We start from the raw sequence: 72,089 nt of genomic DNA on the forward strand, positions 1-72,089 counted from the left end.
ATCTTTACATGCAGCGCTGCCAAACAAATTCCTATTATCCTATTTTCTGGGAATATTTCTGGTTTACTGCCAGCAATAAACAGACAATACCATGTGTGGGTCCAATTCCTTGGTTTATCCCGTAAAACTTTACCCATATCCTGTGGTGGCTGTTGACTTTTTTGACAGGTGAGGCACAAATTACAAAATAATTATTTCCACCACTGCCCAATGTGAAATGTAATAGTTATTGAAAGCATACGTTATTTTTAGTGAAGCAGCAGCAGGCAGACCTGGGAGCTGGGGCTACCAGCGTGGGCTCCTCCTGTGGGGGAGGGCACTGGGAAGGCACAGGGAGTAGGCCTATCCCTGCCCCCTGCAAACCCCTTGCAGCTCAGGCTTAACTGCAGTGGCTTTACCAATCCATAGTTACCACTGCAACAGCCTTATAATTTAACTCCATGATGTGGTAAATTGCCAGAGTAACAAGACAGCTTCATGGGGCACTATTAGCGACATCAAGAATTGAGTCTTGCGCAGCACATTTTTCAAACTTTTTGGTGTTGCATTTCCCCTACTGGAGAGAATGAACTGTGATATTTAAATCAAATCACAATTTGTACCTTAATTAGTACATATTTATCAGTTAAATAAATGAACATGAAAAATTTATTTTGTAGCTTTTGAGAATTCTTGGTTATTCTGTGCCTGACTTGTCTGGGCTGATGAGCTGCCACTTCCAATTTCTATGTTAAAGCCAACCATGCTATTTTTCCTCAGAAAAACCTGAACCTACTTTTCATTATAGTTTTCATTTCTTTTCTTTCATTAGATAAAATCTCCACTTTATTAGTACTACTGTACTAATAGCAATGTAATTTTCCATGATTGGATTGTATTAATTATGCTACCATAATTAAAGAACATTTACATTTTCAATGGAGCTGGTCAAATTTTTTTTGATGGAACAGCTTTCTGTCCGAAAATACAATTTCATTGAAATGGAAACATATTGTTACAGTACATTGAATTTGACTAAATTTTTGACAGGAAAAAAGTGAAAATGAATGGTTTTGACTTTCTTGTTTCATTTTGATAATGCTGTTGAAACATTTCACTTTGATAATGTTGAAACATTTTGAATTATATTTGTTCTCTTACGCTACTGATCTCCTTTGGAAAGTGCTTTGAGATCTAATGATGGGAAATGCTCCATAAGAGCTAGGTATTATTACCATTATTATCTCCGCCTCACAAATATAGGACAAAATATTTAATATTATATTATATCATATTATATTATATTATATTAATGTTTCAATATTAGTAAAACATTTTAACCTTATTGAAATGAAACATTTTGACATCATTGAAATGACATGGTTCGACATTGTAAAAACAAAATATTTAAATGGTTTTGAATAAAAAAAATTGGGAATTTTCATTCTGCAGGAAATTTCAAAATGTTGGCTTTTTATCCTGATTTGGAATGAAAACAAATTTTGAAATGTTTGCATTTCCCATGGAATGTAAATTCTGTTTTCCAACCAGCTGTAGTTTTCAATTAGATTAATCTTTTGAGAATCATTTTTGATCTATGTTTATCCCAAAATGAACATAGAAAAGAGGCAGCAAGCTGTAATGAAATACATATATGTCTGGAAGCCTGGCATTCCTGAATTCTAAGCCTGAGCTTTTATTGGCTTAGGGCTTGTTGACCTTAGGGGTGTAAGTTCTAGTGTGCGCTAGTGTGTCTTGCACAAACTGACCTGTGTGGAGCCAGCTGGCACACACTAAAAGTTCCCAGTTAACACTGGAATGGGAGTACGTTAATGAGCACTGCGGAAATATTAGTGCATGCCAGTAGGGTCCACACAGGCCAGTAGGTGCATGACATGCTAGTATGCACTAGAATTTACACTTCTCTTGTGTGGATTAATGCACTGCACTGACAAACTCTCACTGTGTGCCCTTGCATAACTCACTTAAGTGTTTTATCTAATTTCCCCCAACTATAAAATGGGCATAGTAATACTTACCTATGCCCCAGGACCATTGTGAAGATTAAACAGTTAATGTTTTGCAAAACTCTGAAGAGTGATGTATTCCAAGATCAGAAGGGACCACTTTGATCATCTAATCTGAATTCTTGCATAACACAGGCTATAGACTTCTCTGAATTAATTTCTGTTTGAGCTAGAATATATAATTTAGAAAAACATTCAAGCTTGATTAAAATTTTTCCTGTATTGGAGAATCCACCACAGCCCAGGGCAAGTTGTTCCAATGGGTAATTAACCTCTCTGTGAAAAATTTGCACCTTACTTCTAGGTTAAATTTGTCTAGTTTCAGCTTCCTGCCAGTGGATTTTGTTATACCTCTGCTAGACTGAATGGCCCTCAATTATCAAATCTGTATTCCCCAGGTAGGTACCCAAGTTGTTGAGCACTTATAAGAGTGCTAAGTATTAGGAAATCAGACCAGTAAAAATCCAGTAGTCCATTTAGCTGAATAGCCTTTCTCCAACATTGGCTAGTACCAGAAGTTTCAGATGAATGGGCAATGATCTCAAAGTGGGCCATTTTGGAATAACCTGCCTATAAGAAATTTCTTCCTAACCCCATTCAGTTAGAGGCTGGTTTATGTCAGGAGGCACTTAGGTTTATATCCCTTCCAAATGTATTAATATAATCCTGTCCAATGTCACTGTGGATGGTTTCCTTATCTATGTAAATGGGCAATAATTTCTTAAATCCTTTTGTCCTCAATGATATTTTATGGCCACAAGTTATGTGAGCTAATTTTGTGTTAAAAAGAATGTTTTCTTTTAATTTGTTTTAATTTTGCTGTCTTTCAGTTTCATTGAATGTCTCCTAGATGGTGTATTATAGGAAAGGCTATCTAGGATCACCCAATTTATCTCCTTTTTACCACTATTTTACAGTTGTCTGTCTTGTTCTGTCTTATTAGATGTACAGATTTGGAAAATATAAGGTCCCCTGAACCCTAAATTGTTAACCTTTTCTAGAATTGATCTCAAGGTGGAGAGTTCTAAAGTTCTGAACCGTCTAAGGTGTTTTATCCCCACTTCTGTTTTCCATTTAAAACAAGAATTGTTGATATACCATGCAGAAGGCGGTTTTGATTGCCATGACAGGAAGCTGGAGGGCTGGAAATGTCACGAGACATTCTGTTCTCACATCATTTCCAGTCCAATTGAGCACACTCAAGAGGTTACTTTGGATACTTCAGATGTGGTTCAGATAAACACCCAAACTTTTGGATACTTACTAAACTGAGTATGAAGGCTGAAACTTTTGAGGTTTGCCTGGCACCGATACTGAAGTGCTGTGAAATCTAAACAAAACGAACTAATACACCAGCTTCCATGGAAGAATGCATCTTGGATTGAATCTCACTTTAATCACTGTAAATCAAGAGTAATGCCAAGGAGATCACTGGGATTACACTGGTATGAAACCGGTGTGCAAACAAAATAAGGTCCTCTGTGCCAGAGTGACAAGGTGTATTGGAATGACGACATGTGGGACAATGCCCTTTCATGTAGATTGTCACAGCCTCTACTTGGCCACATGAGGTTAAAGGTTTCCTTTCCGTCAACTTCTCCTGCTTGATTCTGCTCAGATTGTTACTCTGGCCAGGGGAAGAGAGCAGAGGGGTTACTTGAGTAAGACTTCTCACTCCAAGTAAGTGCAGACATGGAGGGTGGGGAAAGAGGTGAGGAGTGGGAGGGTTCTTGTCAACCAGAATGTCTGGCTGGGTGCACAAGAAGGAGGAAACTGCTCTGTGACCAGGTCTGAAGTAACTTCATCCTTCCCCACATTCAGAAAGGAGAAGGGGAGGAACAATGACTGAGCCACGATTTATTTTCTGATCTGCTCTTACAGTGGAGCAGCGCCACATGACTCCCTTACTCAAGGTATACTGTAAGTTGATGATATAGCCCTAAATAAACATTTCTGTTCTATCAATACTGAATTGACATTTTCTCCTTGTGGTGATAGCTCAACTCTGAGAATGCGGCATCCGCACATGGAGCAATGGCAAAAGTGTGTAAAGGTTCTGGAAATGATGGAGAAATATCAAGTAAAGAGCTAAAGTATAAGAATCTTTTCAGCTGGGGATACATTTCCAAGACAAAATGGAGCATTAAAGCTCCAGAACACCTGCTTGTACAGGCAAAGAAAGTGTTCTGTTTCTGTGAAAGAGATTATTCTCTTCCCCTGCCTCCCACTCTCAATACTGCTTCATTTCCCAGCAAAGGACAGTAGGCTAACTCCTCATCGGAAGCCTGATCCTGAACCCACTGAAGTCCATTGAAGACCATGGGAGTCTTCCCATTGGCTTCAGCAGGGTTTCGTTCAGGTCCCTAGTATAAAATGTCATAGCTTCATAGAAGTACTTATGTTGGAGTGGCTGTAGTTTTTTTCCAGACGTGCCTTGATACTTGCATTTCCCATAGACCTAAGGCTAGATCACTGATTTTATTCATGCATCTCCTTAGCTTTGTGTCTGTAACAGGGATAGCCAAACAGATTTGTATAAGACAAGAACCAGCACCCACTCTTGCCTAAAACTTGAACTGAACTAAACCTCGTTCTTATTTGGAGTTTAAAAAAATTCTCGACTTAAAACTAAAATTGTTTATGCTTGTATATTCTCTGCAGTTCTTCATTCTAACATAGACAAAATATGGAAGTGCTGCCTTATCATGAGAATGACTATTCTTGTGGCATTTTTTGGCACCTCTGGAATTAGGAAGTACTCATGAAAAAGGTTGTTTACAGGAGATTTCTAGACCACTTATGATTTGGTTAAGTGTTTAGGTCTAACTTCTCCTACAAAGTCAGTGGAATTACACCAATATGCATCTTATAAAAATGAGATCAGAATCAGGCCGCTAAGGTTTTTAGGTGTTTATGTCAACCAAGCCTTTGAATCTTTGTTATTCACCCATTCACTCCTTTGAATATATTTATGACCTCAAAGAACTCATACTCACTTTGATCAGTCTGGAGATTATGAGCCAGGTAAAGCTAACCACACATGGCTTAAGTCAGAAGTGTATGCAACAATGGCTCACAACTCAGCATGGCATTCCACTGATCCTGCTGCAGCCTTTGCACAGGGCTATTCCCACCTTGCCACCATGGAGAATCTTCTAGGCTACTCTAACGGTTTGTCTACACTATAATCTGAAGCGTGATTGCAGCATGGGTAAACATACCTCCACTAGCTTTCCCCACACCAGCACAGCTAAAAATAGCAGTGTAGCTGTGACGGCACTGACTGAAGTGTGGGCTAGCAATGTATATAGCCAGGGTTCTCGCTGGGCTTGTACTGCCCACAGGGCTGCCAATACACTGCTATTTTTAGCAGTGTTAGTGCTACCCAGGCTGCACTCACACATCAGATTGCACTGTAGACATATCCTGATGCTGAGCTACAAATGGCCACAGAGAACTGAAAATGTTGCCAAGGATAGGCATATGCCCCCTTTTCCCTGCTATACCCTTCCCCCCGTAGAATGCCAGTGGTAGGGAGGGGAAGTGGCATATGACCCCTCCCCAACCAGGGCCAAATAACACTGCTGAAGTGAAACGAAGTGGCCACACTGCTTTACAGAACCTGGCCCTGAATATTTTAATTCCTGCAAAGAAGCTGTAATTAAAAATGTTTTGTTTCATGTGAGTTTAAAATAGTCTAAACTGAAATAACTCATCCTATTAAACTATTAAGATGGATTTTTTTTGTTTCAATAGAAGAATTGAGATGATGCAGTCCACATGGAATGCAAACCATGCCACTAAATAGCAAATTATAAGGAAATATGCCTTTCATCTTAATTATAGGCTGGACAGGGGAATGCACTATATTCTCTCATACATATGAGCAAACTTTCCCAGGGTATTTTTCTTTTACATTTCTGACTCTTATTTGGTTGAAAACTCACTCATGTGCTCAAGCACTGTCTGCCTTTCCATAATAAGGCTGAAAATATGTAGGAAACATTTTCTTCAGCATTGCCAGAAAAGGTCTAACATGGACTGGGATATTAAAAGTCACAGCTTTCTATTTCTTCATAACTCTTCTTCACCTTTGCCCATGGTTCCATTATTTTATTGGCCACTTGATTTTGAGTAAATTATGGCAAAATTCTCCCATGTAAGGAAATGCAGAAATTCTACTTGTAATTCAAATGCTTATCACAGCTGCTTTAGAAGCTTTAGTTGTCTTTTGTCTTTTGGTTTTGAGGCAAAACCAACATCTTGAGCTTGGGTCGAACCTTGCTCACCTTAAGTTCTAAGGGGACTGGGAGTCTTAATTCTTGGGTCCCAGACTAATTCCATTTAAGAAACATTTTGACCTCCTAAAATTCTCCTTACAGCTTCAGTCGGCTAGGATACCATTTTATTGTAAAATATTGTGGACAGGCTAGGTGCAGTGTTAAATAGTTGCAGACTCCCAGGTAACTATATTATAGTGATGGATGAAAATATTTGTCCAGCTATATAGTCCTTCATGAGGATAGGTGCTATATTACTATTACATTGTTATTCTAAAATACACTTTGTACATGATAGCCAACACACAAACAACAATTCTCTTCATGGACTGTAGGTACAGAGTGTTAGGAACATTGGGCCAGGTTTTCAAAAGAGTTCAGTGCCCCAAGCACCCTATCAGGCACCTCAATAAGCCAGCAACTCTCATTGTTCTTAATTGTCCTCCTTTCATTTAAATGTCTGCATGAAAGCCGAGAGCACTTGAAAATCCAGCCCTAATTGCAGGTGCTAAGCACTTTTGAAAATCTGTCCCCTTCTGTTTTAATTTTTCAGAGGGGGAGGAGGCTGTGTGTGACTGGCTCCTCATTTTTAAATTTGTCTTGTGATGGTAGAGTTCATGGAAGCCCCCAGGTTTGTCCAGAGGGGAAAGGCTATTGGGAAAGAGCTGATTTTTAAGGTGACTAATGTATAAATAATTTGGCAGGTGGGTCTTTAGAGCTGAATATAATGGTAACAGTAGAAGCAAATCAAAACATGAGGAACAATGCAACTGAACTCAAAGAGGATTTGGATCATTTCAGATGATCTGAGCCAGCAGGTGGTAAATACAGTTCATATGAGCACATAAAAAATAATTTGTCTGCAAGCAAGAAACTGATGCAGTGAATATTGTACATGCTAAATTAAATAGTCATCCAGCACAATGCTCTGGAAAAGACCTGGGAGTTATTGTGGGGAAATAATTGAATCCAGCAGCACAGCTGTAGTAAAATAAAACAAAAAAGGGCAAACAAAATGCCAGAGTGTATTAGTTAGGGGAAAGAAGGCAAAGGCAATACTGTTTCTGTATTAGCCATTTGTTGCACTCTATCTCGCACACTGGTCATTGTGCTAAGGGCAGGATATTATTGCCTTGGAAAGGGGAGGAAAGATGAGATCAGGTCTATAGAATGTAAGGAACGGTTAAGGATGTCGGATGCATTCTCAATGAAAAGGAAGCTTTGAGAAGACTCACTGAAAGTGATCCATATTAAGAAAGGGAGTGACAGAAAGAATAGAAATACACAGTCCTATCTGGTGAAGTATTCCAGAACTATGGGTACCATCTTAAAATTAGAAAACAAGGAGTTAAATAGTGAATTCAGGCAGAACTATAACAGGCAAACAGTAACAGGCATACAGAGCTAGATCTTGAGATGGATTTAATGGGTTATTGAAGTCAATGGAACGACACAGATTTACACCAGATGACGATCTATCCAACAGAATAAACCGTGAAGAAAAAAGCATTAACCGGCTACAATGAAGTGCTGTAATACCAGGTGGTTTTGTAGCAGGGAGCTGACAGTGGCTACTACTAGTAATCCATCCTGCTATCTCTGCACTCTGGGGACAAAGAACCCCCGAGGAAGGCAATGATTGATCAATCCCCATGATAGTAGTAGAGATCTCAGGAAGGAGGCTGCTGGTGGCCCACTACATTCCTAACTACAGTAATCCTCCAGCTGTAAATGTTAATGGTATATGCCCCACTACCTGGAAGCAGGCGCTCTCCTCCTAAGATTCCCCAGTCTGCTCCTGAACCATCATTATTCCCATGAAAGAGCTTTTCCCCTGAGAAATTCCTACTTTACCACATTTTGCTATCACCCCATTAAATCTGACATGCAAAACAGCCCAATACTTGTACATAGGGGACAGAAGAGCCAGTGCTTGTCTAGGAAACCTATGTGGAACTCCTGGGAGCTGCAGGAAGTAGTCTGATGAGTCAGTATTTGGCCCTGATTCTTCTGAGGCACTCATTCACACATTTTTAGAATGGCATTTCTCTGGAAACTGATTATCTGTATGGCAGAATCATTCACTTTCTATGTGGAAATGTGGCATCATTAAAGAAGAACAGGGGACGTTTTAAAGGTTTGTTTGCCTGTATCATTTCTGTCCATATCATCACAAGTCAACAACTGACTCATAACATGCAAGTCACCCATAATTGCAGTTCAAGAAAATAGAGCAGACCTATTACCAAAAATAAATGAGTCTGAAACCAAGTAACAATAATAAAAATCCATGTTATTAAGAGTAAAGCCATAGGAAATGGGAAAGAAATAATTAGAAAGTCTTTTAATAGTTTACCTTAACTGTTGTGATTATATTAACAGGATTTTTTTTTCTTAAAAGCAAGCTCTATTAGAAAAGTAAAAAACTCCCAGCTATGTGACTGCAAGTCAACTGAGAAGTTATTCTGAGACTCAGCAGTCAATAGCAGTTAGTGATGCAATCAGGGAACACCGCTGCAATTTCTAGGTGTAATAATGCAAATCTACAGGGTCAACCCATCTGTGGAAAGGAAGGAAAATATAGTGTTGATTCAGGGATGTGGTTAGCACTTTAGGTAAAGACTGACCGACAGTGACTTATAACTTCAAATTCCTTTTCACACTTGTGTGAGAAACTGAACCAAACAAAATACAGACGTTTAATATTGTACAGGATATACAGTTTTCAAGGAACTCTTGCATATTGGGTATCAGAATTCCATTTTAACGACACAGTGCTATGAAATAAGTATTTAACATAAAGCAACGACCTCTAAAGGAGAGAGAGGATGATCTTGTAGAAACAGCACAAGACTGGGCGTCAAAAGATCTTTTCCCAGATCTACCATAAGCTTTCTGTCTGATCTTGGGAAGTTACTTAGGTCTAGATTCAGCAAGATACTTGAGCATATGCCTAGCTTTAATTACACGAGTAGTCCCATGAACTACACTGGGATTACTCACCAGCTTAGAGTTACACGTTTCCCCTTGCTGCTTTAGGGCCTTAACTTCTAAATTCTTCATTTTTACTATCTGTAAAATTGAGATGATAATAATTACTTACTGTTGTGAGGTTTAATTAATCAATGTATATACAGCACATTGGGCTCCTCAGATGAAGACCAAAAAAAAGAATTAATAAGAATAAACATGCCAAATGTTATATATGAAATATAAAGCAGGTGAAATAAAGTAAAAAAAAACCAACATAATTTTATAGCCATCACCCTAAATTTTGATAAACTGAGTTCAGATGTGAAATGTGGCTTACTCAATTGTGCTATTTTGCTTAGTACTAAAGTAACAGTTACATCCTAGATAGATATTGAATTTAGAATTGACCATTCATATAGGCTTATTTCAGCTATCGTCTTACATTGTAAGCATAGTAATCCAAGACTCAGTCTGGGACTTTCAGTGCATTGTAGCAGTGCCCTCATGGGATGTTTCTGCACAGCAAGCTGAGGTACAGTAGATTCACACTCCGGTTTGCCACACAGCAACTTGCCACATAGGCAAGCACTAAGAGGTAGATTCACAAGTCACTAGCTAGGAAAGTACAAATATTCATCTACAGATTAGAAGTGTGATAGTACTGTCACAATGAGACATGGGATAATCTACAAATAATCACAAGTTGCAGGCCAAAAAATTGTGAAGAAGGATGGCATCAGTGCATGGCATCTGTTGTTCTGGGATTTGCACCACTGAGGAGAAACTTGATTTTCCCTCTTTAATCGGAATCAGTTCTATTATATTTTTTAAAAATATTTGCCTGTGCTCAGTTTAAACATTAAGGGGGGAATAGCCCTTATATTGTAAGGGAATAAAAAAGGGAACATAAGCTTATATATTCTTGGATCATTGTGCTGTTGATAAGAACAATCCCATGGCACAAATGTACTTCATGTTGCATGCCATATGCTACAGCAGGTGAAAACCATAAATCTAGCACTAAAACAATGTATTTCATCACTCAACAAATAATAATTCTAATATCTTCCAAAATGTTTACAAGGATTTTCCATTTTTTTCAACCTCACATTCCCCAGTCTGTTCCTAAGTCTGCAATGCTCCTGAGCGCTCCTAACCAGCTGTTCAGTAAAGCTTATGGAGTCTGGTTGTTTTAGTATTGTGTCTCCTGCCCTCCTCCTTACCCCTACATCAGTTCCATAAAGGAGCCATTTAATCTGTTCCTTTAAGAATCTTGGTCATTTTCACAATGTTTAATTTGCAGATACACACATTTAATCTCTGCTTATTTTTCAGCAAAGGTTTGTCAGTGGATGCTTCAGGGAAGTCTTTTGTCACTGAGCTGTAATTGTTCTTAGAATACAGGCCATACCATGGTAATTTATGAGTACACTCTGAGTTGTCATGAATAATTAAAACTAATCTAGAATTGTTAAATATGTTAGCAGACTATATTGCTCAGATACAATATCTTTGCTTTTTTGTTGTTTGTTCATTTGCTGGTTCATAGATTATGGTTATTTAGTATTATTTATTATACTAGTGATAAATCACCCCAACCAAGATTAGGGCTCTACTGTTCTAGGTACTATATACAACCACATAATAAGAAACAGTATCTGCCCCCAGATGATTTACCTTCTAAACAGACATGAGAGACAGAGTGTGGGAGAACAGAAGTATTTTACCTATGGGGAACTGAGGCACAGAGAGAGACTAAGAGGCTTGCCCAAGGTCACAGAGGCAAGAATTGAATGCAGATCACCAGAGTTTCCAGTCCAGCATCTTAACCACAAGACATTTCAGTAATTCACCACAGATCTCCCAGGCATTAGTATGAAGTAGCGAGATTGTTATCATATAGCAAAACTGTTTATGTGTCAAACTGCATTCTAAATGGTAACCCTATTGGGTTAACAATAATGGAAGGAGAAAAGAAAATCAGAGGAGATAGAAGAGGATATGGAACATTAACAGTGGATATCAAAAACTAGTTTGCCTGGGCTTTAAAATGGCTGGCACAGGAGTGACAATGAATGCACTGCAGAGTCTGGAGAGTGACTCAGTTCAATACTCTGCTGATGGAGGCCTGCTATGCTGAGACTGAAGTGGATGAGTTTTGTCTCTGGGGAAGGCTGACTTCACTTCCATCAGAGGTAAGTGAATAGGATGGAGATGGCCAGTACCTGGCATTGTTGGGCTGGAGTGTCTGGAAAATATTTTGGGGCAAAATGAGTGGCTTCCAGTGTGTTTGGGTGGAAAGTCCAATACCAGGAAAAACACCAACAGCCACATGTCATCACAGTTCAATCGAACCTTTCCAAAGCCACATCATTATATTATCCAGCAAATCCAAAAATGCCCCTTTCATAGGCATCTAATTCAAGGTCTAACTGTAATGTCAGACATTCTCTTTTGAAATAGCATAGGAGAAATTGACTTTACCCAGAAAATCTTTTAATTTCACCAAAGGCATCTAACGAATTTCATAAGCCACTTCTTTCATTTAGTGGCACCCTGGGAACATACATCTCGTCTCCATAGTTTTGGTGATGCTAGAGATAACAGAGGAATTGTGTATGCTGCTTCCTTGTACGTCTAATGTGCTTTTTTTAGCCTGATTGCTAGAATCTCCTTAAATGCAGTTGAGCTCATTCAGGGGAGGCCTGGAGTTCCTAGGCCTTGATGTCAGTGTGCAAGCACTGAGGACGCTATGCTGGCCTATGACTCACATTTAAGCTGCATGCTCTCACAACATACTCCGGCCAGCCATCGAGCCATAGGAAGGCTCTCTGCTCTTATCAGACAGTTCCGAGAATGTGGATGCAGCAATTACTCCACTCTGTAAGCCTCTTGTGGTTTCCGAGCATGGCATTCCTTCAAACTGCAGCCTGGATGAAGTAAACCAGAGACAGGACACTTGCAATTTATAATTTCTTACGTGAGCGGAAGATACTAAAAACCTTGTGGTGTTTCTGGGTGGTTGTATTTCTTTAGTCAATAAACACCTCCTTGCTAGTGCTGTAGGCTGGGGAGATGATTTAAATGACTGAGGAACAAAACAAACCTGCTGTTACAGGCATGGTTGCCAGGCAGAGTGTATTAAGGGAGGCCAGGTGTAACAGGCTGAGCTGCCCCTTTGAGGGCCAGAGGGACTGTCGCCACACAGTGCTGTTCTAAGGTGGAGCCCTGTTACAAACAGATTGGGGCCCAATAGTTTGCAGGGGTACAGGTGATTGCCTGATGAGCTCTTGATTCCTATAAGGGCTGGAAGAGCTCAGCTGGGGAGAGGAGCTGTAGGAAGCATGTTGGCAGCTGTGGTAGGGCCTGGAGCAGTGTGGCTCTGGTGGGAAGCTCCCTGGATCAGAGGAAAGGATGTGGTTTAGCTCTTGGATTCATGTTGAACTGCTTGTCTGGGGGCTTTGCTGAAACTTGGAGGTACCACTAATAAAGCTGAAGCATTAAGAAAAGGAGCTGAAACAGAGGTGGGCCTGGCACTAGGTCTTTCCTGGTTTGGGGAGCCAGGCCAGCAGTCTATCCTGTGTATTGATGAAGGGGGTTAGTTGCTGATGAGGAGCCCTATAATTTCACTTCCCTGTCTGATGGAGCTTAGCCTTTGTATGTTTCTGAGTGGAATAAAGCTACTCCTCTTCCTCACCCTAACATGTGCTCCTGGCTGGTAAGGACAATTGAGACCATCCTCATTAGCTCACCCTTGGCTGTGAAAGGGAAGTTGTGGGTCCATCAGCCATAGATGTCTTTACTAGTGCTCTGGTGTCACCTTCCTCCATTTCATGTCTCCAAAGTTCTTTGTCTTCAGTATGTTCCCACATCGCAAATATGTCTACACTGAGGAATGCAAGATCAGTGAGTATGTTTCAAATTAAACAAACTGTGGGGGGAAATGAAATCAACACCCATATAGACCTGCAGTTTTTAAAAATTCAATAGGAAAACAAGACAGCAAATCACACAGGCTACACCCATCATACTTCAAAGGGCAGGGCCATTAAAAAAAATAAATTTGTGGTGTTGATTTTATTCAACATGTTGAACAATCTTCATGCAGCAACCCGTGTCTCCCATCTGTCTATAATTCCCTGTGACTCCAAAACCACGTCCCTGCATGAAAAAGAACTTGTCTAGCTGAGTTTATTCAGCCATGGAAATAGCTGGTCAGATTTTTTTCCCCTGAAGAAAATTTTATTAAAACCTTTTAGGTTTTTCAACAAAACTTTTGAATATTTTCATGGAATGCAGACACTTGTGTGGAAAACTGTTTAGGAGAAAACCTAATTTTCCACCCCAAAACAGGTTAGAACATATTTGACCAGCCTTAGTCAATTTATCCTAGTGCTTAAACACCCGGACAGTTCGGAAGTTTTTCCAATGTCCAGCCTCAACCACTCTTGCTGCAGTTTCAGCTCATTGTTTGTTGTTCTATTCTCAGAAGTTAATTTTTCTCCCTCCTCCTTGTGACAACTTTTATGTACTTAAAAACTATTATCACGTCCCTCCTCAGTCTTCTCTTCTCCACACTAACCAAACCCAGTGTTTTCAGCCTTCTCTCATAGGTCATGTTTTTTTTAACTTTACTCATTTTTATTGCTTTTTTTTGGGCTTACATCTTTCCTGAACTGGACACAATATCCAGCTGAGGCCTAATCAGTGTGGAGTAGAGCAGAAGAATTACATTTTGTGGCAGAAGAATTACATTTTGTGTCTTGCTTACAACACTCCTGCTAATACATCCCAGAATGATCTTTGCTTTTTTTTTATTTTTTGAAACAATGTTGCATTGCTAACTCATATTTAGCTTGTAATCCACTATGACCCCCAGATCCCTTTCTGCAGTACTCCTTCCTTGGCAGTCACTTCCCATTTTGTGTGTGTGCAACTGATTGCTCTTTCCTAAGTGAAGTACTTTGCATTTGTTCTTACTGAATTTCGTCCTACTTCCTTCAGACCATTTCTCCAGTTTGTTTAGATCATTTTGAATTTTAATCCTACCCTCCAAAGCACTTGCAACCCTTCCCAGCTTGGTATCATCCACAAACTTTGTAACTGTACTCTCTGTACCATTATCTAAATCATTGATGAAGATATTGAACAGAACTGGACCCTGTGGGACCCCACTCTTTATGCCCTTCCATTTTAACTGTGAACCACTGATAACTACTCTGTGGGAACAGTTCTCCAGCCAGTTATGCACCCACCTTATAGTAGCGCCTAATCTAACGCTTATATGTCCAAGTACCCATTAGTACCTGCAATTATGTATTGGTTTGCAGCCATAACCGAGCACTGATGTTTAATATGTTATCTATCTATTTATTGTTATGATATATCACTACTGAACAACAATTAGGCATTGGGCTTAAAACATGTAATCTCCCACTTTTTTCGGTGCATATATAGATATTTTAATCTGACAACTGAGGCTCTGGCCCAATAGATCTAGCTGGCCTGTTGCTGCTTCATGGAAATTGGTATTCAGGATCATATTGACAAGACTTGTACTCCATGAGTTATTACAGCAGAGAGTTGCAGCAACTCTTACCAGCATAGTTAGTGTTCTGTTCACATCTTCAAAATTGCCCTTATTTTATGGGAGCAGTGAGGTGTGACATGCTCATAGAAGTTTGCTTTGAGCTGAAATTTGACATGCTCTACAGGACTGTTACAAATAAGTTGTAACGTTTTTCGATGATTTTTTTAAATCACTCCTATGGTTTCAGAATGAGCAATGAGCCAAAGAAGGTCATGAATCCTATTATAACCTTCTGTGTATCTATTTCCATATTAAGCAACACATCGGTAATATGGATCTTTTAACCATCTTTAAACATTAATAACTCTAGATGCTTTTATTAAAAACCACAACAACAGAAAGAAAAGAAAAGAAACCCAAACCAACCCACAAACACCTCGATTTACACTGTTGGGCTAAAGGGCTGCAATATTACATTTAACAATAGCCAATTTCTATAAATGCTTTCTGTAAATGTTTATTTAAGTGACAAACCTTTTTCTACAGATTGTATTTCCCTTGTCTTATAACTGTGAGGCAAATGATCAATTTTTAAAATTGCCATTTTCATTTATAAAACTGGCTGTATGGTCCTTTAGAGGATGTATGTGTATCTAGCCTTGTTTAGGTGGATGAAGATCTTAGTTATGGCCTGAACTAAAGCTCTTGATCTGAATATCTTCAGACTTCATAAACTTTGGGTGAAATCCTAGCACCAATGGTACCAATGGCAAAACTCCCATTGGTTTCAATGGGGTCAGGATTTCACCCTTTGTGCCTTGGGCTCATCTCTGCCTAAAATGTATTTTATACTTGGAAAATACTTCTTGTGTTAAGGGTCTGCTCCAATGAGAGTTATTCCATTAACTTCAGCGGGCTTCCAGTTATGCCCTTAGCATAATTTCCTGTGGTACTTTAGAATAATTCCCTCTGTCCATTCCCCATTGGCATTCAGCAGGCCTCTTCAATGCAGAGGTTAGAACTAGCAAAGTTGCAGATAAGAGTGTTTCTACTTTTCCCTTCCTCAAACTGAAGGGTCAAAAGGCTTCCTGAACTGGTCTCTCTGGAATCTAGTCTCTCTTAACCAGGACTGTGTTATTTCCAGTAATATCAATGGTAGTTGCATGTGCATCTAGAGAGGAGACGAGACCTCTGTAGTGCCTAACAAAAGAGATGAAAGAAGGTCCTTGTTAATTTATCTTGCAACTTGTGCATCTCTAAGAAGGCTCTATATGAATAGCACCATAACTTTTGCACTTGGTGCCACTTGAGCGCACTATAAGCAGCAACAGGTGGAAGGCATGTACTAACAATTGAACTGGTTATAATAACTGTGTTTAGTAGGTCTAATATATATCAAGTGTAAATTCCATATGCATGTTTGGTATTTCAAATGCACTGGGATTGCTGACTGGCTTAAGGGCTGCAAGAGAAGCTAGGCAACGTGAGTATGATTTTTTTTACAAAAAAAGTAAGAAAGATTTTGTGCAAATAATGTTGGGGGGTCCCCAATTGCAGAGTCATTTTGTTCCGCCTAGTGGGCAGCTATAATGTTCACACAATGAATTTCACATGGGGTTAAATCTGCAGTGAATAGCAGTTCTCCCCCTATCCCCACCCCAGGATTGCCTGATACTGTAGAATGTAAAAGGAAAACTAAGTTTAGAATTAGGATATAAAAGGAAAAAAAATGCAAATAGGTTTTTGGCATGGGATTATGTATGAAATCCAAGCCAAGAGTCCTTTGCATTTTGTAAAGATATTTGGAAGTGAATTGAAATTACAGAAATGCCTACCTCTGGGAACCAGAGAACAGGGCAAAGGAATCTGGAGAACTGGAAAAAAGGAAAAGATTAGAGCCAATAACATCACACTGTACAGCACTTGGTGGAATAATATTGCCGAGCAGGACAAGAATCACAGTCACTATACCTAAGACCTCACTACGAGCCTGGCAGAAATGTTATTGTCTACAGAGCCTTTCTCTAAAAAGGACCAAATAAGTGAGGGGAAGTGTTTTGGCATTTGAAAAAATCAGAATGTTCATTAATTATATCTTTTAGTTTCTGAAATGGAAATGTATTTTACAGGAGCACATCATTTGTCTTGAGATAAAACATAGAACCTGCTCACTCCTTCACCCTCACTTGGTGGCATGGGGTCACTGAGCTTTTATGTTAATTTTTCCATGCAGGAAGACCAGCACAAAAGAGAAGCAAGCAGTTTTTTAGTATGTTGCTGGGCTGGGCTTGATTAGCTAAAAGGTTCAGTGCTATTAAATTATATAGATCCAGATTTGTTCACAGCCATGAAAAAAAAGCCTAATGATCCTCAGCTGTGTGTGGTGGAAAAATAAGTGTCAGTATTTGAACACCTCCAAAATGTAACCTTTTGTAATCTGTTTCCAGAAGCTGGGCAGAAAACCCCATACATGTCTGGAATCATTTCAAAATTTCTTTTTAAGTTGCAGGGTTTAAAATGTATGCATTCTGGGGATTTGTTTACATTTTTTTGAGGTGATACTTTTATAATTGTTTAAATCAATCATCAAAATGATTATCAGGATTTCTGATTTACCTAAAGATGCACTTTTGGAAAACTAACAATTTTTATAACCATTTTGATGATTATTTTGAAAATTTTTGTTTTGTAACAACTGGGTTTTTAGTAAATAAAGAAATCTGGTAACCATTTCAACAACCATTTTGATCAAAAATATTTTTTTTGCAAAAACTAAAAACATGAGTTATGTTGACAAGTTTTCATGATAAATTTCAGTTTTATAAACCCTTTGAATTTGAAAAAAGTTTGTTACTGAACTAGTAGTATGGGGAGCTGTGCATTGAGCACTCAGGCTTTGATCCTGCACAATTGAAGTCAATGGGATTTTTGCTGTTCACTTAAATGGGAGCAGGATTAAGCCATCAGATACCATATTGATGGGTACATTAGAAATAAGTTTTTTGGAGAGACAGTTTAGTTAGAGGACAGTGGTGTGATTAGTGTTCTCATATGCTTATTTGCATAAACGTGAGAACCACTCTCTATGCTTGCTTGGTTACACTCAGTAATACTTCTTTGTGATTTCTTTCATGGAGACCTTGTGGAGAGGGCTCTTCACTTTTTTGAGTAGAGTAACTCTTAGATACACTTCTTGATAAAGTCCCAGATTTTTAAAGGTATCAGTAAGTGTGATAGTGGGTTTTGATGTGGAGATCAGCCCACAAGGTACTATACTGAAACCACTAAATATTGTCAGTACTGACACACTAGAAAAGGAATTGGCTCATCTCACTAACTCACTTCACTTAAACCACAAAACAGCTATCAGATGGTCACAACATTTAATCACTATCACGCTAGGCTGAATTTGAAGATGTAACCTAGAGGTTACATCATATTACCAGTCACCAGTATGTTGCAGTTCTATAGTCAGTAGAATTTCAACTACAAAGGAGTTAGGTAAACTTAGTTCAGATAAATTCTACAAGATTAATGACTAGAAAATATGTGGCCTAGCCCTGATTTCACTTACTATGCATCACTTTTACACTGGCATTACTCAATTGCTTTTGAAGTCCTTCCCGATTAACACCAATGTGAGATCAGAATCATGCCATATATATTTCTCTCTTGTATGCAACATTTTGAAAAGGTGTTGTCAGCATTAAAATATGTTCCTTGCTCAAAAGAGGCATTTTCATTACAAATTGCTAGGATTTTTTATTATCCAGTTTCTGGTATGCTAAGGGTTAAGGCTCTGGGTTTCTTTGGAGAACAGCGCCTGGTTTGTAAGGGGGTCCTTCTGGCTTTCTTTTTCCATCTCTGTTGTCTGTCTTCTGGCCAGGCTTTTCCCCTTCCTTAGTACTACTTGGCATGGCTGTTTGCCTCCTTTAGATCTGAGTATGTTAGACATGGGGTGTATATGTGTGATTTACGGCGCTGCTGGCAGTACCAGACAGAGAATTGCTTTGTAACTGTATCCTGATCTTCAAGCACAGAAAATCTTTGTTGGTGATCTTTATACACTAATGTAAGTGCAAAAGCAAAACCTCTTAATGTGTGCCTTTGTCATAACATATTCCCAGATTTGGACCTTAGCGTCCAAAATATGGGTGTTAGCATGAAAACCTCCAAGCTTAGTTACCAGCCTGGACCTGGTAAAGCTGCCACCACCCAAAAAATTAGAGTGTTTTGGGGCACTCTGGTCCCCCCAAAAACCTTCCCTGGGGACCCCAAGACCCAAATCCCTTGAGTCTCACAACAAAGGGGAATAAACCATTTCCCTTCCCCCTCCTCCTTCCAGGTGTTCCCTCCCTGGGTTCCTGGAGAGATACACAGAAGCAAGCTCCTTGAATCTAAACAGAGGGATTCCACCCTCCCTATTTCCAGTCCTGGAAAACACAAGTACCGAGAGAGAGAGCCAAGCTCCCTCCCCACCCCCCTCCTTCACCCAGAGGGAATGCAAAGTCAGGCTAGTAAATCTAACACACACAGATTTCCCCCTGACTTCTTCCTCCCACCAGTTCCCTGGTGACCACAGACTCAATTCCCTGGAGTTCCCCACTAAAGAAAAACTCCAACAGATCTTAAAAAGAAAACTTTATGTAAAAAGAAAGAAAAAAATACATAAAAATGGTCTCTCTGTATTAAGGTGACAAATACAGGGTCAATTGCTTAAAAGAAATATGAATAAACAGCCTTATTTAAAAGAACACAATTCAAAACACTCCAGCAACTACACACATGTAAATACAAAAGAAAAAAAAACAATAACCCCTATTGTTTTATGATCTTTGTACTCACAACTTGGAAACAGAAGATTAGAAAGCAGGAGACAGAAAAATCCTTCTCATAGCCAAGAGGGACAGACACAAGAACAAAGGACTCACACACAAACTTCCTACCACCCAGATTTGAAAAAGTCTTGTTTCCTGATTGGTCCTCTGGTCAGGTGTTTCAGGTTACTCCTTTCCAGGTAAAAGAACATTAACCCTTAGCTATCTGTTTATGACAGCCTTTCATTAGTGTTAATGGTAGTTAAGCATGTATATGGAAGGGAGAATACTGGGACAAGTGTATAAGTGTGTATATGCACACACCCTGCTATAAAGACAAAGGGCCAGATCCTCCACTGGTATCAGTCAGTGTAGAACCTTTGTCTTCCATGGAGTTATGCTGATTTACATCAGCTGAGGAGTTGACCGTTGGTATATAATCGCATAGCAAAATATCAATATATCATAAGAAAATTTATATTTATCTCACTTGTTCCCTATTAACTCAAAGCTAAGCTAAGTGATTAAAATAAGATATACATTAACTGTTAAGGGAACGTGTCCTTGGAAATTATACTATTTTTGAATGGAGAAGCTTAATTCTAAAGCTGTAAGATTCTTCTGCATTGCCTCTCAACAACTAGAAATGTGCTGAGCTATCTGTGTTGTTGGCTACCACATCAACCAGATGATTCCTGGGTGGGCAGCGTGGAGCAAAGCATTTTGAAACATTTGCATGATGTCATGTAATCTGGTTCAGGAGAAGCGTGTAGAGGGCCTGATCCTTGGGGCAGCTGGGTAGACTAGGCACGAGAATACTGCTCAGGAAATGAGCACAGACTGAATCTGCAACACTGAAGCAGGAATAGCTTGGCCATCAGAGAGATGAAGGACTCATTATGCATTTTGAGTGGCACATCCCAATAAATACTCTCCATTATTCTTTGAATGGTTTGAGACAATAATGGGCTTAACAAGGGTGGGAAGACATCAATTCCCAGTGCATGATCAAGCAGTGAAAAGATAAAATGTCAGGCTGTTTTGCTGAGTCCTTTTTATTTATTTATAGCATATTAAAGGCTAATCATAATGCTTTCTCAGTTCAAACCTGTCCCCAACCATTCCTGTAAGATCCCAGACTACAGTAGATCCTGCAGAATTATATTCGGCAGTTGACTACTTACAGCAATGTTCTATTATTAACTAACATGTAATTAGTTCATTAAAAAATACCTCAGCTGAATACAGTGTAACATAATACAGCTTAGTAGTGGAATGGGGAGATTTCAGGCGCTGCACAAATGGAAGTGAAATTACAGTACCGAGAAGTGGAAAAGAGATGGTGCCAGCTGGCAGAGTACTAAATGTTTCAAATTACTGTATGTTTATGACTTCTTTGTTCTTTACAAAAAATTAATTAGATTATGCCATTTGAGGATCTTGAAATGTAATGGCTACATGCCAGGCTTATCTGAACCATACATCTCAAGTTTAATTAAGATGTTTTAAATGTTTCTAGTTTTTTAAATTTCATTTTTATATTATCAGAAAACTGTAACACACTGTAGAAACTCATAAATAACAGTGCAAGAATGCTGAGATGGTTCCAGGATGGCAGCTTTGCTGAATAGGACTTGTGTGTCAAATATTGCTAGTTCCCAACTGTGCCTGCTGCTTATGTTTGCTATTGTCATCAGTGCTACTGGCTGTAGTAATACTACCTACCGTTTATATTGTGCTTGGTATATTCAAAGCATTGGTCAGATGTTAAGGCCCCAGATCAGTAAGACACCCACACATGTGAATAGCCCCACTGACATCAGAAGTAAGTTACAAGCTTAAGTACCTTACTGAATCGGGGCTTAACTAACTATTCTTTGCAACACTCCATATTGTTGTTCCTATTTTGCAGAGGGGGAAATGGAAATGTTAATCACCCCCACACAGGGAGTCAAAGGAGTAATCTGGATTAGAACTGCTGCTCTGCGGATGCCCAGCACTGCACTTAGTCCTCCAAAGCACACTGCCTTAACAAAGACACTATAAAAACAGAGTATTTAAATTCATTCTCTCCAATACATTAAAAAAATTGAATAATGGTGACTTTTAAAAACATGGCCAATTTTGCCTAAGCTCAATCGCTCTGGTTACTGCAGTATTGCCTAGTACTGACTGCAGGGACTACTGCACGATGAATAATGAACAGTGTGAGGTTGCTGAGTAGTAAATATGTACTTAGTTATCAACAGCAATTGGCAAGTTTTTAAGGGGCCCTGCCATAACAATTACTCATACTCTCATCATACATGTTCTTGAAACAGCCGGGTATTTTCTCCAGGACATGGTTCCACAATCCTTTACTGAAAATATATATTCAATACACCTCGTTGAATTAGATTAAACCATTTTATTAGTCTCACACTCTGTGATGGGATCTACAGGCCCTGCACTGAACCAGGGCAGGGAGTAGAGCAGTACTGGGCTAGGGAGGCCCCACCCCCTAAAGAAGAGCAAGGCACGTCCCCAGTGGAGGAACAAAAAGAACAGGAGTACTTATTGCACCTTAAAGACTAACAAATTTATTTCAGCATGAGCTTTCGTGAGCTACAGCTCACTTCTTCGGATGCATAGAATGGAACACGCAGACGGGAGTTATTTATACATACAGAGAACAGAAAAGGTGGAAGTATGCCTACCAACAGGAAGAGTCTAATCAATTGAGTTGAGCTATCATCAGCAGGAGAAAAAAAACCTTTTGAGTGATAATTAAGATGACCCATAGAAGGTGTGAGGAGAACTTAACATAGGGAAATAGATCCAATTAGTGTAATGACCCAACCATTCCCAGTCTCTGTTTAAGCCTGAGTTAATTGTATCTAATTTGCATATTAATTCGATTCAGCAGTCTCTCTTTGGATTCTGTTTTTGAAGTTTTTTTGTTGCAAAATTGCCACCTTCAAGTCTGTCACTGAGTGGTTAGAGAGGCTGAAGTGTTCTCCCACTGGTTTTTGAATGTTATGATTCCTGATGTCAGATTTGTGTCCATTTATTCTTTTGCATAGAGACTGTCTGGTCTGGCCAATGTACATGGCAGAGGGGCATTGCTGGCACATGATGGCATATATCACGTTGGTAGATGTGCTGGTGAACATGTGCAAGTGATGTGCAGGTGGAGAAAGTTTAAGAAGACCCTGGTAGCCCAGGAGAAGGGGGAATGAGCTGCATGTGGTGCTAGGAAGGAAAGTGAATATGGATATAGAGAGCTGTGCAGGGAGTGGCAACAGCTTTGTGAAGGCTGCTCTAGCAGCAGGAATTTGGGTTCCCCCTCCCTTCAAGAGTTGAAAACCCTGAGAGAGAGATTGACTAACTGAACTGGAGACTGAAAGACTGAAAAGAGTTTGCCAAGACTGTGATCATGCCTCAAATTGAGGAACTCCAGTCTGATAGGAAGTGATCTAGGGGATAACATAATTTGATGTTGTTCAGTAACTGGACTGGGCACTTTGAGAGACCCTAGGGCCCTGGGTTGGGACCTGGTGGAGTGGGAGAGCCTGGTCCCCCAACCTGCCCCTTGGCTCCTTTGTAGTGGTGAGCTTGGGGGGAGCAATTAGTGATTGAGGCCATAGCTTGGACTCCATCAGGGATGACTAGATAGGCAGAACCTGAAAAGCCATGAGCTGACCACTAGGCCAGCTGGTCACTAACTTTCCTGCGATAAATCAGAATTTCTGCGCTTCTGTGTTTAAGCAATTACTGCAGTTAGCAGATTTAGAGCCTATTACCTTTATCCTCTTACATATCTCACGATTCTCATTTGTTCCACCAAAAAAGTCACCATGCTCTTTCTGTGGTGTATTCATCTGGAAAAATGTATAGTAAATATTACCCTTTCCAAAACCAGCTCCCCAAAAGCAAACACACCTCAAAACCCTATACTGAGTTAGGAATAATTTACCATTTTTTCCTGTCATAGTTTGTCTTTGTAGTGCCTCTGAAAGAGGAAATAAGAGGATATCGTAAAACATTCTAGACAATCAGCCATATAAAGCTTCAGGGATGTTTGCACCAAAACCTCCCTTTTCCCTAGCAGAACAGCTAGTATACATTACCATCCCACTAAACAGGGGGCCTATGGGTATTGGTTACTCATTTTGGGAGAAAAGCTTTTACCAACTACTTTGTTCTGATCTGCCTCTTTTTGTCCTATCTGCCTCCCATTCAATAGCTTCACTCTCTCTTTCTCTCACTGCCCACACACAAGCTAATATGGGCAAGTGGGGTCTCTGAAATTGCTCTGCATCTCCTCTTTCTACTTCCTCTCCCCTCTGATGCCTGACATCACTCCCAAACCTGGGTGTCCTGCTTGGCAGTCTGCATCCATCTCTCAGAGAGCTTCATCATGGTAGATAGAAAGAAAGGGGTCTGTGTAACGGTTACAGCTTTGTGCAGTCAGGTATCTTCGCTAAAACATGTCAGTGATTCCCTTCTCTTTACCAAGGACTTTGTCATTAACAGATCAGCAAAGAAAGTGCCTCTAAAATAGAAAGGAATGTGGCATAATACAGTTCTTTTGACAGGTGATTTTCTAGGAAACGAGCTTGCCTAGTGACAGTGGGCACCACTTCCCACTGTGTAACGCAAGTTATATGCCAGGGTTTTCTGGAGTGAATCATGTCTTTTGGGGTCAGCAAGTCTTTATTTAAAATGGAAAACAATCATCTAGTGTGTTGGCTAATGTCTAGTAAGATGTAAGTTGATTAACTAATTCATGAGAATGATAAGGAGTGGTGTTGTTGGCTTGCCCTAGCATTTTACAAAGAGCACAGCCTAGTAGATGGGTAATGCATTCTCAAGCGCTCTTGCAATCAAGCGTAGATGGGTAAGATATTAAGCTCTGCTGCCTTCATTTATATGTTAATATCGGGACAACTTCAGTGCGTGACCTTAGTCTCATGAGACAAACTTCTGCTCTCTCTTGGCTGTGTTTGCTGTTTTTGCATCTGAAGCTAGAGGATATGATAATTTTTAACCATGCCTAGTGTTGATCAAATATGGAAATCTTGCATGAAATGTACTTAAAGACTAGTCCTTGCAAATGTTATCTTTGGAATCCAGTCCTGAAGGAAAAAGAGTAACAAAGGATCAGAAGACACATCGAAGTAATTCTAGAAAAGCAACTCTACCAGAAATCTGTAGTGGTTATAGGGGTACCATTGCTTACCTCCAATGGTAAAGAAAAATAAAATAACATCAGAATGACCATAATTCCTCCTTACACACAAAGCCTCCAGATTTAGGTGAGAAGTGAAAATCAATGTACCTCCATATTGTGCCTGTATACATTTCTCAAGTCACTTCTGTCATTTATCTATACTCTTACAAACACACATTCTTCACTTTCCTCCCTAAGATGTTGTGTACTGTTGCTTTACACTATTAAAAAAGTTCTGTGCTTCTCCCTAGATTGTCCAGTGAGCCATGCTTCACTATTCAGGAGCTCTCACAGAGCTAAATGGTTTCTGCATATTACTGCGTATAAGAGTGAAACTCCTTTCATATATAAGAGCTCTTTCATAAAGCAGCCTGGCTCATTACGCCCTTTCTACTGCAAGGACAAAGCCACCACTTGTGTACCTGATTCTTTTGATCTTGGTGTTCTTGTTTACTGTGTAGCCCACACCAAGCAATGAATTCAGTCCCATTACAGATGGCAAGGGAATGACATGACTTATGATAGCAGGGATGAGATAACCTGCTAAATTCATAAAATTCTGTGAAACAAGCAAGGTTCTAAAATGCATGAGAAAATGTTACATTGTTTTTTCTGACTAGGGCCTAATCCAGCAAGGTGTTGTGTCCTCCATTCCCGATGGCTTTGAGGAGAGCTGAGGGCACGCAGCACTTTGCAGAAGCAGGGGCTATCTGAATGATATTTTATAACATTAAATAGTAAAAGTTCATGAATGAACCTCAGGCATATATTGAATCCATCCATAATAGTCTGTTAACAAGACACCATGTGTAGGTGGGTGTGTGAGTGTGTTCGTGCATGTGTTTGTATATGATCACGGGTCTGCTTTTCAAGATCCTCAGGACATCTTAATTTTAAGAAAACCTTTAATAGAGGGCAGATTCTGGCCTCAATTACACCAGAATAAATCCAGGGGCCAGATCCTCACCCCAGGGTATATCACTCCAGCAACACAAAGGCAACTTAAAGCTACTCTAAAAGGGAATCCATGAGTGATGTAAAACCAGCATAGCCGGTTTTATACTTCCTGCTCCCCATTCCTCCACACAGGGGGGATTTGAGATAGACCAGGCTGTGGAGGGAATGAGACCTATGGGTGAAGTGTGCTATATTCCATCCCTGAGCCAATGGAACAGTCTATACCACTGCTACCACCATGGAAGTTAGAGAAGCCATGAAGCTGCTCCGACATATGCCAGGGACAGGCCCAGGATTGGGGTAGGAGTTACAAGGCTGAGAGCCACCTTTGTGTCTCACCTGTGCCAACCTTGAGTTAAATTCATTTGAGTATTAAATCCAAGATAGCTTCAATGGAATTATCCTGGTTTCCCACTGGTTTAACTGAGGCCAGAGGCTGGCCTATAGTTTATTATGATGAGTAGTGTTTGCTCACTAGTGATTTCCACTGATCATTTATTTCCCTGTTAAGGAGTTGGCACATCCATTGCTGGCAAATGAACTATGTTTGGATAGTGAGGATCACAATTTCATTTCCAGTTAGTACAATGTCAAAGCCTTGCTACAGTAGGATCCTTTCATGCTTGTCATCCATTCTGCTAGCTAGAAAGCAACCCAGTCTTAGTATTAGAAACCACTCCAGATTAACATGAAAAATATAACTGTGACTGGACCTTGGAATTAAAAGGAGGGCGGAGCAAATCAGTAGAGTGGCTGGGGCATGGACCTAGGGGTCAGATTCCTGACTGCTCTATCTCTGTGTAGATTTGGGCAAATTGTTTAACCTTGCTATCATTGCCCCATCTGTACAATTGAGACAGCAGCACTTACTGCACTGTCCTGGATCATTTGCTCCCTTGGAAATCCATGTGAGGAGGAGGAAAGCTCCATGAAGATCCCCCTGATATTGCCTCTGTGGCGTCCTGGGCTTGCCCCAAATCTGGCAGATCCACTACGAGCTGTGGGAGGTCAGGGCCTTCTGCACCTTGTCCTGTGCGTCTGTTCTGGACCCTGGCTAGGATCCCCATGGCTCCCTGGCAGTGCAGTTCCAATGGATCCACACTATCATGAACTTACTTCAGGCACAGTTATTCCAGGATCTCTAAGAGTAACTCCCAAAATAAATCCAGAGCCAAACTTCTGGCCCCCATTTGTGCCCATGCACTTTTTATTCTGCACTATCACTTGAGCTCCCATGAAAGAGTAAATTTAAAATATCCCATTTGTATGTGTAAACAGTGTGCATGTGAGTTTTGGATGTGTAAATGCGATCATTTGTGTACACAAGAGAGTCCATGAAAATTAGCTATGCGAGTGATAGCCTATACTGTTGGGCTATTTTTTGGCTCTTCAGTGAAAAGTATTATTAAGACTAAATCCATCTTGGTCCACCCATTTAGAAACACACAATGTTCAAGGGCAGTGCAGCTGACCTGAGAAGACCAGCTTCAAGGTGATACTGTTGAACACTATCAAAAGTCCACCTCCTCGTATTGAAAGCACCATGAAAAGACAAAGAGATTCAAAAAACCCAGCAGCTAACACTGACCTTGCAGTTGGCAGCCCTCCCACCCCATTTCTATTAAATTTCAGCTAAAATTTTTCCCTGAGCCCAGTTTTGGAAAATCACGTGAGGGCAAGATGCACAGCTATTGGTAATTGCATATCTATATAGACTGGTAACCACCTCTACACCACTTACTAATATTTAGTATTTTGATTGTCTTAATGTTCATAGGCCCCAGCTGAGGACAAGGCTCCATTGTGCAGTACAAAACATAGTCAAGTTATGCCTCTGCTCTAAGGAACTTACCATCTAACTAGAGAAAGGAAGTAGCATTATCCTCATTTTGCAGATAGGGAAGTCTATGGAAGATCCAGGAACTGAATCTAGTTTGCCTAAGGCCCAGTCCTTTACATTAACCTCTGTTGATTTTTCAATTGTCCCTCATTATGACACTAAGTAGGTCTTGAAATTTCATTAAGACCACAAATGGGATGGATTTTCAAGGTAATTATATTGAGTGATTCAACTCACTTCTATTAGATAATTCTGGGTTGAGCAGACTTTCCTGGACTCCTCTAACCTAGAAAATGGGCATTATCCATTCCTAGAACTGCAGGTTTTGGATAGATCCCTAATCAATTCAATATGATATGAGATGCTGAGCACTTTGTAGGATCGGGCCCATAGGTTTCAATGCGCTTAGTGCATCGCAGCATTTTGCTCCGGTGGGAACAGCTTTTCTGATGATATTTCCATTGTTGGCTAAATCCATCAAATTCAGAGCAGTGTTCAAAGTGAAGCTGCTGATGGTGATTGTGGCAAAGATTTTTCAATCTCTTGTGCAGGTCTATCCCCTTTCTGGATACAGACAACCTCTGCTGCCAGAAATAAATTTTATCTCCGCGCATAAAGGTCCCTTTGAAGAACAAATTATTTGCCTTTGGTATGCACCTGATTGCACCCAATCACACTTACATTTTCTAAAAATATATTCACAGGAAGAAAACCCTCACCCCTTTCACAAGGGCTATATTCCATCTTTCCAACCCCAATCCAGTTCAGACACTGAGCACAGAGGCATTTATTTACATCAGACAATGTAGCTTCCTGTCATTTTATCCAGATGACATCCACTTGGACTGTTAGTTTAAGCTGTAAAATAAATGAACAATAGGATTACTTTTCCAAAGCAAATATAACTATTCAATACTCTGACTATATTTTCCAGCCTGAATCAATGAAAGGTCACAATTTCCTCACTACTGGAAAAGGATTGATGAACCATGGGAAAAAATCTGGACTGATATATATTTACCGAGAAAAATATAGGATTGTTAGTAGATGCGGTCTTGGAACACTGTTAACAGACATTGTGCAGATGTTCTGTGCACTTGTCCAACATGGGCATGAACAAAATTGAAAAGCCACTAACTAATGTTAAACAGTTGTAGTTAAAAGACCTGCAGCAACTTTTCATCAGCAGCCCCATCTAGGAAGAAGCTCCAGTGATGGGCTGACAATATCCTGAACAAACCTTATGGAATTAAGACAAACTTTATGGAATTAAATTAAACCTTATTGAATTAGGATTAAGTCCTTTGGAGTTCATTGTATTACAAATGCAAATGTTTATTGTGAGATTTTAGGGATGTTCTTTAGCAGAAAGACAAGTTTAATGCAATCTCTGGAAGTCATGAGGAAGTTCAAAGGTCTTTTTAGAACAATATGTGTGAAGTGAACTTCCTTAGGAAATGCCTTAAGGTGAGGGGAATGCAAATTCTCCTCCTCCGAAGCCAGCCTTTTGAAGATATGCCCTAGGGAGAGAGATCCCTTGTATACTGTCTGCTTCTGGAAACTCTAGTTCAAAGACCCTTGAACCTTATAAAAAGGGAAATGAACATGTTATAGATATCAGGATTGGAAGGGACCTCAGGAGGTCATCTAGTCCAACCTCCTGCTTAAAGCAGGACCAATCCCCGGACAGATTTTTGTCTCAGATCCCTAAATGACCCTCTCAAAGATTGAACTCACAAAACCTAGGTTTAGTGGGCCAATGCTCAAACCACCAAGCTATCCCTGAGTGAGCTGAAATGTTGATATCCCTCAGAAGCTGTATTGATTAAAAGACTGCACTTTCCAGAACCCATCTGAGAGTTAGGATGAACTCTGGTAAGCTTATTAGCATGCATGTAGTTTTTAATATGTTTTTTCTGTACTGTTTTTACCTTAAGAGTAAATTAGGCTAGCACAGAAAGAGCTGCACAGTAACTCATATGCGTAGCTATTACACTATCAGTCTCTGAAGAGAAAGCAAGCAGGTATCCTAAAGTAATCTCTCAGTGCTGGTAACGACACAATGATGGCAAGGAACTGTCCAGCCTGGGAAAATCCCTGTCAGAAGGGAGAGAGATTTGGATCTCCCCCCAAGAAAGGGAATGGCTGGAAGCCTGAGAGTGTGGCAGAGGTGACACACGAGAGAGACATGTGGGGGTCACATGCTCCCCGCCCAAGTTGTTGCTTGGCTTGTACTGAGCATGTTCACACAGACTGAGCAAGCTCGGTAACGTAACATCTGCTGAAGCCTCTGCCCTCCTCCCCCCCCCGCTATTTGCAGGTACAGATTGTCTCTGCTGGACAACTGAGGGGAAATATAGGTGCCATTACCCCTAATGGCTAGAGCCCCCTCCAGAGAGTGCCAGCCTCATCTTATTGCCCTCTAGCAAAGCCTGCTGCTGCTGCTACTGAGCTACCTCTGAGAAGCAGTGAGCTACAATGAAGAGCCACAGGGAAATATTATTTGTACGAAGGTAGTATCTGGAAGCCAGAACTGGAGTCAGAAGCCCATTGCTCTAGGTGCAATTCATGCACATAATAAGAAACAGTCTGTGCTCCAAATGGCTTACAAAGTAAGGGCTCAACTGTGGCTTTACCAAGATCCCAGAGTTAGTGGCAACTTCCTATGGTGCTGCCCAAGCCACAGCCTGGGAGGAAGACTTGAACTCAGAGAGTCATTTTCTTCTTCCTGGTTCCCTCACTGGTCCAGGAAGGGAGTAAGCCATGACAAATGTATGCCCAGCACAGTTTACATTCTCAGTATTGCCAGACCCAAATGCTCAAAAATCACGAGTCAGGCCCAAGATATCATGCAATTGGCTTAAAATAAGCCAGTGGTGCACTTGAGTCATATTTTCAAGTTTTCATCCACATAAAAAGCTGAGATTCTCACTTAATCACGTTTCCAGGATCTGGGGCTTTTAAAAACATGTAGAAAAGTACATGACTCACAATACAATCACAAGAGTTGGCAGCACTGTGTTTCCCAGTGCAGCTTTTCAGGCTGATGCATTTATGGTAGGGGATGCACTGTCAAGGCGCCTCTCATTCCCTGTCCTCTATCCCCACCCACACGAAAGAAGCATATAGTGGCTTTGTGGAGCCTGCTTCCTCTTCTGTGCTGCTTACCTCTGAGGCAGACAGCAAGTACAGAGGTAGTTTGGCCCCAAATGCATTGACAGGTGAAAAAGTTATTGTCCCCACTCGACACATGGGGAAACTGAGGCACATAGACAGTGACTTGCCTAAGTCTGTGAAAGCGCCAGGCACTGAACCTAAGTTTCCAAGTCTTAGGTCAATATCTAACACCCAAGAACATCCTTCCTCTGTGGATACTGAGAGAACAGGCACAGGGAGGCTTTATTTCAACATTATCAGTGGTAGTTAACTTCTTGCATTAACCAACTAAGCTATGCACAGAGATTATGTATTTGGTGTGGTCCAGATTTTGGATACAAACATCTATGTGCCCAAGTAAGCCCTTGGTTTTTTCCCCTTTTCCCCTGTTACTAACCAGTTCTGTTTATGATTAAAAATAAATGTTAGACAATTATTTAGTATTTTGCATTGTTAACAGCCACTTTAGATATGTGTCAAATACCACACATGTATAAAAGTATACCATATATAAATGTATATAGTTCCATGTGACCAGTTGGCAGTAACTTGTATCTTCAATCCCTGAGTCTAAATACCCTTTTGTTTCCAGTCGCATCTGCTGTTGTAGTATCCAATACCCCCCAAAGTTATACATCTTAAGGAGTAGACTAGACAGCAAAACATGATACTTTAATGATGTCATTAATATTGGTCCAGTGAAAATGACTAATGCTGCTCCCTAGCCAGGGCATTGAGGGTTCCTGACTGTTTACTCAAGGACGAAACAAAGACAGCAGCTACCAAGGTCAAGGAGAGTGATGAACAGAAAAACAAGGAAAAAATGCAACAGAGGGATTGTACTATTCATGCAGTCACTTATAACAGAAATCAATACGGTTCACATGCCAAAGTAGGAGTAGCCAGCACTAGAGGGAAGATCAGGACCGGAAGGTTAACAAAAAGCAGAGAGTGTTCAGGAGAGATTAGAAGGATGAAGAAGCTGTCACTAAAAGTGGAGGACCAGGGAGATGGTTCATGCATTGAGTGCACCATTTCAAAAGGCCTGGCATTGGAGGTTCGAGGAGACAAAGGGAGCACTGAGAGGATCAGGTTAGGATGTTAATACCAAAGATCAGCTACTCCATCAATTTTCATTTTTAAAAAATCACACATTTTCTGAAGCATTATGGCACAGCCTCTGACCTTCTGCTCCAACTCACTTGAATTTCTGTTCTTTGACCCCAAATTTGGGCGAGATTAAGCTTTTCAACTCAGCCCTGAGAATGGCCTAGTTTATAGACACCTCACCTAAGAAGCAGCCCCCCGGAAGGAATTGTGACTCAAAGAAGCACAATTCCTCCTCATATTGACCTCTCATGCTGGGGAGGAGGAAGAAGGAAGCTACTTCACTCCTTTTTGTTGTGTATGATTATCTGCCCTTTTCCTCAATCAGCTCCACTGACCAGCCCTTGGGATGGGGGCAATCATGGCTCCATCTACTTCCTGTACCTTCCTGCCTACTCCAGGTCCACTTGCTTGCAGTGGGGGAATTTCAGGTCTCCCTTCTGCACTTGGGCCCAAGATTCTGGTAGGTCCTACATTATCACACACAGGGTGGAGCGGGCGGGGGGTCCTGCCTTTGCTGTGCAGACATATTGGAAAGGGACACAGTCTAACCATAGACTTGACCTTGTACAAGCCTTTGTGATACATTTAATGATGCAAACATTTCGTCTGAGTCAGTTTTGCTTCATAAAATGCAAAGTCACCAACAGGTAGAATATAGAAGGTAAAACAAAGGCAGGATTTTAGTGCACATGGTAGTGCTTCTTACCATCACTATAATAGCCTCTTATTCTGTGTGCATGATTCTGAAAAGATCTGCCAAAATGTGGAGTATGAAATAGGATTTTGCTTATATTTATTAAGGGACATGGCTAAATAAGATGGAAAAAGGGCTGATCACATATGGATAGGATATCCGGGTGGTCAAAGAGAAAGCAGGGTTGTAAACAAAAGCTCCGCCAGGAGCAGCTGCTGTAGAACTATTCTAAATTATGTTTCAAACAGCAAGGCACGACTGTAGCAGGATTTCAGGATTTGCTTGCAATGACTCAGGTACAGGTGGCCACATTAAAAAGGTGGCTTTCACACCCAGTATATATCTTATCATGTTTAAATGTAAGGGCTACTAACCCCCCTACTTATTATTACATCTATTCTTTTTAAATGGTACAATTTAAGATTACATTTGTAAATATGCAGCCCCTGTTTCTGCTTCCTGTTGCATGCAGAAGCTGCTAGCATTGGTCCCAGTACATGGGAAGAGTCCCCCGAGTAGCAGCAGGGGGGTTGACTATCCACCTTGTTTAATTTTGAATACTTCTTCGTGGTGGTAGGAATAGATTAAGGATTATCATATATTAAAGTTATTAACCAAGGATAGCCATAAAGTCTTGAAACATAAATATAAGCTTTTATAATATTTTGTTTTAATACAAGAGAATTACAGCAGCTTGTCTGTTCTGTGCCACAGTGATAAACAGATTTCATTGTAAAAAAAAAAAAATTATGAGGGCAACAAGAATATGGTGAATAAAAAAATTAGGTTTTGAGTTAAGTACTATAGTTGTAAATTGGTATCAGACCTGAACAAATCTTTTATTATAATTTTAAAAGATTAATATATATTTTTCTGTTAACTCGTCCAGAAACAGACAATGGATTTTATAATATATTTGTTAGCTGAAAATGCTTTCTAAACATTATTCTTCACTTTATCACTAGCTTGTTCACAAGCAGCTAGTTGTGAGCATTAATAGCTGAATTTCAAGGTATTTAGGTCATCTGGTATGTTTCTGTGCCTCCATTGAATGAACGTGTATCTTGCAGTCAAGTCTTCAGCGTGAACTACAAATTCATTATTCCCTTTCCATGAATATGAAATATTTGTTTAAAGTGAGTTGCTTGGTGGACATTCCTACCAGTGTGCTTGCTCACTAGAACATTCATGGGATGTGAACCCATTCATGGGGAATCCATCTAGAAATTCAAGTGAATATTTTCAGGGTTTTTTGGCAGTATTCACATAATAATAATCTTCTCTTTTGAAGCTTTCACTCATAGATGTCAATATACCCTATATACATTCATTAACTTAGCCTCACAATTCCTCTATTTAGTAGGCAATTATTTGTATGCTTCTTTTACAAAAGAAGATTCTGAGGCAAAGAAATTTACCTTAGGTCCACAGGAAATCTGTGAGAAAGCCCAGAACAGAACCCAGGTCTCTTGACCAAATTGCAGCCCTACGCTTTGCAGTACATTAATGCTTGTTAGGACCAGTGGCACATACAAGTATGTTAGCAGCTCCACTGACATGCTCACATATGAAGGTCTGAGTGTTTTGCAGATGTTAGAGTTTCTGCTTTTTTGATGTCCAAATATATTAACCTGCCTATTATCCAAACAATAAAATGCAAGCTTTTTGGAACAAAGACAGTCAGAGAAAGAGAGAAAGAGAGAGAGAGAGAGAGAACCTGTTCTAAATACAAAAAGGGATTGGTGGAGATTCTCTTGAGAGAGGGAATGGAAAAGCAGAGTCAAGGTTGCCTGGATTTTCCCCTCATCTTTTCCTAAGTTACTGTACTCTCCCTGTGTCAGTAGAATGTCTGACAGTAGAGATATTAAGTTCTTCCCTTTGAGGATCTAGCACTAAAGTGAACTTCAGTGGAAACTTATTCTGAATTCTCTTTACAGTTCTTTAATGTTAAATGAGCTTGCAATGAAAGGTTTGTACTCACTGCTCTCTGAGTGTTTGGGAGTGGAGTTATTCTGTACAGAGAGAGAGAGTGCCTGCAGCTGTCAGTGCAGAGCTCACTGGAATATGCCAATATTTTTCCAGTGCAAGAGCAGATGTGGTTGAAATTGTTGACATGAAGCAAGGGAACAAGGTCAAATGTAGTTTTTCCATATCAGTTTTTCAGATGTCTTTTCCAATTAAAGCAGGGGTGGTACTTGGCCAGGGAATATTATACAAATCTTGTGAAAAGCATAATACCTGTCAGGGATGGTCTAGGTCAGTAGTTTTAAGCCTGTGGTCCGTGGACCCATGGGAATCCACAGACTATGTCTAAGATTTCTAAGGGGGCCAGTATCTCTATTTGAAATTTTTAGGGGTCTGCAAATGAAAAATGGTTGAAAACCACTGGTCTAGTTTTACTTGTTTCTGCCTCAGTGCAGGGGGATGGATTTTATAACCACTCAAGGTTCCTTCCAGCCCTGCATTTCTATGACTCTCTGGTAACTGGTCAGGAAACAGAAGTATCATAAAGCACTGCAGCTTGTAACAATGATGCACAATGCTTAGTTCAATTCTTTTTTTGCTTTTTAAATGTTACAGATGAGTACTGTGAGGTCTACTCTTCATTCTGTGCATGCATATAAATACCCATTAACTCTAAAGGGAAATATGCCTGAATTGCATGGAAAATGTAGGCGCTTCCGTGTTTGCCTGGCAAGATAGATCAAGAAATCCCTGTAGGACCTCCTGCTTGAATTGGGGTTTAGATTTCTGCCATTTTTACACTAGAAAATTCATATAACCATTTGTGACATATGAAATAATTATTGGTCAACAAAGAAGTGTATCAGACTGACTAATAAGCCAGCACATTTGCAATGTTCTGAGAATTGCCAGCCCCAAGCATTCAAAAACCATGAGTCAGGCCCCCACAAATCATGAGATTGGCTTAAAAATCAGAAAAGTTTTAAAAATTAAAAAATGTTGGGTCATTTTTATTGCCTTCTGCATTTTGAGCCTTTGTGCACTCAGGTCACATTTTCTAGCTTTTCACTACAATCCCAAGGGCTAGAAACTTAGTAAGTGTTTTTGAATGAAAGCTGAAATTCTCTTGTAGTCACAAGACTCCAGGAGCTGGAGCTTTAAGAAAATCTTTAAATGTTGTTATAAAATGACAGGAGCTGGCAACACAGTGTCCTTGTGTACTATTAAGAGAAACCATTCCTAACCCCTATTCCTGGGTCCTGGTAACTAATTTCCTGTGTACCAGGTGAAAGCCACTGAAGTACATTAGTACGATATTAGACCAATGCAGTAGTGAACCAGGATCCTACTTTTATTGTCTTTTCAGGTGGCAAAAGAACTTAGATTTAAAACATAAAAACCTACTTTCAAAGCGTGAGGGTGTTTACCAGTAATGGCAACGTGGAAAGTGAAACCAAAAAGGCACTGTCCCATGTTACCAATTTCATGAGCCATCTGGACAGCTCTAACCTGTCTTTGAATTTTTTACTTTATAATTGTTAATAATCTCTTCAGAGAGCTACATGTAGAATTGGCTTAGGTACATGTGATGATGACTTGATCACATTTATAATGTGCAAGCAGAAGAACACCTAGACCAGTAACAGCTATACTTGGTGCTTTAATATGGCCAGTTTCACAAAGCTGAAAACAATTACGAGTCAAATGAGCTGGGAGGAAGAGTTTAATCAGAAACATGTGAATGATAATTGAGAATTATTTAAGACCAACGCAATAGATGTCCAAAAAGCCACAATGCCAAAATTGAGGAAGAAAGCTGAGCTGGTTAAAAAAAACAAGTTCTTTCAGACAGGGAAGTGAAGACAACTGTAAAAAATCAATAAATACATAAAACAAATGGACAAAAGGGGAAGCTGATAATAACATAAATTGGAAGTTAGAAATTGTAGAAAATTGATAAGGAAAATCAAGGGATACAAGGAGAAATCTATGGCCAGCAGAGTTAAGGGCAATAAGAAGGAATATTTTAAATATATTAGGGACAAAAATAATTCTGACAATGGTATTTGTCCATTTTTAGATAGAAGTGGTAGAAATACCAAGAACAATGCAGAAAAGTTAAATAAATATTTGGGGGAAAATACAGATGATACAGTCTCATCAATGGGTAATGAAAACACTCTATTCCACAAGTATCTCTGGAATATGAAAAATAGAAGCTACTAAAGTTAGGCATTTTTAAATGAGCAAGTCTAGATAACTTTTATCCAAGAGTGCTAAAAGAGCTGGCTGAGCAGCTCACTGGACCTCTAATGTTGATTTTTTTCAATAAGTCTTGGAGCACTGGAGAAGTTCCAGAAAACTGAGAGAAATCTAATGCTGTGCCAATTTTTAAAAATGGTAAACAGGATGACCTGGTTAATTGTAGGCTTATCAGCCTGACATCCATCTCAGGAAAGATGATGGAGTGGCTGATATGCGTTTTGATTAATAAAGAACTAAAGGAGGGTAATATAATTAATGTAGGCTTATGGAAAATAGATTCTGTCAAACTAAATTTATATCTTTTTTTTTCATGAGGTTACAAGTATGGTTGATAAAGGTAATACTACTGTTGATGTATACTTGGACTTCTGCAAAGCGTTTGATGTGGTACCACACAACATTTTGATTAAAAAAATTAGAATGATTTAAAATTAACAGGGCACACATTAATAGATTAAAAACTGTCTAAATCAATGGTTCCCAAACTTGTTCCTCTGCTTGTGCAGGGAAAGCCCCTGGCCGGCGGGCCGTTTTGTTTATCTGCCGCGTCCGCAGGTTCGACCGATCACGGCTCCCAGTGGCCGTGGTTCGCTGCTCCAGGCCAATGGGAGCTGCTGGAAGCGCGGCAGGCCAAGGGACGTACTGGTCACCACTTCCAGCAGCTCCCATTGGCCTGACTCAGCGAACCACAGCCACTGGGAGCCGCGATCGGCCGATCCAGTAGACACAGCAGGTAAACAAACCGACCCAGCCGGCCAGGGGCTTTCCCTGCACAAGCAGCAGAAAAAGTTTGGGAGCCACTGGTTTAACTGATAGGTCTCACAATGTAACTGTAAATGTGGATTCATCATCTATGTCTTTTTCTAAATGCATCCCACAGGGATCAGTTCTTGGCCTTATGCTATTTAACAACTTTATCAATGATCTGGAAGAAAACATAAAATCATCATAATATTTTCAGATGGCACAAAAATTGGGGTAGTGGCAAATACTGAAGAGGACAGGTCACTCTTAGATAGCTTGGTAAACTGGGCACAAGCAAACAACTTTAGTTTTAATACATCTAAATGTATAAACTGGGGAACAAAGAATGTAGGACGTACAGACAAGATGGGAGGCTCTATCCTGCAAACCAGTGACTATGAAAAAGATTTGGATATGGTGGAGGACAATAAGCTGAACGTGAGCTCCCCGTGTCATGCTGTGGCCAAAAGAACTAATGAGACCCTGGGATGCATAAACAGGGAAATCTCATGTAGAAGTAGAGGTTATTTACTTTTGTATTTAGCACTGGGGAGTCCACTGCTAGAATACTGTTTCCAGTTCGCATGCCCACAATTCAAGAAGGATGTTGATAAATTGGAGAGGGTTCAGAGAAGACCACAAGGATGATTAAAGGATTAGAAAACAGTCCTTATAGTATAGACTCAAGGAGCTCAACCTATTTAGTCTACCAAAGAGAAGATTAAGGGGTGACTTGATTACAGTATAAAGTACCTGCATGAGGAATAAATATTTAATGATTGGCTCTTCAGTCTAGCAGAGAGTGGTATAAAACAATCCAAGGGTGGAAGCTGAAGGTTGGCAAATGCAGACTGTAAATAAAGTGTACATTTTTAACAGTCAGCATAATTAACCATTGGAACAATTTACCAAGGATTGAATTCTCTGTCACTGACAATTTTAAACTCAATATTGAATGTTTTTGTAAAAGCTCTGCCCTAGGAATAATTTTGGGGAAGTTCTGTGGCCTGCATTATACAGGAGGCCAGACTACATGATCATTGTGGTCCCTTCTGGACTTAGAGTCTATGAAAGCAATAACTTATTTAATTAATTTAGCCTCATTTTCTCCCCATGCAGATTGTAATTCCCCTGCATTTGTCCATAATTCTAATTTATTTGGAATGTTTTCTATTTTTTAAAACTCTGAATTGATGACAAATATGTGAAACTTGAGCTATGATGATTAATTACTATCGAGAAGGTAAGGGGTAGGTTGACCAGGGCTGCTAACTCAGCTACAATGACTGATCCCTCAAGCAGAGCCTGCAGTGACTCAACCCTCAGGCATGTTGCATCAGCCTATCCCTGAGCAGGGCCTGGGTCAGATGACTCATAGTACATGTATTTCACCCTTGCCGCCAGAGCTGCAAGTTAGTTTGTGCAACAGCACCACTTGGCTAGGAACCGTCTTGAAGCCTCATGGTGTAAAAGATTCCCAGGCTTCCTGACTGCTCTCAGTCTTGCCCCGGTTCCTGACCAGCCTTGCCCAAGCCCTGTTCCAGCCTGCTTCAGCCTTGTCCATGTCCTGTTCTGACCATGCTCCAGCACTGTTCCTGATTCACTCCAGCCCTGACCCTGCCTCTCGACCCCCAAACCTTTGGATTGATCCAAACCCGGCTTTGACCTTTGACCTGCTTCCTGATTCTGACTACAATCCTGATTTGGCTTGTCTACAGACTCTGACCCTGGTTCTGACCCACAGCTTGTCCCTGGACCAAGGTTTCAGTGCTGCCCTCAGCCCGGTCCCAACCCTATGTTCAGCTTCAACGACAGCTCCACCCACCATGCCTGACCTAGAACCCAGAGCCTGACAGTAAATCTCATAGAATTGTTTCTGTTCCCTGAGTAGATGAGCATGCAGCCATTATTTGTCTCAACTGCATGTGCAAAATTAAGATTTGGTTTTGACAAGTATTCATTTGAAATGTCTTCTGCAAATACTTGTGCCAGTACAAGTCAGTTGCTCAAACATTCACCAACCACAAACACAGAGTACAAAAATGTCTAGTGTATGTACATTTAACAACTCAACCAAATATTCACAGATTTTTTTTGTTTTTTATTACAATATATGCCTGGCAAAAGTAATGAAGACATCATTGATATGTGATCAACTACCTGAAGGGGAGGTTCCACAGAGGATGGAGCTAGGCTGTTCCCAGTGATGGCAGGTGACAGAACAAGGAGCAATGGTCTCAAGTTGCAGTGAGGGAGGTCTGGGTTGGATATTAGGAAACACTATTTTATTAGGAGGGTGGTGAAGCACTGGAACGAGTTACCTAGGGAGGTGGTGGAATCTCCATCCTTAGAGGTTTTTAAGGCTTGGCTTGACAAAGCCCTGGATGGGATGATTTAGTTGAGGTTGGTCCTGCTTTGAGCAGGGGGTTGGATTAGATGACCTCCAGAGGTCTTTTCCAACCCTAATCTTCTATGATTCTGTGAGATACTATGTATTGGAAAATCAATTTTTCTAACCTGTTTTTTTATTAATAATTGTGTCTAGAGTGCAACAAAAGAGTAAATGCTACAAAGAGGAGTTTCTGTATCACTTTAGTTATTAATAGTCCCAAAATGCAACCTTCCAAACCAGGGCTTTGATTAACTGCTGAGGTGATCTCTCAAGCTATGTTAGCATATGTAGAACAGTTCCTTGGCTCAAAGGCAGAAATAAGTGATATTTTGCATTTTAAAAGAAGCAACAAAAATCTCAAATTCTTTTATATATGAACACTCACAGACGTCAGCTTACAACACTCACTAGTGTTTAACTTCTAGCATTGCAGCAAGCTATGGTGACATAGGTTCAGACTGTAGGTAATGAGACCCTCCTGATTGCCTTTAAACAAAAGCAGATTTCTGCCTCTACTTGCCCAGTAGTCTCACACTGAGTGTATAAAGGTCTAGACTCAAAGAAAGTATCAGAAATATTTCTATCAAGAATTGTGACCCTCAATATTGTATTAACTGAGCCAATGGAGGGGGAGGGGGCTACTTTGAGCACATGGTCCATTCTAAGAAAATAGCAGGGGAGCAGAGTCGTGTATGAAGATGCTGCCACTGATGAGAGAAAAATACAAGAGGTTGGAAGCAAAGAAAGTGAGGAGGTTGGAGAGAGAAAAAGTAATGGTTTATGCCTCATGATTGTTCCAAAGATAGGCCCTCAACACATGGGAGTCCAAAGTTTGGTTTTCTTAAGAGTGGAAGTGGGGATTTTGCCTGAGTTGCATTTTGCAGTTGTCAGCATGCTACCTGTGAGCAGTTTATATATTTATTGTACAATTCAAGCTGCTAAGTGATAATGGCCTCTCTTAAATACTGTGTGATGAGAGTGGGTTACAGAACATTTTCCCTCTAGGTGGCCAATTCAAATCCATCCCAAGTTAGTAATGGCTGAAACTTGTTTTAATCTGGTATCTGACTGTTCAGTTGCCTGAGTGAATTGACTTTGGTAGTCTCACCAAATTCCCACTGGACAGATGTTCACATATCATAAACCGCCACCCTATATAGCAATAATTGGCATCCTTGTTGGCTTCTTCAGTAAATTGTTACAGCGATTGAGCTTCCAATCCTGACAATAGTCACTGCAGGCTCAGGAGGCACAATAGCTGGAGAGTATGCATTGCCACTGTCTATGTTATTCTGGTGTTGTAGCTAAAGAGAGGACTTTAATCTCCAAAATTGTCAGCTGAGCACTTTATGCAGCTTTCTGGATGGTGATGGCTTCTTTCTCTTTGCCAGCCATTGGAATGGGAAAAGAGAAAGGGATGGGTTGTTTCTCAGCACTACAGCCTTCCACCCTGTAAACAAAAAGTCATCTGGCACCTTGTGATCTAACCACAGAGCAGCGTATATGTTCCAGAAGGCTGCCATGTGCTGAAATAATTTATGTCTGGAGGGTTGATCAGCTCATCATTGCGAGAGCAATTTTAGAAACAAACTCCTGATTTATATCCTTGTAGCACATCACATGCCTCATGGGAGGGCAAGTGAGAGTAGAGCCAGAAGAGTAAAGAGGGGGGTCAGAATCTGGAAAGACCACCTCTAAGTTTCAATGTGGCAACACACTGCTGAAGAAAAAGAACACGAAGGCCAGAAGATAATGTAACAGATTAAGTGGGTGAAGCAGTCACTGGAAAGAACTATTGTATGTGTCTACAAACAGAGACAATGCAGAGACAAGACAAACTCAGCAGGGACTGGAACCTCTGGGTCTGTGTACGCATAGCACCTAGCAGAATGGGGCCCCAATTCTGACTGAGGCCTATGGGCGTAGCTATGTTATAAATATTGAATAACTACCAATAAAAGCACAGATGCACAAACTTGAAAAACGAGGGGAAATGATCTAAAGTTCAAAAGGGTTGAGTTTGAATTGTGGGAAAAGATTTTCATTGGGGAGTGGGAGCAGAGTTGCAGGGTCAGACTCATGTCTTCCTGGTGTCGATTGCCATAGCAATGGCAATCTTGGTTTATATCACTTTTTTTTTTCATCATCAAGTGATTTTAAGCAGACAGTGTGCAGTCTCACTATGGCCTCTGTTCATATCAACTTTGTACAAAGGGGCCAAACATTCATACGTTTATGGAGAGGAAGAGTGGCTTGGAGTTGAGGCATTGGAGGAGTGCTCTGGAAACTTGGATTCAAGGCATGCCTCTACCATGAACTTTATATGTGACCTGGGGCAAGTCACTAGATTTCCTCTTGCCTCAATTTACCATTAGTAAAATGTGGAAAACGCTTCCTTTGGCCCACCTTTTGTCTGTTTTGTCTAGTTAGATTGCAAGCTCTTTAGAGTAGAGGCTGTTTCTTACTCTGTGTGTGTGTGTGCGCATGCACCTTTACAGTTGTTAGTACATTGGGGCCTCGTGCTACTGTAATATAACCAGCCATAATTAGAACTGTTTGGGAATTTTTTTATCAAACTTTTAGAAAGAAAAATATGGATTAATTGAAAACAAAACAGTGTCAAGTTTGACTAAACATCCAACTTTTAAAAATTTTGGTAAAAAAGTTTAGTGATTGTCAAAATGCCGCATTTTAATAATGAACCAGAAAGATCTGATTTTTCAAGTCAGAACTACTTTTCATTTCAAAATTTTAGTTATTTTATACTAAAAAGGTTAAAGGGGGAAAGGTCAAAATCAGAATGAAACATTTCAAAATTAGTGAAATGTATGTTTTGATTGACCTGGACTCATTTTTTCCCCAAATATTTAGTTTGCAAAAATTGAGATTTTGACATTTTTGTCCCAATCTGAGATGGGAAAATTTCACGAATATCGGAAGCAGGGTTAAAACCAAATAGTTTTTCCATGTTTTCCCATTCTTCAGTGCTGGGCCTTCTTTCAGTTTTGTGTCTTAAAATGGGTGACAATAAATAAATAAAATAAATTGCCTAGGAAGGTTGTGGAATCTCCATCATTGGAGATTTTTAAGAGCAGGTTAGATAAACACCTGTCAGGAATGGTCTAGATCAGTGGTTCCCAAATCTGTTCCGCTGTTTGTGTAGGGAAAGCCTCTGGCGAGCCTGGCTGGTTTGTTTTCCTGCTGCATCCACAGGTTCGAACGATCGCGGCTCCCAGTGGCCGTGGTTCGCAGTTCCAGGCCAATGGGAGCTGCTGGAAGCAGCAGCCAGTATGTCCCTTGGCCCATGCTGCTTCCAGCAGCTCCCATTGGCCTGGAGCAGGGAACCGCGGCCACAGGAAGCCGCGATAGGCTGAACCTGCATACACAACAGGTAAACAAACCGGCCCAACCCGCCAGGAAGTGGAACAAGTTTGGGAACCACTGGTCTAGATAATACTTCATCCTGCCATGAGTGCAGGGGACTGGACTGGATGACCTCTTGAGGTCCATTCCAATCCTGTGATTCTATAATTAAAAACAAGCAATGGGCGAAGCTAGCTGAAATCTTTCAAATGACCTCTTTCAGGAAAACCCAGTTTTAAAATGTCTTGTTTAGCTTGATGGGCTCTCTTGCTTCAGTGAAATTTTCCATATAATCATTTCATTATTTGCAGTAGGCATCATTCAGTGCAAAAATAGAGATCCTGAGGGAAAAGGCTGTTTATGTGACTGCAGGAGACATAAGAGAAGGACTCTGTCAGCTGCAAACACACACCAGTGTTACCAAGAGTTTTGCAGACTTGTTAGGTGCCTGTTTTCTAACTATGTATTGACTTTCCTAGACATTCTATCTCAATAAATAGATGAAGACAATTGTTCTAAATTTAACAGATGGGAAACAGGAAGAAAGTTGGCTGAATACATTGTATGGAAGGGCTGTAATCTCTGAAGGTACAAAAGGGCATTTTCTAACTGCACATTCTCAATGCTGTTTTTAAGAGCTGTGGCTCTTTAGAATATACAAAGAAAGAGTTTACAAAGTCCCCAGGCTAAGAAGCACCCTGTTCCAGTATTTGTCGCCGACAAACACAATGATAAAGTTCAGCTTGTGCCCTGAACTAGGGGGAAAACAAATCCATCAATGTGGTGCTAAAATAGCCGGCACATATAACAGTGAGAAATGTGGGTGTTTTTTGTTTCACTAGCTCAGCGCAGCATGACACTGAGCTCCCCTGACAGACTGTTAATGTATGGTACAGTCTATGGTAATTGAATACACTGCCAATTGAAATTATTATTATTCAACCAACTTTCATTTATTACAGCATTTAGCTGCGATCGCAAAAGTGAGGAGAGGGAGGGAGAAGCAGACCATTATGATAGACCTGTTTTCATCTCTGCAATTTCCTCTATTGCATCTCTTTATGAACCTTCACAGACTCAACCACTCCCCCCTGTTTCAGCACATTTGTCAGTTAATCTGTCTGTTGCCACATGCAGAAATTTCAAAAGCTATAGATATAGGGTTAAAATGTTTCAGAAGTGCCTAATGGCATGTCTACCTGCTGCAATAAAACACCTGTGCAGGGCCGGCTTTAGGGAAAACGGCTCCCTGGGTGAACTTACATTTTGACCCCCCTGATCCCTGCTGCCTCCCCATCTATCCCCCCCATTATCCCTGGGCCCTGCTGCTGCCCTCACTATTGCCCTGAGCTCCCTTCTGTGACCTCACACACCAGGCCCTCCCCGTTTCTTGCACCACAAGACCCCTCTGACCATGGCGCCCTGAGCAGTTGCCCATGTTGCCCTCCTGTAACGCTAGCCCTGCACCCGCGGCTGGCCTGTGTCAGCTGAAATTGGGCTTGGGCTGTGGGGCTATAAAACTGCAGTGTAGACACTTGGGCTTAGGCTGAAGCCCGGGCTCTTGGACCCTGTAGGATCAGCCTATCAGTGTTTTATTGCAGCATAGATATACCCTGAGTTACATAAGAGCCTAAGTTTCACTGGCTTTCAAGTTGATGTACCTTAGATCGACTTATAGCGGAGTCCACACTACACTATTTTGATAGGAGATGTGTTCCTGGCAACAAAGCTTCTGCCTCTAACTGAGTTGGATTACAGAAGTCAATGGGAGAACTCTCTCTCATTGACTTAGCGTGTCTTCACCAGATCTGCTTCATCAATAGCAGCAGTGCCGATTTAGCTGTGGAGCGTAGACAAGGCCTTAGTGAGAATATGCAGAGTACAGCTGGTAAGAAAATGGTTATTTTTTTCCATGGAAAATGTCGGTGAAAACAAAAAAATGAAACAAAATAACCCTAAAAACCAATTTTTTGGAGCCAAAATCCCCAAGTTTTCAGATGAAAATTCCCATTTTTCAGCCAAAATTTGGGGATTTGGCTGAAAGGATGCCCTTTTTTTTCAAAAAGAATTGTTTAATCAAACCCCAATTTTCTTCCCAAACCCAATTTTCCATCAAATAGGTTTGATGGAAATTTTTCAACCAGGCCTAGCGCAGTGGTCAGTAAAGGGAGTGGGAATTCTCTAATAGAACTTGATGTTGCAAGATGATAAGCATCAACTGTGAAGTGCTCAATCAGTACTTACAGCACATTGAAGTCAAGGGGTGCTAAAGATACTGCTCACCAGAAGGACCAAAAGCCATTGAAACAAATGGAAAAACTCCCATTGACTTCAGGGGAATTTAAACCAAGTATGAGGTGCTCAACACTTTGCAGAATCCAGTCCTGTGATGAGGAAAGCTGCCAATGGAAGTAGGTGGGATCCTAGACACTAGATTGTACTGCTTGGTCTAAACAGACACTGTTCAATTTGCAGTGGCTTCTTTCCTTTGTTTTGGTATGGTTGGCTCCATGTACAAACTCTCGGTGGCTGTGAATAGCCATTGGGGGAGTACAGAAGTAGTGAATCAGAACATGTTTTTTTTTCCATGTTGCAATAGTGAATTCACCCATTGTTTTGTAATACAAGGTTTCCTTGGCAACTGATACTATACATTTTGCTGCTTTTGCAACTGGTTATTGATGAGTGGAGGCTTTATGGCTCCGTGGTGAAGAGGCATGTAATCTGAACATTTCATAGACCTTAATGCAAAACATTCAGCATAAAGAAGAAAGCTGGCATGGGGTACCTTTTATTTCTTTTTGAGCTGTGCTAGCTTTCAGTCATGGTTTTTAGTTATTTAAATACAAATGACTACATATGTTTGCATGTAATCTGTTAATGATGCATTCTAGACAAGTGAACTCGGAACTTTCTTGACCATGTTTTATTTTTGAAAAAGAATTTACAACATACTCTATGGACTTCGGTGTTTTTGACCAGGCGGTATCCAATATGGTCAATTTGCGGGATGTTGTTTTTTGGTACAGCCTGTTTTTGTTTACTACTTCTTAACATCTCTTTTAACATAGCACACATGCTGTAGCCAGTCTTCAATTTTTGTCATCGACAAAGGATTTTTGGGCCAAGGTTTTCCAGCTGGAGAGGCCAAAGTTAGTCTTTTATGTCTATATAAAATAAAGTAAAAGCTGCTGATTTCTAGCAGATCCCACTGATTTCATTGCGATTTGTGGGTGCTCAGCACTTCTGATAACCAGGACACTTAAATTTAGAAGCCTAAATGTGGATTTGGGTGCCTAAGTTTAAGCACTGAGGTTTGGAAATGATTTTGGTGTGGGGTATTGCAGCCTGCTTCTTGTTGTTATAATAAAATGTAAGACAACTCTTGCATAATATTGGAGTATTAAATAGTGTGCAGTTAGTTTGCAGAATTACAATGCCATTTGGAAAGCCATTGAATAGCCTGGAACTGATATCAGCCTGTGAACTGGGGATTAAATGGAAAAGGCAGATGCTTGAAATGGAAAGATTACAGCTTTAGCAGACTGCACAAAGAATGCTGCAAATTTTTATTTCACCTGTTGAGTCAAACATTATAAATCTCCACAATCTCCATGTCTCTCTTTCAAAGAAGCATCTGTTTCTCATGGACACACTGTGTTAACCATTTCAGGCACCAGGTGGCTTTTATGATTAGACTGAAGGTCTTATCCCATAGTTCTTACTTGATCATAGTAATCTGCAAAGTGATGTAATAATGACATTGAGGGGGTGTAACACAAAGGCCCCTTGGCAAAGGGTCCCCTTTTCTTTGCAAGCAACTCTCGTCTCAGACCTGTGAAACTCACTGCACCAAATGTATGTCTTGCAGGGTATTTATCCATAAGGGGCACCATGTAGGTATCTAGAGAAAGCTCATAAGTTATCAAGACTCATAATCATGGCAAGATATATGTGTGGATAATATTTAAGGAATAATTTAATTATATGGAAAGTATCCTTTATGGTCTTGGAATAAAAGTCAGTCACTAGGCGCACGTCCAGACTAACCCGCGGCATCGGCGGGTTAAAATCGATTGCTCGGGGATCGATATATCGCGTCTAGTCTGGACGCGATGTATCGATCCCCGAGCGCGCTTACATCGATTCCGGAACTCCATCAACCCTAAGAGTTCCGAAATCGACACGGAGAGCCGCGGACATCGATGCCGTGCCGTCCAGACGGGTAAGTACCTCGATTTTAGAAATTCGACTTCAGCTACGTTATTCCCGTAGCTGAAGTTGCGTATCTAAAATCGATTTTAATACCTAGTCTGGACGTGGGCTAGGAGATAATACGTCTTGGTGATGGCCCATTCAAGCAAAAAGGAGTTGTTATCCCTCCCTGGTTAGCTGGTGGTGTATGCACGGATCAGTTGTCTCGTCTTGCTCCATCCCAAGACTATCAATGGAAAGCCATCAAAGACAATTGCAAACAATCAAAACAACTTGGAAGGAAAAAAGGAACATTACTACAAACAGGGGATCATTCTATCTATGAATACAGACCAAAGACTGTTTCAGTATACCACAGGCAAGACTCCCTCACACTGGAGAGAGGTGGTAACTCCGTGACTCACAGTCCTAGGTTCTCTGAGAACTGTCACAGAGTGCTCTGTCTTTATTGTCTCTCGGTGACTTCCATATCAAATGTGCTTGATTTGTTAGTAAGAATGATGTGGGGTTTCTTCTCCTAAATATCAGCCCTGCACATTAGCCTGAGACCTGAGTCAAGCTGAGTTATTTTCATATCATGCATCATTACTTGCAATAAAAGCTTTGCAGGCCAAATTAGGGCCTGAGTTACATCTGTGGTGCACCCCTGTCTTCAATGGGTTTGCACATGTGTAGCTGATTAAAATCTACTAAACAGTACTATTGGTAATGCTTAATAAGGAAGAGACTCCAACTCACTCTTTGTTGCTGTGTTGGCTCTGCAATGTGAATTGGAAAAACAGTGTTGCCTAGTGAATAAAGCAATGGACACGGATGCATGAGACCTGGATTCTATTCCTGGTGCTGCTACTAGCCTTCTGGGTACCCTTGGGCACGTCACATCACCTCTCTGTGTCTCAGTTTTCCTATCCTCAAAAAGGGGGTAATGACACTGATTGCCTTTGTAAACTGCTTTGAGATCTACTGATTTTAAGATGCAATATAAGAGTGAATTGCTGTGGTTATAATTATTAGAAACGATATATACTTTTGCTGCTGCAGTCAGCAGTTGTGTTTGAATACACAATGTGAGGAGATTGGTTGAATAAGAAGCAGCCATTGATCTGAATTTGAGGTAAAACTAAATGGGAGTTTTGCCTGAGGAAGGACTGCAGACTCAACCCCTTAAATCAGTAGTTTAAGTGACAGCCAGGATATCAAAGGATATTCTCAACATTAGAGCTGCAGTTAGTGCAGAACCTAGAATTGCATCTCCAGCAACTCAGGTTGTGAGCTTGTCCTCTTCTCATTACAGTGGCTTCCCATAAGACGTGACTATTAAGCTCAAGGTATTGATCCTTACCTTCTTGGCTCTTAAGTATCCAGGACTCCTAACAGACTGCCTCAGAATCCAGCACTAGGGACACAGTTGACAACTCCACTCCTCTGGCACAGTGGAATTGTCTACAGCAGGGATGCAACTTGTCGGCAGAAGACAGAACTCCTTCAGGGACTCATCTAATACTGTGGAACTCACCCCTAGAGAACTTAAGAACCCCCTCAGAACTTTTCATTTTCTGTTCCTAGTGCATGACATATTTTCTTTGCTCTGGCTACACTAGCAAAAAGATATAATACTTCACATACAAATAAAAACTAATATATGGGATGTCTTCTCCTCTGAGAGGAATGAAGAAAGAACCACACATGACAGATAAAGTCACACCACTTAGCACACCCCTGGAAGTCACACCACTTAGCACACCCCTGGAAGGATTGGGAAGGTATAAGAACCTTGATAAGGTAGAATAGTGTAAAGTTTTGCTTATAAATTTTAGGTTCACTTTTTTAAAAAAGTGTTTGTATATAACAGTCTTTTACATTGGATTGGTTTTCTTAGCTAAAGAAATTGCTCAGCATTACATGGTCAATTTGGATGGAAATGGTAGAATCAAGTCAATTGTGCTTTCCATGGACATATTTTGAAAACATTCTCTTCTTTTCAGGCCTAGTAGTTTGGTGTCCACTCTGTGAAACTGCTGTTTCTATTGGCACTGAGTTTTAGTAAAGACCAAGAATTTAATTGACATGGAATATCCTCTTACCCAAAGAGGGGGCCCATTGGAGAGCCAGCTTGGAAAAACTTGCCTGTTTTGTGCTTCAGGGGGCTGAGGAGGGAGAACAGAGGAATGTATATGTCTAGAGCTATCAATCTGACAATGGTTATAAGAACTAAATTCATTTAAAATAAATAAAACCAAATTAGTGGTGGCTTCCTGTTCATTTAATGTCTTACTAACTTTAAATAATTAAACTGTCACTTAGTCATCTAATATTTTTCATGGCATGCCATATAACAATTTATCAAATGGATTTTAAATCTGAATTTCCACTATTCAGCTCTCTCTCTCTCTGTGTATAAAACTTAAGGTCCATTGCATAGCATGCATGTGACACAATGCAGAGTCCCTATTCTAGTACTGGCAGCCAGGGAGTTAACATCCTACTGAACTCACTTGTCTCCCCTGACCAAAACAGGTAAAAAACATTGTGGGTAATAAGGCAGGACTGCTCTCTGTGGATTCAAATAGGAGCCAAGAGTTTAAAGCCGGGAGCTGCATAAAGGCAACTATGTAGGAATCAGAGAAAGGAAGAAAAGTGTTATGAGGAGTAGTTAGGCTAACTAGAAAAGAAAAGTCAAATAAATATTCAGCCTAGAGTGTTGGAGCTAGTTATTCCTCTAACTTGATGTATCCTCCCTATCTTATCTTCCTTGTGTCTCATTTGGATTTCTGAAAAACTGAAGCTGAGATGCGACTGTTTGCAAAAATCATTGTCATTGTTTGGGAAGAATTTAGAGAGCCTTGTTGTGTTAGTTCACCTACTGCAAGATAATACTTTAAAGGTCAGGCAGTGATTTGCACTGTGAACATTTAGTGCATTCCACCCAGGAGGGGAAATGAAAACTTAGTATTTTCTAGGAAAGCATCTGTACCTTCATTATGGTTGAAAAACAAAAGGAAGGCAAAAAGTAAAGTATAGCCTAAGAATAAACATCAGGCCCCATGGTTTTGTAACAGTAGTTCCTTGTTAAACTAGGCTCTTCTGGAAACTTTCAGTTTGTTGGAGATTGTGAAATGCCTAACTTAATGAGAAACAAGGATGCTGCCACAGACCCTAAATGAGTAGTAACCAGCAAGTGGTATCTTCTGATAGCACCGTCAGTAAGTACACAAATGACCACTGCGGTTCAATGAATTTTAGGGGGGGGTCAGGAAGTCTTGCTTGAAAATAAAACAATATCACAATATTGGGAGGAAATAATATGTCCAAAAGATTAGTTTAACAAAAAATGCACTGTTTACTGATTACATTTTGCAGCATTACCACCACATTGCTTGTTCAGGGTTTAAGAATCTCCAGCATGTTCTCAGAAACCCTGAGGAATGATTGGCTTGGGAGGGGCAAAGCTATACTGTTCAAGATCTATGTTAGGGTATATAAGAATACTTGCTTGTTTACAGTGGACTAGATTCTGTCATTCAGTGGGGAGGGCGTACTCATCAGGGCCGGCTCCAGCGTTTTTGCCACCCCAAGCTGCAAAAACAAAAACAAAACAAAACAAAAACAAAAAAGCTGTGGCACTTCGGTGGCAGCTTTACCATCACCACTTCATTCTTCAGTGGTAATTTGGTGGCAGGTCCTTCCCTCCGAGAGAGACTGAGAGACCTGCCGCCAAATTGCCGCTGAAGACCTGGACGTGCTGCTCCTTTCCGTTGGCTGCCCCAAGTACCTGCTTGCCACGCTGGTGCCTGGACCCGGCCCTGGTACTCATGGAGTAAGGTACTGCTCAACATGAGTAATGTTGCCAGAATTTCACCTACGGGGTCAAATCTGCTTATCTCTTAAACCAACAGTCATTTGCTGTAAGAGTTCATGGAAAAAACTGACCAGCCACAAGTCAGTGGAACTACCCACACTAGTAGGATTTTGTAGGCTCAGGCCCTTATTTATTTTCAGGCTAAATAGAACAGTGGTATAAAGCAATACGATTTCTGAGAGGTCATCAAAGTGAAACACTTAAAAGTCTGTGTCATTAACTGTGCTTCCTCAGCGAGGCAAGAGCCATCCTGTGTCTAGATAATAGCATCTATCATCTCTCTTTGGTGTTGACGTGATCCTAAACAAGATGGCAACCAAGTTAATTATAGCGATGTCAATAGGACAAGTATTTGCCTGAATTAGGTTTTGCAGGATTGGCCCCAGAAACAGTAACTTTATCAAAAAAGACAGTATTTAGTTTGTAATTCTTTAGAGTTAATACTATATGTATCTTCTACTCATAAAAAATAGTACCAACCTATATTGCTATGCTTGGTATCTTTATGCCACCTTTGTGCCTCCCCATATCTTAGTCTGATTTGGGGGCCAGCCTAATGCCTGGCATAAGTTAGAGAAGTCTCGGGGCTGCTCTAATTTATGTTTGTCTGCCCACAGCACCTAGGGGCTGCAGCAGCAGATGAGAATACCCCTGCTTCCTTCAGCTGTACCTCCAGCATCCCTCTCTCCATACTAGGGACTGCAATGGGGAAGGGGGGAAGGGAGCTCTCTGCCAGATGGCCAAGTCCATACACTGGGATGCAGCTTCACTGCTTTCATGGCCCTTTCAATACTTTCATGAAATTGTTTTTCCATTTCTTGGCTAGTTCTATCCCCTGTCTACTTTAGTCCTGTCAACATTCACGGTGACTCCCAATGGCCTTTCAGTGGCACTGTTTAAGGAGGCAGACTAAAGTCCCCAGGCCTATGACCTTGGATTCATGTAGTTCTCTACTCCTTTTTCTGTCTTCTGGCCAAGTGCACTTCTGGAAGCTGCTTAGATGCTACTATGATGATCGGAGTATGAGACCTCTACAGCAGTGGTCCCCAAACTTGTTCTGCTGCTTGTGCAGGGAAAGCCCCTGGCTGCCAGGCCAGTTTGTTTGCCTGCCGCATCTGCAGGTTCAGCGAATCAAGGCTCCCCGTGGCCACGGTTCACTGCTTCAGGCCAATGGGAGCTGCTGGAAGACGCGCAGGCCGAGAGACATACTGGCCACCACTTCCAACAGCTCCCATTGGCCTGGAGCAGTGAACCACGGCCACTGGGAGCTGCAATTGGCCAGACCTGCAGACGTGGCAGGTAAACTGGCCCAGCCCGCCAGGGGCTTTCCCTGCACAAGTGGCGGAACAAGTTTGGGAACCACTGCTCTACAGAATAGAAAAGAAGCCAAAATATACTGTTCCTTCTCCAGCAACGGATTCAGGTTACAGTGAGATACCCACTTCGGTTTAATTTAAACAAAAAGAGCATTTCATATGCAATTTTCAGAAACAGAGAGGAAATGACAAAAAGAATGCATACGTGGAAATAAACACGCTATTGGAATGCTAGAGAAAGCATTGCTAGACTGGAACTAAGGTTTGTTACAGAATATTGAAATATTACCCAGAGCTATGCCATGGCGGAAAACTATCCTTTTTCATTGCTTTCAAACATTTTCATAGAAAATACTTACTACTTTCCGGCCAGCTCTACTAATAACCAAATAACATCTGTAGCTGAGATGAGCAAGGGAGGAGAATTTAATTCCTGATAACATTTCAGTTTTCCCTTGGCATGTTTTACTCTCACCCTAATCTCTCCTGCCTGAATTTCAGGTATATCAGAATTGTAGACAAATCTGTGAACTGTCATTTTGTGCTTTGTAATGGGAAAAGGCCCCAGAAGAAGTGAGGGACTTGTTATGCTAGGATCTGTGTGATAGACATCACATGCTTCAAAGAATTTATAATCTGACTAGACAAGTCAGACAAGAGATTAGAGAAATCTAATGTTACTTCCATTTTACAGATGGGAACTGAGGCACAGGGCTTGCCCAAGGTCAAGCAAGAAATCTGTGGCAGAGAGAGTAATTAATAAAATTCTCCCAAGTCCTGGTCCAATGCCTTAACTAGAAGATCATTATTCCCTTGTTTTGTCTTTAATGGAAATTATGTAAATTACATCTTGCAAGATATGCAAATTAAAACTGAAAGGAGAAGAAGGAAGCAATAAATTTGCAAATGCTTATTTGAACCTGAAACGGCATTTTTTCCCCCAAATTCAAATTTGCGATCAAAGTTTTGGCTTAGTTCTGATCTTTAAGTAGCATTTCATTACAAGGAAATGGTGGAAAGCCCTTTCCAAACAGCTTACATAAGAATTTGGCCCACCTATTTAAGAATCATACAAGAAACCTCTTAATAAAATTACCAATATGGTAAACTCCATATCACACTGGCTGGATATTTTCTATCATAGAGGCAGAGAAAGCAGTGAGCAGAGAAGCTTGGGTGGGGCATAAGAAGCAGAGCAAAGGAGTAGGAGGGAAATGTTGCCAGAGATGTAGAAAGGGTGGAGAGTTTTGAAACCGATAATGAGAAACTAGAAAATCAGAAGACAGCTGAGAGGTTTAAGAAGGGAAGAAATACCAGCATGTGTGTGGTGAGGGTGAGTTACCTAGCTGATAGAATAAAAAAGAAAAGAAATTATGAGGACTCCAAAAAATGTGCATTTTGAACAGTGCCTAAAAATTAATCATGCTCCTGGGATTAAGCTGTAACCATAATCAAGGTGTGTAAGGGCAAATAAGATGAAAGTTGACATTTAATGTTTTTCACTGGCAACGATTGGATTGAATGTGTTCATCGGGGAATATGTTGTCTTTGCCAGTATATGAAGTCAGCTTCTGTAAACAGGATATGCAAATTAGGAATGAATATACAGTGTACCAGTAAACGGTATTGGTGTGAAATGTACTGGTCTTGCAGCAGTGGAAACTGGAGGCCTATGTTCATCCACAAAACTGTAACAATGAGGAGTGACTTAACCACACTGCCCCAATATCAGTCTGCCTTGACCCTGACTTGGAGGAATCACATTCAGGGTTGAAAATAAAAAAGGGAAGAAGGAGAATCTAGGGAACTACAGACCAGTCAGCCTCACCTCAGTCTCTGGAAAAATAATGGAGCAGGTCCTCAAGGAATCCATTTTGAAGCACTTGGAGGAAAGGAAGGTGATCAGAAACAGTTAACATGGATTCACCAAGGGCAAGTCATCTATGATGAGACAACTGGCTCTGTGGATATGGGGAAAGCAGTGGACATGATATATCTTGACTTTAGTGAAGCTTTTGATACGGTCTCCCACAGTATTCTTGCCAGCAAGTTAAAGAAGTATGGGTTGGATGAATGGACGGTAAGGTGGATAGAAAGCAGGTTAAATTGTCTGGCTCAACAGGTAAATGACTTGATGTCTAGAGGACTCAATGTCAAGGGCAGTGCCCCAGGGGTCTGTCCTGGGGCTGGTTTTGCTCAACATCTTCATTAATTATCTGGATGATAGGATGGATTGCACCCTCAGCAAATTCACAGATGACACCAAGATGAGGGGAGAGGTAGATACCCTGGAGGGTAGGGATAGGGTCCAGTGTGTCCTAGACAAATTGGAGGATTGGGCCAAAAGAAATCTGATGAGGTTCAGCAAGGACAAGTGCAGAGTCCTGCACTTAAGGCAGAAGAATCCCATGCACTGCTACAGGCTGGGGACCAAACGCCAGTTCAGCAGAAAAGGACCTAGGGGTTACAGTGGACGAGAAGCTGGATAGGAGTCAACAGTGTGTCCTTGTTGCCAAGAAGGCTAACGGCATTTTGGGCTGCATTTGTAGGAGCATTGCCAGCAGATCGAGGGAAGTGATTATTCCCCTCTATTCGGCACTCATGAGGCCACATCTGGAGTACTACGTCCAGTTTTGGGCCTCCCACTACAGAAAGGATGTGGACAAATTGGAGAGAATCCAGTGGAGGGCAGCAAAAATGATAAGGAGGCTGGGACACATGACTTTTGGGGAGAGGCTGAGGGAACTGGGATTGTTTAGTCTGCAGAAGAGAAGAGTGAGGGGGGATTGGATAGCAGCCTTCAACTACCTGAAGGGGGGTTCCAAAGAGGATCGAGATAGGCTGTTCTCACTGGTGGCAGATGACAGAACAAGGAGAAATGGTCTCAAGTTGCAGTGTGGGAGGTCTAGGTTGGATATTAGGAAAAACTATTTCACTAGGAGGGTGGTGCAGCACTGGAATGGGTTACCTAGGGAGGTGGTGGAATCTCCATCCTTAGAGATTTTTAAGGTCAGGCTTGACAAAGCCCTGGCTGGGATGATTCAGTTGGGGTTGGTCCAGCTTTGAGCAGGAGGTTGGACTAGATGACCTCCTGAGGTCTCTTCCAACCCTGATATTCTATGATTCTATGAAATAAGCTGTTGTCCCTATCTGGTCAAACTTTAGGTCTGGCGGCACAAGCCTGGGTTATGGAACAGAAGATCCTGAGTTCTGTCTATCCATATATTTATACCCCCATCATAGTGACAATAACGTCAAACCTTGGTGGCACTTTTTGTGATGTAATGGACATTTAGAAACTGGACTTAGACCAACACATTTCATGTAGAGGTCTCTGAAAAAGCCACCAAATAGGTTTTAGTAATGACCAATCTAGTTTTGCATTTGAATTGTTAATGTAGGTCTAGATTGTACACGTAGCCACAACCCTGAGAAGGAGGCAGCAAAGAGCCTTCCTCCCAAGGGCACAATCCCTCCCAGAATTCTCAGGAACATTCCACCTTAGTATTAAGATGTACCTCAGGCCTTCTCCATGGTTCAGTGCAGGGAATTATGGACAGACCACCTCTTCCTCTTAGTGGTGATGTTGCACCCCTGGGAGTACTCAGCATAACAGGCTCTCCTCTCCTACACCTAGGGACTCTGATTCTGACTGTATGGAGTGTACAAAGAAAGGAGGCTCCTTGTGCCCTCCACTTATACGTTCAAGGGCTAATCACAAGGCAGACTGGTCACAAGAGAAAAGCTGGTTCTTGCTCTTTTGCAGTCCAAGCTGGAAGGAAGAAGTAGTGGAAGTGTTGCAGAAAGGCCTGTTCTCATATGAATTCCAGACCAATTTTGCACTGGTAGGTGGTTTGGAGAGTTCGAATAAACATCTAGACATTGCAGGGCTTACCTGACCTCTCTCTTCTACTTTTTGCTGTACGTACGTTGCTTCTCAGAATGCCCTCTTACCCTGTATGGCATCAAACAAAGAAGACCTTTTGCAAGTCTTCAATAAAAATGGTTTTAACAGTTTCATCATGTCACTTACATATTTGTCCAGATTCCCAAATCAACACATGGTTTGATATGATATCAATCTGTGCTTGTGATGAGTTTATGGATTGGGCACCATGTTGCAGAAAGATGTGTAGAGGAATCTGGTGCAGAACCTGCCCACATTATCCTTGGCTTAGTGACTTTAGTGCTATCCATTACTTCCTTACATTCTTCAGCCTCAGATTCATCAAGTTATATAAACTACAAACCCCATCCCTCCCACTCTTTTCCTCTAAGCCTACTGTCCGCACACAGAGTTAGGTACAGTAGTAGGAATCCAGTTCTGTGTGTCCATGCTACTCACCCACAACTTGTATTGTTAAATACCATGTTTTGCAAGATTTTTAAATAAATTCCTTTGCAATGGTTTAATTTTAGCCCTTAGGTAAAGTTTTCAACAGTGCCAAAATAATTTCAGGTTTCAGAGTAGCAGCCATGTTAGTCTGTATCCGCAAAAAGAACAGGGGTACTTGTGGCACCTTAGAGACTAACAAATTTATTTAAGCATAAGCTTTCTTGGGCTACATCCCACTTGTTCAGATGCATAGAATGGAACATATAGTGAGGAGATATATATACATACAGAGAACATGAAAAAGCCCAAATTCCATTTTCAAAGTGACTTAGGCACTTAATCTAAATCCCATTGCCTTTCAATGAAATTTAGGGTCCCGAAGACCTAAGTCACTTAGGAAATATTGAAAACTTCAGTCCAGTCTAATTGCATTGCCCACTCGTGCAAGGAAAATACCCGGGGTCAAATCCTGAAGTCACTGCTCAATTCTCAATTGTGGAAGCAAAACTGTCACTGAAACGAAGTTAAAATTGATAGCCAAATCTACAGCTAATTATAAGTGGTCCTACCTCCATGAGGATCTGGCATGAAGTACGAACTACAGGCCTTTGCTCCTGCCTCTAAATATATTACACTTTGATCCCATAAAGGCTGGCTGTGATGGGTACTCAGATAAAAATATGCTCATTTAATTACTGTACCTGTGAGTATTTTGAGAGCTTTAGATCAAGGATTGCCCCAAAACCACATACGTGATTAGAACCATTTGAATTTTTTTACCACAGCTATGCCAAGAAAGATCTCATGGCAACCCAATTTTTTTGTGGATATTAGGGGCATGTAAAATGATTTATAATGTCTTTTAAAAAAACGACAGTGGCTTTATTTCAAACAATCTTTCTTACCACAATTTTTCATCCAGGATAGCGTTGGCTTGACCTCTATACAATGTACACAACCTTTTAACATCTCTTAGTAAATGAGAAGCATGTTTCTCCAATGCTTGCTGATTGTGCATACTTCATGGGAACACGGACCCTATTAACATGTTACAAAGCACTGGAGAGGTGCATATTGCTCAGTGCAGAACTATTTAATCTGGGGTTTTCCTGTAACATTTGCACAGATTTAAAATATGTCCTGCCTTTTTTGCACTTCTAGTTCCAGCTCTTTTAGAGTTTAGTAGTAAAGGTTCCCCAGGCAGCATTTTCCAAAACAGTCCAAATGTATTTGTATCATAGGCCTGCTCGGCACACACAAGCCACATTATTCCCTATTTGTTTTGAGTTCCAGCACAAACGCAGCGAATACCAGCTTTCCTCCACTTGCCAGGGATTTGTGTTTGGTGGATGCCAAACTGCTTCTGTAAACCAAAGGGTAAAGCCAGAATACACTTTAGATGGCCACAAAAATCCAGTCTCTGTTTCTTCTCTGATGGCGAACAGTGTGAGTTTACAAAATCTGTATTAGCATCAGACAGGTGGTGCACTATCCTACAGTTTCAATTCACTAAAACCAGGAAAGAAAGCATGATCTCTGTGTTCATTTACAATGAACCCCACAGCTGGCCATTAGACATGGATAAACCCTGGTACTGTGGATGTATGACAGTATCCTGCTTTTCTTCAAGCTTTTGTTCCAAAATTGCTCTGTCCTCACTACTGGCTTGTTTCATGTCCAGCAAAAAACATTCCTCAACATCTGAAAAAGCAACATTCTGCATGTACTACTTTCATAAATCAGCATGTGTTACTCTTATGAATGGGCACAGATGCAGGGTATAGGTACAAAGTAATTATTCCAAGGATACCACAAGCACACTGCTTTCTGCCTTTCTGAAAACTCTTCAACCTCTCCTCAGTTCCTCTAACTCATCCACTGAATGGACCACATTTGCCCCTGGTATAACCCCACAGATGAACACAGCCTAATGGTGTTGCACACTAATTAACAAGGAAAACTAGTTGATGAAGCAAGTTACTTTTCTGCAAAAGACAGGCATACTGCTTGTGCCATGACTGTTCCAACACGGCTAAACTTACACACTTTGGTGAGCATTCCCTCTCTTACTATGAAGTGTTTACCAGTTTGAGTGCGGGTCGCAGTCTAGCCCACAGTTTGCGGCATCCCTTTTAAAATATCCAGCATGGGAACCTATTCTGCAAGCTGATGAGCACCTTTAATTTCCATTGGTGACAGCACATTATGCCGTGAGATCCAATGTTTACAGGTTGCATTCTGTCTTTCCATGTGAATTAGTCAGGGGCAGGAATCAAAGCAAAGAGGTAGATTTGGAGAAGCACCCAAAAATTAGGATGACTGGCTGGGCCTTCGTTAGCCTTAGATACCAAGGTGAGAGATGGGTTGGAAACACTTAAAATCAAATTTAGAGCCAGATTCTTAGCCAATGTAAATTGGCACAGTTCTACTGAAGTCAGGGATCTGGTCTATACTGTCTAAACTTCTCGTCCTCTTTAAAACTGACTGAACACCTTGTGAGAACGGCTTCTGTTGTGAGATTTTCAGTAGTGAAAGCTTTTGATAGAGCTGCAAGAACATCCTTTCTTACAGTATTTTGGCACTTCTCATTCAAGTCCTGGCCAGAATCAAGATGAATGTGAAAATGACAAAGTAATTTTTAAGTCAGTGGAAATGTTTTGTACTTCAAAAAAGGAATGGAGTTATTGTTTAGCTTGAGGCCAAAGTTTTGATCGTTGTTATATTTATCTCTACCATTAAGTACATCTCCAGTACAGAAATCATTTTGAAAGATACTGAATCTGAATTCCTATCTATACTTCCGGCAGGGGAAAGATAATCTTGAAATAAAGGCACAGGCACAGAACTGGGAGTCAAGACATCTGGATTCTGCAGATCTCCAACACATTATCTCGTGATTTGGGGCAATACACTTAGGCTCAGCAAGGTATTTAAGTAGCTTTAAGTATGTGAGAGGTCTTATTAGATTCAGTGGTGCATTCAGGAGCACTATAAGATCTTGGAGCACTGTAAACAATTGTGATGGATCTGCAAAACAGGGGACTACAACTCCCATCAGCCACCTCCTCGCCACTGCACTCCCCTTTCCTTGAACCAGGACATGGTGGCTGGGCTTTCTTTGTGAATGAGAGACACTTGGCAGCAGGGAACTGGAGAGAAACCCCCAGGAACTTTGGACAGAGTCGCACGTGGAACAAACTATGAGTGCCAGACATCACACCTGGGTGCAGATCTGTGTGGGACTTTTGGGGTAGCAACAGCAGCTGTGCAGGGAGCCAGTGCAGTGGGGCTCCTATGTAGGGTTGTCAATTTTGGTTAGATGCATTCCTGGAGGTTTCCTCATATGACATAATCTTTAATTAAAGATTAATCTTAAATTCCTGGAGACTCCAGGGCAATCCTGGAGGGTTGGCAACTCTGTACCCTATGAAAGACACTAGCTGAACCTGGTCTGGAAACCTGCAAGCTCCTATTTGCTTGAATACAGACTGACTGGAGAGGAAACTCCAGGCACAAGAACTGAATAGCCCTGACTCTCACTTGGACTGTAACAGGGATCTAGACAAGAACCACCATTATTCACTTGAACTGTAACTGTTAAGCCACTATACCTAGGATATTGGCAACGTTTCCCTTTCCTGCCAGCACTGTTAAAATAACCTTTCCCTTAGCCATGTGTCTGAGTAGTTATTGGGATCCACTAGAGCTAGTGCCTACAAGGCTTAGCTGCTGAAGGGCTTACAGTCCTTGCCTCCAAGACATGGTACACTGGGCACACTACTTGCAGTGTAGGGGTTCTGTGCAGCCACAATAATTACATATTTTTTGCCTATAATTAGCAGCCAGTCGTTACTTTTCATGCTGTGGGCCCAAGCTTTGGGAAACAGCAAGTGATGAGTACAGGACCGCTTAACAATGCCGAGCGTAAAGAGGAGTGTTGAAAGAATGCTGAAAATGAGCATACTGTCAGGCCTCATGAAGACAAACTCACCTGTGTCAGGACTTCAGGGTTTGGCTTTAGGAAATCACTTCTGGTCTGGTTTGCCCTTCCTATGAAGTAGCTTAAATAGCTACCAAATCATGCAAAACAGAATGTCCATTGAGATGGAAAATACCTAGAAGGAAGCTATAGGGAACAGTTCCCTGATGAGGAAAAATTTTATTAGGAGGCTCTTGGACAGGGTCTTGAGTTTCATAAACACTGATTCTGGTTGTCAGGACATCCTTCTTAACATACCATAAATATTTTTATGCAGAGCTGAGTAATAAAGCGCAGGGGTGTGTGCATATTATCAATCACTCTGGTTTATTATGCTGCTCGGGATCTGTAATAGTGACTGTGAATTATGTTGTTTCTCCAAGCAGAATCTCTATAAATTGGAAAATCAAAATGTATTGTGCCACCAGATAAATATACTAAATGTTAAATAATGTTGGGCAAGCCTTTGCTGTTGGCATGCAGCCCACAGTAAGAGGTAGTTCCCTAGTTGTGTACAGGATGGGTGCAAATTTGCAGTACCTCTTTCAGGAGTAAAGCATCCTCCCCTTGTGTGTCCAGCTGTCTGGAACATGGGGGATGGATGCAAGGGTCTGTCTCGTTCCTGCCTCTTCCTGCCCAGTTGCTCCTAGTGGGAAGCATCTGGGGCATAGGTCCTTGGCTTCTGTGTATGCTGGGACTGCAAATGTAGCTGGCCTTTATAGGGATGCACAAGGAGTGATCCTGACTTCCTCTCTTCCTCTGCACAGCTGCATAAGGGCTAAGAAGTATCTAGCCACTGAAGGCCAGTTTGTGACTGTGGCTATGATCCTGAACAGGAGAGTAAGGGGATGAAAAAGAGCTTCCTTCCTTCCTTCCTTCCTTCCTTGTGTGGGCTACTTGCATCACAGAAGACAGCAGCTTCCATGGGGGCCGCTATTCCCTGCTCACACATTTGGACAGGGAGTGGAAGGAGCTATGGCTCTCCTCCTTCTCTTCAGCTCCCCATGCACCAGGAGAAGTAATCTGAACCAGATGCAGGGTTGGTACAGACTACTTCCCTCCACTGCAGCAAAGGGAGGAACCAGACAGTGACTGTGTATCACATTCCTGGGACACTAAGCACCCCTGTATTCATACCCTAAACACTGTTGTAATACTCTTTGAACAGAATACGGCTTGCATCATATGAAGATTAATAACTCACTGCTCATTAATATTCTTGTGTGATATATGCACACAATGAGTATTAAGCGTTATGAATACATCCCTGGAATTATAACTAAAATGTGTGTAAACCAGATACATCAGGGAGAGTTGTTAAACAAGTCTATCCTAAACAAAGGAATGTGTGTTTACATCAATTTACATATTAGCAGTAAACAAACCCACCAAGCTAACCAGGGGCGGCTCCAAGCCCCAGCATGCCAAGCGCGTGCTTGGGATGGCAAGCTGCAGGGGGCGCTCTGCCGGTCGCCGGGAGGACGGCAGGCAGGGTGCCTTCGGTGGCATGCCTGCGGAAGGTCCACTGGTCCTGCGGCTCCACCGAAGCCGCGGGACCAGCGGACTCTTCGCAGGCACACCTGCGGGAGGTCCACCGGAGCTGCGGGACCAGTGACTGGCACAGCGCTCCTCCGCGGCATGACGCTGTGCTTGGGGCGGTGAAATGAGTAGACCTAAGTTGTGTGCTTTCACTTTTATTTACTTGTTACCCTTTCTAATTGTATTCCTTTTACTTAGAATCCCTTAACCTAAGTCCTATTGTTAAATATATCTTTTTGCTTTTACTATAAACCTACTCAGTGGTGTTTAAATGAAAGGGAGTAGTTAATAAGCTAAGTTAATAAGCTGTGATGTGGTTTTTGTCTCTTTACAGAGCAACACACTTTATTATTTCTCTGAGCCATCCAGGAGATGGTTGGACACTTCAGGGCACAGAGTTTGGGGGAAATTCAGGACTGGGAGTTTGTTGGGGTCATCTGGTTGCTTATAAGCAAGGCTGGTAGAAACCAGAGTGTGATGGTGTGTTGCTGGCAGGCTGCTGGGATCAGAGCTGTTTTGGACCAGGACTGCAGCTATCCACGGACACTCAGGGTGTGACCTGCATGCTGGTAGGTGAGCATCCTAGGTTGGGAGCTACAGCAGAAAAGCATTGTGAGGCACCCAGGGTTTCAGGGCAGGCAGTGAGACAAACCCTGCCTGGTCCGGACTGCACCCCAGAACATGACAAATCTGTACCTGGGGAAATGCAACTATGTGTAGAGTAAATTTGGTTCAGTGGTTAGGGGCCTACCCTACAATTTGGGGAATCTGAGTTCAGGTCCGCCAGACTTTCTGTGTGATGTTGGGCAAGTCACTTAGCTTCTCTGTGCTTTAATTTCCAATCTATAAAGAGAGGAAAATACAAGCATATTTTGAGGCTAAATGAATTAAGCATTGTGAGGCAGTCAGATACCATAGCAACAGGGGCCATATTAGTACCTAAGATAGATGTCAATAGATGCTCAGGGCTTGTAGGAAACCTGTAGCTGAATCCATGGCAATCAACGTTCCCCCTGACAATGTGTCACCTACAATAGGACCTTGATTACTCTACTAGGCTTGCCACGATACTATAAGTAAAAACGCAAGCCCATACTTTCAAACAAACAAAAAACCCTAGGAACTGAATTTATTTCATTTCCACTTGTATTCAGTTGCTGAAATATATTTCATTCTACATGGCTGGAACACAAAATCAGCATGCACAAAGTCTCCGTAGAGGACTCAGTAGCTTTGTTGGTCCCCGGGATCATCATTCTCAGCATGACCAGTCTGAGGAGGTTCAAGGCTCTAATTCTGATGTTATTTTTGGAAATGGCATGAGTTTCTGCAGGTTTGGCTTTAAAGTGAGATCGGAGTCATGCTTTTCAGTCCCAGGTGCCAAGCTAAACTTTTCCCTTGGTGTGAAAGCACGTGTTTACCCATGTGCAAACTAAACTACAGTGTCTTGCTGTAATTGCATTTGTAAAATCTCTTCCTAAAATATTAGCTCTTCGCTTCCATGGAAAAAAAAAAAAAAAGAACAACCATGTTAAGTTTTTGTCCATCTGCACTGGTGGGGGAAGAGTTTAAAAATGAAAGTCGCATGCACAGTATGAGCTACTTTCCTTAGAATTAAAATAACACGGGGCGTCAGATGTTTTCATTTGTTCCTAATTCTTTGCCCTACAGTATCTGCTCCTGTGTTACTTGATAAAATTCCACATTCCCCCACTACACATTCATTATAGCAAATGCCTTTCCAAACACTTCATACAAACCAGACTTTAGATAGCTCACAACATTCTCATGAATAACAATATTGTGAAAGGAGGTGGAAGGACAGACACTCTCAGTGCCCCAACCCCAGCAACATAAATTCAATAATCAGTGATGAGCATAAGTCACATTACAAGGTACAATGTTAGTTCTATAAAATCATGCTTCCTATGCTGGCATATTAAATGCTTACTGAGTAGTTTGAAAAGCCCATTCTAATTCTGCATACTCATGTAAGTCGTGCTTGCTAGTCTTTTATTAAATCATAAAAGCAAATTGAATGGGGCAACCTCATACAAAAGCTACCCAGCACACTAATTTCATATAGCCATGTGAAATTCAAAGCTGGTTGAATGCACTGGTCTCAAATAAGTACCAAACAGAGCCTTTGCCCCAAATTCAACCCAAATCTCCTTTGAGCTACAGAAAAAAAAATCTGGATGCTGTCTTGGCCTTAGTAGGCCATGGAGGCCTGCTGCCCCACGGTGTTTGCACTGCTGCTTTCCTTAGAGATTTCACAAGATGGGAGCAGCTCTAGTTTCTGCTCAGGGCTCCATAGAAATCCTGCTAGTGAAGGGTGCAGCGGAGATGTACTGATTAAAACAGTGCAACATCCACATCTTGGTCAGTGTCCCCCAGTGTTTGGGCTGCACTGACTCCTTACGGGTTCTCCAATGAAGAGGGAAGTTGTTGACTCTGCTACACAACCTCCTTCATGGGCTATCCTCCATCCAGGGCCCTGCACCCTTGCGTGTCCCAGTAGAAACCTGAGTAATCCAGCAGTGAATTTATTTTTCATTTTCCTGTGCTCACTTGCATTCAGGCTGATAGTGGCAGTGCTCAAATAATGCAAGAAAGTCCATTCACCTTTAATTTTTGGCTGGAAGAGAAACAGGATGTATAGGAAATCTCAGGAGAGAGATCGTTCCCATGAGCTTTCTACCTTGCAGACCCAAGAGATCTAAATAAGTATCCAAGCTTTTAAGTACTCACATGGACAAAACACTGAACCTATTGAGGTTCATCATCAGGTGTCATTAAACTCTTCTGACTTTATCACCCCCTTGAGCAAGTAAATCTATCATCTCAGCCCCTTGCACTCTCCTGTAGAGTTATGTTTACAGAGCATATCTTTACTAGGAGTTTTAACAAGTCTTGAGCAAACAAATCCATGAAACAACCATTATGAGGAGATTAATGTGAGAGTTGTCTCCCTTTTCAGGATGCTGGCAAGCATCCACAGAAGCAAACATACAGTGTGATACCCTTAAGAAGGAAAGGCAAAAATATCCTCCTGTATTTCTTGTTCAGTTCAGGAGTCCAAAACCCATGTCCAGGGATGGTTATGGACAAGCACTTTAGCACTACGATTAGCACATTTTCTTACTACATTTCATAAAATTAGCTGCTAACACTTAATGATTTAGACTAGTTGTATGCATTCAAAGCTTAGTACAGACATTTAATTGTCCAAGGGTATGACTACACTGCCATCATAGAACGTGATTGCAGCTCATGTAGACATACCCGAACTCACTTTAATCTAGTTGGCCTGGGTATTGGAGCAGTGAAGCTGTGGCAACACAGGCTTCAGTGTGGGCTATAGAAGCCAACCCAGAACACTGAGTAATTACTTGGGCTAGTATTCTTTTGGCACGCAGAATCCCAGGCTACTGCAGTTTCACTGCTTTGGCACCTGAGTTACCTACATTAAAGCTAGCTCAGGGATGTCTACACAAGCTACAATCACCTCTGGTGATTGCAGTATGGACATATTCTAACTTTAGTATTTGGCTTTTCTGGGATTCTTTTTTTCCACAGGCAGATTTTGAATGGCAGATGGAAGATGTGAAGACGAGTTCTACCTTCAGAAGAAATGCAGTCAAGATAATGCAACCTGCTTCTCTCATATTGGAGCACACATTCATTCGTGCTTATGTAATTGGGTCTTTTGCTGCTTGTGCTTTTTATACATAAGGAAATGTTCATAAAATCCTGTCAGGAAGGAATAATGTGGAATCCAGTTGTGAATGGGAAATAATGATACGCAGCCACAAGCAAAACTAAAAAACGTCTTGTGAAAAATCCTAGCAGATATTGTCAAAACCATAGTAAATGGAAAGGGAACAGCTCTCATAGTTCTGGATTTTGAGGCTTCCAAAGTTTCTGGGTGTTTGAATCCAGCATGTCATGTCAATATAGACTAGTTGTGAATTTTGGATCTGGGTTAGAATTTCAGACTCCACTTTTCAGAGATGTTGTGTCAGCTAAATCCAAGAAAAGTGTTCACGACACAATCTGCAACAATGGGAAACTCACCTGTTTTCATATTTTCTTCCATTTGCAAATCTCAGACTGGGAACATCAAAAGGTTGACTTTGGTTCATAAATCTATTGAACAAACCTGGGAAGATTTATGGTTTTACATGATTTGATATGAACTATATGAACGTGCATCGTTTGGACTGAGTTTCACTTTTAGGTTTCGGGTGAGGATACAGAATTTAAAGCAAAACTTGGAGGGGATTGTAGATTAAAACTAGTGATGGCCTGAACTGAACCTTCAGTTCTAACCAATCCCTAATTATTTTATAAAGGAATTTGTATGCCCTCCATTTAGCCTCACAACCCCCTAGGCTAGTATTATTTTAGAGGGGGAATTGAGGTACAGAGAAGCTAAGTGATTTGACCAGGTTTATGCAGGATAGTTGTGGCAGATCAGGAATTGAACCATGTCTCCTACAGCCCAGATTAATAAGAACATAAGAATGGCCCTACAAGGTCAAACCGAAGGTCCATCTAGCCCAGTATCTTGTCTACCGACAGTGACCAATGCCAGGTGTCCCAGAGGGAATGAACAGAACAGGTAATCATCAAGTGATCCATCCCGTGTCATCCATTCCCAGCTTCTGGCAAACAGAGGCTAGAGACATGTTCTAACTGCACAACCACTCTCTCTCTCTCTCTTCATGAGTGTGAACTCCAGCTCAGATTCTGAACTTTCCCAAACTGTGAGCTATTCAGATTCAGTATTTGGAGTCAGTCCATTATAATGATAGGTTACAAACCAGATCAAGGCTTTGGATCCAGATTTTTATTGAGCATCCCGCTGTAACTGAAACCAAAGAAGCTATTCATGGGAAGGAACTCCAGAAAAGTGAAACTGTTTTCAGGCACAGACAGAACTCCCCAGATTGAGAGATAACACAAAATGTGCTCAGATGTGCCTTTTTCTTTTATAGTGTATTCTTTTTTAACAGATGCCATTTCAGTTGATAACTCAGTTTTCTTTTGGTCCAGGTGCATGTATGAAAATATTTATACTACACTTGGGCTCACGCCAACAACCTGCTTTAACGCATACCTGACATTGGGGAAACTGGACCAAATCTTTATCACTGGCCCCCGCTTATCTTTATAATGAGCTGGCAAATATGGCGATGGCTGCAAATTTGGCTGCTTGGATCCATTTTTAATTTGCATATATATCTTTTATTTATATTTTCTCATTCTTGCTGAGCAATCACAGTGCTTTACTGGAGTCCTGGCCATACTGCTTTATGGGAGGTATAGTCCATCTGGGGACCCCAAATTAAGGCCTCCTTTTCTTACACATCTTAGATGTATAGCAAAAATTGAGCAGAGGAAAGCAGGGATCATTACAAGGACTGGTCAAAAAAATGCATCAAATTTATTTTTGATGAAAAATTGGGCTTTCAGTAAAATGATTTTTTCCCCCTGGAAAGTGTCAGACAAAATGAAAAAAATTCAGCCAAAATCTGAAACTGAAAACCCCTGCTGCAATGCCTTCTGGGTGGTTTTGGTACCTCATGCCTTCATTCTCCTCTATGGGCTAGGTTCCCAGGATGGTCTACATTCTCCATGAAGCAGTATGGCCAGGGACTCCATAATGCTCTGTGATGGCTTAGCAAGAAGGGAGACAACGATGTATCATGGGAGATGTAGTTTGGTCAGAGAACTAAGTGCATATCAGAAAATGGGGATACAAGAAAACTGAACTGCAACTCTGATATGGCTGTGGGGTATCATTTCTAAATTTAAATTCTTGGTTTTAACCCAGAAGTTTTTGGTTGAAATATTTTGGTTTTTGGACGAACATCTCTGGCTTTTAATTTTTCTCCAAAAAGTCATAAATTTCCTTAAAACCACCACCCACTGTGCAACCAACTCTAAGCATTGCCACTGTTGTGTGTATAAAAAAGTCAGTGGGAGTAGTGTGTATGGAGTGATTGAAAAATCAAGCTCTTAGGGCTCGTTCTTGCTCCCATGGAAGTCAATGGCAAAATTTCCATTGCCTTCAATGATCCAGGACCATGGACATTGTGGGCATATGCTGTATATATATTATTCTTAGAATGTGCTTTGTGTTCTCATTTTGTGGTGGCCAAGAGCTACCAAAAACTCAGGAGTTTCTTCTGTAGACAGTGGTCAAAAAGCCAGTAACAAATTGTGCAATTTTTTTAATTTACTTTTTTTTTATTTATTTCTGAAATTTGATCAGCTCTATATAAGAGAGCAAAAAAATTCCAGCAAAATATTTTGTCTGCATTTGTGGGAGGGAGTTATTCTTCAAAGATAAATGTCACAAAAAATAAATTTGAAAAATTTCAACCATATCTACTTTCTTCCATTTTAGTTTGTACATGCTCTATTTTTCTTTGCTTTCTGGCCCCATCTTTACTACTTTTCCTGTCCGTTTGCTGCTTTTACCATCCCATGCTCTTTGTTTCATTCATACCTTCACTCTTCAAATCCCTCTTCTCTTTTTTCCTTTCCACATTTCATAGCATTTGAACCTCAGAATGGAGTGCTGGTTAGGCTAGGAGAATGGGCTAGAGCTCCAAGGTTCTGTTGTTAGATAAATATTTTTAGACAAGCTGTTTAATCTCCCTGTGCCTCAATTTATTTATCAGTAAAATGGATTTTATCTACCTGACAGAGATTGTTGTAAGGCCTGATTAATTCATGTTTATAAAGTGCGTTGAGATTTCCAGAAGACAGGCCCTATATGAATCTCATCCAGCACCAACAAAATCAGTGTTGGATTTGCTATTGATGTCCGCTAGAGCGGGATCATCTGTGGTTAATCTAAAGTATTAGTATCATTTACAAATCCTCCAGCTTTGTGATTGTCATGCTGCTTCTCCCAATCCTGCAGCTCCTGAACTCTGCTAAGATGGCCTCTCAGAGGCAGGACAAGTCAGTGGCTCTTCATTTTAAAGTGGGGGCAAGAAGGGGACAAGTGGATTAGTAATGGCAGTGGGAACTCCAAGACTAACCAGGTGGCAAAAACTTGGCAAGTTAAGGCATGTGGAACAGGTCATAGACAAGTTGAGTTGAAATGAAAAATCCCCACCCTATTTTGGTTTAGTGTTGGTATGCAAAGAGTGAGGGATTATTTATTTATTTTCACATTACTCATCTTTAGCCACATTCAAAATGCACATGCCTAATCTAGACTTGGAAGTTTCTGAGACTATAAAGAAAATGTGACTGGAAAAATATTATACCACAAACTTGGTGTCATCATGACTTTACAGTCCGTATAGCTGTAAACTAATTAGTGGTCTTCAATAAAAGGCTCAGAAAAGGGCCAATAGCATACAATTTTCTTTGGCAAAAAAAGCTCCTTGCTTTAAACAGAGTGAAAAGACTTGTATAGGTTCAAAAAGGGTGACAAAGGCACTGTGTTTTGCTATCATTGGACCACTATCAAATTATGTGTCCAAAACAAATGAATCTGGATGGAAGTAGTTAAAATACTGAAGTAAACCAGTCCAATTCTTTTAAAGATATTATTGCTAACCATATCCTCCCCCATTCAAAATCTGCATTGGGAGATAGGGACCCACTTCAAGTAAATGAGTCACTTTTGCTTCCTAGCCAGAACAATTAAACTTTTTGTATAAAACATGACCTGAAGCCTGCCCTTCACCACATCATCCCTCCTCAAACTCCCAGAGGTCAGGTCTGACATTTAACAGCTCACAAATTCAGTTGCTTAGCTTCTGAGGCCAACTTCGTGCTTTTAAAACGAAAATTAGGTTATTGGGATTTTTTAAAAAAAATAATCATATAACATGTTGTCAGTTCAGCTTCCATACTATCCAGCATTACAAACGTCCTTCTATCATTCTGCAGAGGGAACATTATTTTTACTACATTTTACACAGCAGCTCTGAATTGCAGGGGAACATACTGTCGCAATGAACATGCTGCAGCACTGGAGCCAAGGTGTGAGCCTGCATTACAAAACTGCACTGAATATAGAATAGAAACAAGTCAAAGAAATAGTTAATGCATTTTGTAACTTGGTGCTTCTTTATTGCTAGCAGCTGAGTAGTTTGGGGTGGGTTTTTTCCTCAGTCCTTATTGATCTCTTGCCATATTGTGCATACAATCCCCTAACAACATTAGCTCATTTCTACTCCAGTCTTAAAGATTAGCTCATCTGGGTTATGTATTTTGGTGTGTAGGTGTTGAGTGCTAAATACAATTTAATTTTTCATTTCTAAAAGGCATGCCTAACAATAACAGCTACTTAATTAGCTTGATCTTTTGATCTATCATACAGGATGCAAATAAGATTTTCATTCTTCTGGTATTGCTAATGGCAGTGGGGGAAGGGTTTTAAGTTATCTATATTCATTATTTTTTCTCAAGAGTTTCCCCACTTTTCTGGAATGTTTCTTTTTCAGTGGTACTATGAGTATTCTAATTTTGTTCTAGTAATGGCCATCATTCAGGGCTTCAGTAATTGACAGTTAATAAAGATAAACAGTTTTTGCCCTTTTAAAGTCACCTACCCCTTGTATTTCAAACAGGGCTCCTCCTGGGAAGCCTTTAAAGAGCCTCGAATCATTACACGGATTAGGTGAAGCCCAACCAGAAGCTGAACTATGGTTGTGAGGATTACCTCAAGGTTCTTCACTTCAAGTCAGTTTCCCTCCTGTGCACCACCATGAGAACACAGAAACCAGATTCCCCTTGTGCAAATCCCTCCTCAGACTCATTGTCCATGCTGCCCACAGAAGTGAATTAATAACAAGCACGTTTTTAAAAAAAAAACAGACCTCAAGTTCTTCCCTCCTCTCCATTTTCAAGGCCCTCTTGTCATCTCTGTGTCTGTCTTTTAGACCTGAACCTAGAAATGCTCAGCATGGAGGGATCCCTGCATTTATGAGGAGACCCAATGACTTCAAGGGAATTTCACACAAGTGTGATGGTACGTGTGCATGGATCTGACTCTAAGCCTGTCGGGGCAAGGGCTGGCTTTATTTTTTATGCATTTTTAGCACTAAACAAGCAAACAACAATAATCACAATATAGTATGTTCCCTGTACAGATTTTCACGCCATATTTCACAAGCCGGTCACTGAGATGTTACAAAATGAATCCAACAGCTCCTCACAGAATTTCACAAAGTGGTAGAATTTAGAGATGAAGTCCCATTAAATTATTCATTCTAGCTTGCCCTCCACCCTTGCCAATGATAAAAACTTCCATGGTGTTCTCATTTGTCAGGAAAATGAATTTCATATCATATATAAAAGAAAGAATGTAGGGTCAAGAATGGAGACAGACCAGAAGCCAGGTTACTCTATATTTGTTACCGTTCCTCCTTTTGTAAACAAACAAACAAACAAACAGCTGAGCTGCTCGTTATTTTTGTCTTTTTGTGTAAGCTGCTTGCTCCCATTTCTGGATGACATAGACTTTACCTTGGTGTGCTATTTGTGGAGCCATCATCCCATTATGGCA

Source organism: Gopherus flavomarginatus, chromosome 4, assembly GCF_025201925.1.
Source record: "Gopherus flavomarginatus isolate rGopFla2 chromosome 4, rGopFla2.mat.asm, whole genome shotgun sequence".
Classification (NCBI taxonomy): domain Eukaryota; kingdom Metazoa; phylum Chordata; order Testudines; family Testudinidae; genus Gopherus; species Gopherus flavomarginatus.